This window comes from Cornus florida, unplaced genomic scaffold, assembly GCF_030987335.1.
Source record: "Cornus florida cultivar Cherokee Brave unplaced genomic scaffold, ASM3098733v1 CherokeeBrave_3.0.0_Hap2_Chr06, whole genome shotgun sequence".
Classification (NCBI taxonomy): Eukaryota; Viridiplantae; Streptophyta; class Magnoliopsida; order Cornales; family Cornaceae; genus Cornus; species Cornus florida.
In genome coordinates, this window is record NW_026775576.1 from 32,147,130 (window position 1) to 32,218,850 (window position 71,721).

The 71,721-nt window shown below is 36.3% G+C and overlaps 6 protein-coding genes across 6 annotated transcripts; 5 read left to right on the plus strand and 1 right to left on the minus strand.

The window, feature by feature from the left end:
* Positions 1-25,746: 25,746 nt before the first annotated feature.
* Positions 25,747-28,002, plus strand: LOC132311285 (acetolactate synthase 3, chloroplastic-like). Its single transcript, XM_059809132.1, has one exon. The coding sequence runs from the start codon at positions 25,848-25,850 to the stop codon at positions 27,804-27,806; it is 1,959 nt and encodes a 652-aa protein (XP_059665115.1). The 5' UTR covers positions 25,747-25,847; the 3' UTR covers positions 27,807-28,002.
* Positions 28,003-28,015: 13 nt separating this feature from the next.
* LOC132311286 (uncharacterized) lies at positions 28,016-34,715 on the plus strand. Its single transcript, XM_059809133.1, has 5 exons — positions 28,016-28,090; positions 28,500-28,595; positions 30,217-30,337; positions 30,453-30,526; positions 32,516-34,715. The coding sequence occupies exons 1-5, from the start codon at positions 28,016-28,018 to the stop codon at positions 32,642-32,644; spliced, it is 495 nt and encodes a 164-aa protein (XP_059665116.1). The 3' UTR covers positions 32,645-34,715.
* A 1,716-nt stretch (positions 34,716-36,431) lies between these two features.
* Positions 36,432-37,109, minus strand: LOC132313922 (glutathione S-transferase T3-like). Its single transcript, XM_059812857.1, has 2 exons — positions 36,606-37,109; positions 36,432-36,524 (listed from the first exon to the last, which is right to left on the minus strand). The coding sequence occupies exons 1-2, from the start codon at positions 37,107-37,109 to the stop codon at positions 36,432-36,434; spliced, it is 597 nt and encodes a 198-aa protein (XP_059668840.1).
* Positions 37,110-38,359: 1,250 nt separating this feature from the next.
* On the plus strand, positions 38,360-42,640 carry LOC132311287 (pentatricopeptide repeat-containing protein At2g36730-like). The gene is made up of 2 exons (XM_059809134.1): positions 38,360-39,029; positions 41,124-42,640. Exons 1-2 carry the CDS (start codon positions 38,434-38,436, stop codon positions 41,962-41,964), a joined length of 1,437 nt encoding a protein of 478 aa, XP_059665117.1. The 5' UTR covers positions 38,360-38,433; the 3' UTR covers positions 41,965-42,640.
* Positions 42,641-45,198: 2,558 nt separating this feature from the next.
* LOC132313923 (uncharacterized) lies at positions 45,199-46,409 on the plus strand. The gene is made up of 3 exons (XM_059812858.1): positions 45,199-45,558; positions 45,663-46,039; positions 46,202-46,409. The coding sequence occupies exons 1-3, from the start codon at positions 45,199-45,201 to the stop codon at positions 46,407-46,409; spliced, it is 945 nt and encodes a 314-aa protein (XP_059668841.1).
* A 1,848-nt stretch (positions 46,410-48,257) lies between these two features.
* On the plus strand, positions 48,258-51,914 carry LOC132313924 (uncharacterized). The gene is made up of 8 exons (XM_059812859.1): positions 48,258-48,505; positions 48,594-48,826; positions 48,920-49,632; positions 49,768-49,993; positions 50,099-50,347; positions 50,435-51,030; positions 51,234-51,500; positions 51,543-51,914. Exons 1-8 carry the CDS (start codon positions 48,258-48,260, stop codon positions 51,912-51,914), a joined length of 2,904 nt encoding a protein of 967 aa, XP_059668842.1.
* Positions 51,915-71,721: the final 19,807 nt, after the last annotated feature.

Below are 71,721 nucleotides of genomic sequence, written 5' to 3' on the forward strand. Positions count from 1 at the left end.
GAGAAATATGTAGAGAGGACTAGGGAAGTAAATCAACTATCAACCCTATAAACATGCTAACTAATGATTAACTTGGAAAACAAATTAGATATATGGCAATGATGTGTAGCAATTCAAGATTACTACACCATCTTCAAGAAGTTCATAGAATTAAAAGTTAAGTATAATCCCTCAAAGTTCCACATGCTTGACTACCTAAATTAGAGTGTAGCTTCGCATATTCACTAAGCTAGGGACTATCAAACCCCTCAATCTATGGTGATAGCACATGGAGCCAAGAATAAAGAAAAGTCCATCAAAGGGGGACCCTAAGCCATGGACTAATAAGGTTCTCAAATACATGCCAATAAAAACATTTGCACAATCTCATTTCCATTGTCACTATGAAAATGAAAGCAATATAATCATGAGAGGAAACAATCTAAGACAAGATAATCAACTCAAAATGATCATTTATAGACATTAACATTCATTACAACATGTAAAATGCTCTAGATTATGAAAATACCATACACTCACTTCATTCCCCAAATAAAAATCAAAACTAGAGCATGCTTACAAAGAAGGGCTTCATCACCTCCTTAGAAAGGGAGTTAGTTACCTATAGAAACAAAGGAGGAAGAAGAATAAGTGATCATACCCTCCATTTTTGCACCTAGAAGCCACAAAACACACACAACCCTCAAGAACACAATATTTCTCTCACTAGAAATATCTTACAATATGAGATATGTTTATTACATTGTATCAAGCCTCTAATAAGCAACCATAGCCTTCCAACAACTCTATTTTTGTGGCCCAAAACTCCTAGAGAAGTGCAGAGCAATCCCTTGAATCAAGGGGATAACATTGGGTGAAGATATGCAGCCCACGACCTCTTGTCTGCAGATTGGCGGGCGCCCGCAGGTTGTCATGGAGGCTTGGCTGCGACACTTAGCGAGGGCCAGCAAGGCATGGCGGGGCCCCGCAATTTTGCAAACTTTCTGGATGATTTGGTGGGCGCCCGTAAAGCTGCAGAGCACCACATTGCTTTATGAACTGATTTTGGCTCGGCCCGATGACGCAATCATTCTCTTTAGTGCTTTTTGTAGTGGTAACCATGAGTTCAATGGATCACTGGCTTGGCCAAAATGAAGGTTCCCGGCAACGGCATGCTTTGATTCTTTAAGAACTCAACAAAGCCGCACTTTTAACTATTTTGGGGGAACCAACCTGAAAGTAAACAAAAACATGCAAATGAAGCTAATATATACAATATGATCAACTAATGGACTTAACTAATGCAAATAAGGGCGTTTGAATATGCAATATTCGGCGCCTATCAAAAGACATGCATACAAGTTATATAAACCCCAAAAACACATAAAATACTAAGCTTATAAACATGAAATACCCTCTACCTCACTAGAGAAGTGTCTCTCTAGAATCCAAAGAAAGTAAAGGTTTTTCAAGAAACCCTTCAAGGGTTTTGAAGAGGAATCTAAGGGGAAGCTTTTACCTCCCAAAGGTTAAGCCAAAAAGTAAAGGTAAGTGGTTCAAATTCAAGGTGGTAGGCCAAGGGTTTCAAGAACACTAATGGAGGCAAGAGTGAAGGTTTGTGAGGAAGAAGAAGAGTTAATGGAGAAATGTATATTTCTCCGCTAACTAAGGGCTTGTTGGCCCAACACACACACACACACCTACACTACCTCTCTCATACATAAACAATGTAAGACTTAATATGAAGACTACACTTGTCACAATCCTAAGCATCCATCTAAGGCTTGATCATAAGCCTCCACTTGTCAACCATCCAAGCCAACAAGTGCACCTATCCTAGGCCAACAAGTGGGTGAATCCTCACCCTCCACATGTCATCATCCAAGGCTCCCAAGTGTCACCAATGAGATGTCTATAAATGGACAAATGAGAATGTGACACTTGTCACACTTTTCAAAAATTGCAAAGAGGTCCCTCCCCAAAATATCTTACAAATTAAATTACAAAATGGTCCCTAAGACGAAAAATAATTACAATATTTTAATTACACAAAAACCCCAAAAAGAGAAAATATTTCTGAAGAAACTATGCATCCATGCCTTTTACGGAAAAGTAAACAAGTAGTATGCTTTTCTAAAAAAAGTAAAACTACGTATTTCATAGAAGTTAAATGTTATGGATGCATGCAAAACCGAGATCAAATATGAGTACAAAAAGTGAGATTACGAGAAAGGAAATGATAAACGGGAAAAAGACAAAAAAAGAAAAACGTCGAAAAAAGTGAGAAGATGACATGGTCTCCAAAAGACGACATTAATCTCCAAGGAAATTATGTCTGGGACTATTTCCGAGCACTCGAGACGATCCGAAGGAACAAAACCCGAACTCAAAAAAGGAAAATCGGCGAAAAAGAAAATCCGTAAAAATGGAAAAAGAAAGAAATGAAGGAAATGACTGGGTCATTACAAGCTTGAGGTACAAGAGATATTTAGTAATACCTTCTGTTGATGATTTGAGGAAAGATGTGCTACACTTGTCAATTTTGGTGGGTAAGGATGAAAAGGGACATAGCCATATTTGTCTCTCCAAGTATAGCACTTGTCAGATGGTTAAGATTAATCATCAGAGACCGCCAAGAACATTGCATTAGAGACCGCCAAGATCATTGCAGCCACTTCCTATACTGAAGTGGAAATGGGAAAGTATTTCCATAGATTTTATTGAGGGTTTGTCTAATTCGCACCGGAATCACAATTCCATTTAGATCATCATTGATAGATTAACCAAGTCCACTCACTGCTTGCCTGTTCATACCAATTTCACTTTAGAACAGTATCAAAAGCTTGATAATGAAGCTTCACCGCATACCTATAATACCCTTAATTTTCAGAGGATTTTACAGAGGATTTTAAAAAGATTTATTTAATTATTTAATTTGCATTTTAATTGATTATGTGGCTTGATGACTGCTCAAATGTGACGCATCTTAGCACCTAAGCTAGGGTATTCTAGTCCAATCATCTATCTTATTTTCATATATTAGATACTTATTTGTGTTATTGCCTATTTCAGGTGAATAATGTTCAAACAGGCTAATAAGAGCCATTTAGATCATTTTTGGAGCTAAGAAGCAAAGTTGGAAAGAAGCCAAGAAAAATGCATCAGGGCAACTTCGATCCATCGAAGGGTAGTCCCTGTCGATCGAAGTGATTTTCAATCGATCGAAATCAAGGCGGTGCCAGCTCAGCCATTTGGATAAAGTCTGAAGATATTTTTGTGCCATGTCAGCTTCGACCGATCGAAGCTCAAGTGTTTGATCGATTGAACATCTTCGATCGATCGAAAGTGCTGCTGGCAGTAAGCTGTCTAATTCCCGATTTCGCCGTTTTCCACCTACCTGGCATAGTTGCGAATTTCCTCCAATCAGAGGCTATTATTCTGACTTGGTCCTTACTCAAAGGAGTGTGTAATTGATTTATTGAACAATCATTGTAAGAATAGATAGTTTTTTATTACCAATTATAGAATAACAAATTTTCCTCTCTAGAACTAGGGTTTTGAAGAAGAAAATAAAGGATGAAGATGATGATGCCAACCTCCAAGCTAGCCCTTAAGGGTTCCATGTCCACTACCATGAGTGGCTAAATCCTTCTCTTCGGGTTAGAGATGGCCCCTAGGCTTGCTTCTCAAACTTAGCTTTTATGTATAGATGTTTTGACCATGAATAAATATAGATCTTGTGATTTCTACTTGATTTGTATGAATTAATGCTTTCAATTGATCATTTGGCTCTAGTTATATGTCTATGTATGCTAAAATTGATGTTCATGTGTTTTTCTCTAGATTAAATGGAATTGATGCATGTCTATGTGTGTTGATGATGTTAATCTAGTGATGGTCAAGGCATAGTGCTTAATTGAACACTCTTGAGATTTATTTGATGGTTCACACTTGTTTCTTGATGGATTGTTTCACATCTCTAGTTTAATTAGTTTAATTTCATGTCTCTAGTCTAGTGTAGTGTAATTGCTTTAAATTCTTAGGTAGGTGAACAATCCATGCTTGTTTCTTAGTGTTCCATACTTGTGAATGGAAAGAGTGTATTTCTCTAGATTTTTGTGTGTGAATTAATTGTGGTTTGATTGAATGGATTTTGGTCTCATTTGATAGGTTGTACTATTCATTTAATTGACTAGACAAACTATACTTATTTGTCTTCCATGCTTAGTTTCAATTAATATCACACACACCCAAGTTACAATTTAAATTTCTCCATTAATGTATAATTGCTAGTGTTTGATGAAGTGAAACTTAGTGGTGTCTCTATGCTCCAAGACCTCTTCTTATATCTTTTCTCTCTATGCTCCAAGACCTCTTCTTATATCTTTTCCCTACTCTCTAGATTACTCTTTTTACTTGCATTAATCTTTAATTGCATTATAGTTTAACTAAACAACCACCAATCATCTTTGATTACTCGGCCTACTAATTCGACATTAATTTCTGTAACAAACACACCTTCGATCCCTTGGGATGATCCCTGCTCACGCTAGCTATATTTTTAGTTGGAAGTGGTAGTAGCATTTTACAAATTTAAACTTGGCCACATTTTATTGCATATACGACGAGGGTCACACCATGGCTATGTGTTTATATGCTTAAATGATTTAATTATTTGATGTGAATTATGTGATTTATTTGTGTGTACTTGATTGATGTGATTTAATTATGTTGTTGTTTGTTATTATGTGTCAGTTTAAATGTTTAATTGTCTATTTTATTTTATTTTTATTTTTATTTTAAAGAATGGATTTGGGTAATAGTAATGAACTAACTAAATGGGTCTTATGGACTACTTAGATATGAAGCCTAGATGGGTAAGGATTATAGCCCATGGGTGTATTTTAGATATATGTATGTATATATACATATGCGTGTATATATATATGTATTGTTGTGTGTGTGTATATATATATATACATGGTATATGCAGATTATTAGTACTATTATTATTAGGATTTTTATTATAGTTAGTATTATTATTCATTTTTCTTTTTCCCTAAGTTTACGTAAGTTATATTAGGATTAGGATTAGATTATTATCTAGTCTATATATATGTAAGGATCTCCTAGAGGAGGTTGTTTTATTTACGTGAGTTTTAGAAGGAGGCTTGTTCGCAAGATAGATCAAGAGCAACAAAGGGAGGAACGACGACAACTAGAGGTTGCTAGCGTTGAGGAATAGATCGGAGAAGGAGGTTGAGGTTTTAATTCAAAACCCTTAAGGAAAGTTTTGTATTCTACTCCTCTCATTTGATCTAGTGTTCAATACATGTCTAGGATGGCTTTAGGATGATTAAACAAAATTAATTAACTGGTTTGCATGTTTAAATTGAATTAAAATATAGAGTTTATATGTTTAAAAATATGTTTGCATGCTTTATACGATTTAGTAATTTGATGCATGAATTGTTGTTATAACTTGATCTCTATATGCCTAATTGCTATAATTAAATTATAAAACTATTTTGTATAATTATTAGGAAATAATCTTCAGGCGATTTAAGATAGAATTATGTCGGTCTGGATAGAATTTTGAACAACAGTTTGATAATTCCTTTTTTGACCAGATACTAGTGTTTTTTGGTTGGAAACAATCGAATGAGAAAAATCCACTAGCTTTAGCTTGTGGGCCATGTCAGTTTATGGCTGAAAAGCATTGTTTATGGTTTAAAATCGCGTTTTGTAATTGTTTGGAGGCATCGCAGTATTTTTGTGATTTTTGTTGGAGCAGAAACGAAGTCTGATTGTCTTCATATTTTAAATTTGGTTATTTTTGTTGATTATATATGTTTCTTATTCTATTTTTCCAAAATTTTAGAGATGCTTTATTTTTAAGCTTATTTTTGGAATTGCGTTCATCGTACTAAAACTCGATAAATTTTAAATGATGAGTTAAATATAGGATGTTTGTTTGATAAATAATATTAATCATATTGAAAAGATACTGTGTATGATATTAAAATATAATAATCGTAATTGAAGTATATGGTATATAGTATGATAAACGCTATTAAGCGTAGTTATTCATTTTCGTTATTAAATGATATTTATTATATCACTGTTATTATTAGATATTTTGATAAATGATATTGATCATATTATAAATGATGTTAATCATAATGTGATATATGAATAATATATTGGATTATAAGTTATTTATTTGATGTTTATGTTGCTTTAATTGTTATAATTACAGTATGTTGTGATCTTATATATATATATATATATATATTTGATCTTTATCTAATATTGTTGGATTGTGTAGGAACCATTGTCAGGATATGGTTTTGGATTTATTCATCATTGTCACGATATGGTTGTATATTAAAGGTGAGTTAGCTAATAAGTTTAGTCTCATTCCTTGTTATGCCATTGTCAGGATATGGATGACGGATTTTGATATTTTAAGGATGAGATGGCTAATAAGTTTAGTCTCATACCTCGTGTCAAGTCACGGATTCATATGTGGATGACATGTCATTAAAAGATTATGGCGGATAGTTTATTTTATGTTTTGGTAGGATATAGATGATAGATTAAGATTTTATTATTTATTGGATATGTGTGTGTGTGTGTGTGTGTGTGTGTGTACGCCATGATATGAGCTTGAGTTCTCAGGATCTATGGTTAGGACTGAGGTGTATATTACCGGATTGGATGGGTAGCTGGAATAGGAGATGTGTATACCTTGATAGAAGGGGGATTCTGAACCACCTCATGTGTGATTTTTCCAAGAGATACCCACTATATAGTTGAGACTGTCCTATAGTCCAGTGAGAGTCCTTTAGTGTGTATCTATATGTATATACAAATTATGTAGCTATTGCATGAGTTGGCTAGGATGTATCCGTTCATTAGGTCTCTATAAGATGTAGTAGAAATAACTTGTTTGTGGGTCTGACCTACTATTTATTTTTCAAATCTATGTTATTATTAGGTTCGTGTATAGCTGAGGCCAGTTATCATCACCCTTCCAGTCATAGTATTCTATTTTATGTTTTCATTATTTAGATGTAGACAATTATCACTGTTATTTATTTCAGTTAAAATTTTTATTAGGGGTCCACATGGTATAGATTCCCGAGTTGTATTTTGGAGGATTATTGTATCAAAGGAATTTATTATTTAATAAATTTATTTTGAGGATTTAATTATTATTTTAGTTTTCCTTTCAGCATTTTATTTATTCTTTATTTATCCTTTTGTATTATGTGTTCGTTTATTGCTAATTGTTCTAATATTCCCGGGTCTTCGGGTGTGGGCCTGGCCAATCCGCACTTGGAAATTCGGGGGTTTCGTAGTTGGTATTAGAGCACTCCAGGTTCAAGTGTCTCTAGGGTATCTTTCATTATGTGATTTCCATATTGCATCTCTTGATACTTAGAGTCCATAATAGGATTCATTATACTCTATCTACGGTCCATTAGGATGAGTGGACGTCAATTATATTCTATAGTTACAGAATAGTTGGCACTAGGAAAATGATGAGGTCCGAGGCGAAAGTGATAGAGACCTAAAGAAGTAAAACAATATGCTATCGATTTCTTTGCCAGATGGTAGAATTAGTGATCGAATGTTTAGTTCTGGCTAGCGCTACTTCAAAGTATAAGTTAATGAAGGATTTTAGTGAATGTGATGGGGCATCGCATTACGGGCCCAACACGACTTCAGTTGTTCTCAAAAAGAAGAAAAGCGAAAAGGATGAGCCCGAAGAGAATCCTAATGGAGGAGATTTTAGAGTATCCAAGAAAGAGGGTACTGAATCTTGAAGATAAATGAAGATTGCGAGACCGGTCACTTATAGAACAAGAAGAGGTACACGGTGTGTATAGAAAGTTAGTAGTTAGTTGACTTTTGATAAGATGAAATATCAGTTGACTTTTAGTCAGTAAGTCTATCACAAATCAGTGGTACATAGATACAGTTGTAGAGTTAGCTTTTGAAGATGTTCCTAACAGCCGATACAATACTTCACGTTCGGTTGGGTGTTGAGTTATCTTGATTAGATTTACAGCTTGTGTAGTAGTGACACCCGTTACTATCAAGGTAATTAAATGGGTCAACTTGGAATATTGGAGCTGACCCTAGAATAGGTGTTGTCTTGCTCAAATAGAGTTTAAGGTACTAGAGGAGGATTAGTAGGTCCTTTAAATGATGTTATGGAGGTCAGAGTGACTGAGATGTAAAACTCATAATTTTTTGTGCACTCAAAAGGTTACAAGGTACACCAGGTTATCAAACATTGATTTTGGTAAACATGTACAAGTAGGGGTCTATTCTTAATTGTTTCCAAATATAACACCTGTTAGAATGGTGAAAAGATGATTGTTAGAGATCATTGAAATTTTGTAGTCACTTCTTATATCAGGAGTAGATATGAGAACAAGCGTGTGTTGACATTACGGAGAGATTATCTACATCAAATTGGAATTATAATTCAATATGGGTTATAGTTGATGAAATGACCAAGTTCACTTGTTGATGCTAGTTTGAGTAACGGCTGCCCTGGAGTTTATATTAGTTCCACATTACGGAGACAGTAAATTATACTATGGTATATTCACTTATAATAGATGAGAATTTCTATTTCGGGAAGGTTTCTTGAAGATCTTGGGTGTGGAATATATTACGCACTACTTTATATCCTTAAAGGCAGGGATCGATCAAGAGATTTAATCAAGTTTTGGAAGGATATACTCAAAATATATATCTTGGAATTTACAGATAATTGGAAATATTCACTTATCTTTTTAGAGTTTGTCTATGGTGATGCTAACACAAGAATATTGGTGTGGCCACATTTGTGGTTTTGTATAATAGCCTATGTAGACCTCTTATTTGTTGATTCGGAGTTGGAGCAAGAGATGAATAATCAAAGTTTGATTTCATTGAAGATATGTTGATGAGAACTACTCTTCTTTGTGATTGTTTATATGTTGTTTGGAGAAGGCAGAGCAATTTTGTAAATAGTTGAACTCGTATATTAGAATGGCGTATCGAGAAGCAATTTGCTTATGATGTCTTCCATGTAGGAAGCAATGCAATTCTTGGAAGAAGGTCGATTTCTACTTATTATATTGCCTTTTCGCGGATTTGGTTTATCAATTTAGGCAGTAGCCTATATATTAGCGTTACCAAATTGTTAACACTAGGTGCATAAGAATTTTGTGCATATATGTTATGGAAACTTGTACAAATGTGAATAGTACCCTTATATAAATATTGGGTAGATTGAATTGTTGTTAGATACAACCTATTTGTCGTGCGGTTATCGTGTTCTTAATAATAGGAACCATGTGTATTATTTGATGCATTGGAGTTCAGTGGAGCCCATACAAAGAGGCTGAGTCCACTTGAGAACGGAAAATAAATTTAAAAGAAAATAATTCAGAGTTTCATGAATTCCAAAGACGGAATTCTTTTGTTATGGGGGAAGAATGTAATACCCTTAATGTGATGACCCTGTAGACGGGTGTACCGTGGGTGGGTGCGAGACACTGACAGGCTACCACACTGGCGAGTTACAGGTGCACAATCTCACATTGCCTGTGAAAGGGAAAGGTGAAGTGCTTATACATAGGTGTGTCACTCCAATTAGTATGAGGCCTTTTGGGGTAAAGCTCAAGAGTAAAACCATGCGAGCTCAGGCCCAAAATAGACAATATCATACCATGTGGTAGAGTGGGTCGTTACAAAGATATCAGAGCCTGACCCAGCTGGAAATGTACCAACGGGGACGTCAGGCTTCCAAGGGGGGTGGATTGTGATGACCTTGTGGGTGGGTGTGCCGTGGGCTGGTGTGAGACACTGACAAGCTACTACACTGGCGAGCTACGGGTGCATAATCCCACATCGCCTGGGAAAGGGAAAGGGAAAGGTGAAGTGCTTATATGTAGGTGTGTTACTCTAATTGGTATAAGGCCTTTCGGGGTAAAGCCCAAGAGTAAAACCGTGCGGACTCAGACCCAAAGCGGACAATATCATACCATGTGGTAGAGTGTGTCGTTACAAATGGTATCAGAGTCTGACCCAGCCGGAAGTGTGCCAACGGGGACGTCAGGCCTCCAAGGGGGGTAAATTGTGATGACCTTGTGGACGGGTGCGAGACACTGACAAGCTACTACACTGACGAGTTACGAGTGCACAATCCCACATCGCCTTGGAAAAGGAAAGGTAAAGTACTTATATGTACGTGTGTCACTCCAATTGGTATAAGGCCTTTTGGGGTAAAGCTCAAGAGCAAAACCGTGTGGGCTCAGGCCCAAAGCAGACAATATCATACCATGTGGCGAAGTGGGTCGTTATACTTAATTTTCAGAGGATTTTAAAAGGATTTATTTAATTATTTAATTTGCATTTTAATTGATTATATGGCTATGTGTTTATGTGCTTAAATGATTTAATTGTTTGATGTGAATTATGTGATTTATTTGTGTTGTTTATAATTATGTATTAGCTTAAATGTTTAATTGTCTATTTTATTTTATTTTTATTTTTATTTAAATGAATGGATTTTGGTAGTAGTAATGGACCAACCAAATGGGTCTCATGGATTACTTGAATAGAAAGCCTAGATTGGTAAGGATTATAGCCCATGGGTGTATTATATATATATATTAATGTGTATATGTGTGTGTGTGTGTGTGTGTATTATTATTATTATTATTATTATTATTATTTATTATTAATAATAATACATTGAGGTATTAATTATATATATATATTATTGTGTGTGTGCGCGTATATTTATGTATATATGGTATATGCAGATTATTATTATTGTTATTATTAGTATTTTTATTATAGCTAGTATTATTATTTCTTTTTCTTTTTCTTATACCTTAGGTATATGTAAGTTATATTAAGATTATGATTAAGTTATTATGTAGTCTATATATATTTAAGGATCTCCTAGAGGATGTTGTTTTATTAACGTGAGTTTTAGAAGGATGATTGTTCGCGGGATAGATCAGGAGCAGCAGAGGGAGGAACGACAACAACTAAAGGTTGCTGGTGTTGAGGAACATATCGGAGAAGAAGATTGAGGCTTTAATTCAAAACCCTTAAGGCAGGTTATATGTTCTACTCCTCTCCTTTGATTTAGTGTTTAGTAAATGTCTATGATGGCTTTAGGATGATTAAACAAGATTAATAAACTGGCCGGTTTGCATGTTTAAATTGAAATAAAATAGAGAGTTTATATGTTTAAATAAATGTTTGCATACTTTGTAATTTGATGCATGAATTGTTGTTATAACTTGATCTTTGTATGCCTAATTGCTATAATTAAATTATCAAACTATTTTGTGTAATTATTAGGAAATAATCTTTAGAAGATCTGAGAAAGAATTATATCTGTTTGGACAGAATTCTGAACAGCAGTTTGATAATTCCGTTTTCGACCAGATAATAGTGTTTTTTAGGTAGAAACAATTGATTGAGAAAAACCCACTAGCTTCAGCTTATGGGCTATGTCAGTTTATGGCCGCAAACTATTGTTTAGGGTTCAAAATCGCGTTTTGTAATTGTTTGGAGGTATCACGGTATTTTTGTGATTTATATTGGAGGCTGAAACGAAGTCTGATTGTATTCATATTTTAAATTTCGTTGTTTTTGTTAATTATGTTTCTTATTCTATTTTTCCATAATTTTTAGACATACTCTATTTTTAGGCTTATTTTTGGAATTCCATTCATCATACTCAAACTTGATATATTTTAAATGATAAGTTAAATATATGGTACATATTTGATAAATAATACTATATTAATTATATTGAAAATATATTGGGAATGGTATTAAAATATAATATTCGTAGTTGAAGTATATGGTGTAGTATGATAAATGCTATTAAGCGTAATTATTCATTCTTTTTAATAAATGATATTTATTATATCATTGTTATTATTGGATATTTTGATAAATGATATTGATCATATTACAAATGATGTTAATCATAATGTGATTTATGAATAATATATTGGATTATAAGTTATTTATTTGATATTTATGTTGCTTTAATTGTTATAATTACAGTACGTTGTGAACTTATATATATATATATATATATTTGATCTTTATCTATTATTTGTTGGATTATGTGGGAACCATTATCAGGATATAGTTTCGGATTTATACATATCGGATTTATACATCATTGTCACGATATGGTTGTATATTATAGATGAGCTGGTTAATAAGTTTAGTCTCATTCCTTGTCTTGATTTGGATATTTTAATGTGACGGCCCTGGTTTTCCAAGGCAGTGCGTCCTGTGAGGAATCGAAGATTGATCCAATAATGGATCCAAATGCGGAAGCGAAAACAGAAAACAAGACTCTGGATATGCAACGTATCTCTAAGAAGCCAGAGTGACCTTCCATGAGGCCACGGATCTCAACGAGAACAATGCAGAAACGAATGATCAGAAAAAGACCGAACAGACCCCCAAGGGCAAAATAGTCTTTTTACATTAAAGCAACGTTCTTAGGAATGTACATCATTCCTAAGACACATCTATGGCTTCCCATGAAATCACAGGACTCAAAAGAAAGTAGTGGAAACAAAGTAAAAGAAAACTGGACGAATTTAGCCCTAAGGGTAAAATGATCATTTCTAAAAATATAAAATCAGGTGCTACCGAGCACACCACTAGAAAGACAGCGAAAAATTAATCACGATGGACTCAAGAATCGCATGATTCGGAATCCGGATGAAGGAGAATCGGCAAAATGAAGGAAAACGAACACTTAAGACTAAAAGGGTAAACTGGTAATTATCCAGGAAGATCCAAGTGTAACCGAGTACACCGTTGGATAGACAACAAAAAATTAGTTAAGTTCAAAAAATAATTCACTCAATTTGGAGTCCGGATGAGGGAGAAATGAGGGTTTAAAGTTATGACGTCGCGGCAGCCTGACGAAGGGGCCATGATAGCTCCATACGCGCGCGCGCGCCCACCGGCGCCCCATGCGGCGCCCAAGAGCAAGGCATGGCTAACGGGAAAGGTTTATAGCAAATTTTCTAGAACTGAGGCTTGAAACGGAGGCCGAAATGAATTTTTCTAGAAAATTAAGAAGAAGAAACCTCCCCTAAAATCAAGCTTTCGAGCCGGCTACAAAGAAGAAAACGAAAAAACACGCTGTGAAATTTCCAAAATGCCCCTAGATCAGAATAGGTCAAGAGGGTAAAAGGGCTGCTGCATGCAAAACAGAAAACTGAATTTCGCAAGGGGTTTCCTGTACTAAGATGACATTTTCTGGAAAAACACGAAGAAGAAACCCCCCCTAAAATCATGTTTTCTACCCGACTACATCGAAAGAAAAAAAATAAAACTGCTGTGAAAAGACCAGAATGCCCCTAGATCAGATTGTGTTGAAAATGTCAAAAATAAATCCGTAAAGTGCTCATTTTGTGAAATATGACTCTAAACTTGAAAACGATCATACGCACAAACGTAAATAGTGATTTTGAGTGCGCGGGAATGGTCCGCGGCTCCTAAAAATGACCGATGCAAAATATGACCCCCCGACAGCCAAAAATGGCAAAGATGAGCTTGAATGGAAACTTTGAAATTTAAAAATGCGTAATGAGGCCAAATGACCAATTTGTTCCTGGCCACACTTCAAGAAAAATAGAGGGGACCCGATAGAAGTGAAAAAATGTAATTCCCACACCCGATGCAAACATGGTAAAGTAATGAATTGTCATTTTTCAATATTTTTATAATATAACTTGAAGTTAAAATTATATAGGATACAAGATACATCTCATACGAGTCAAATACATTACAAAAGGTGTACTTATGTACACATTACATATGTGGAATCAAAGATACAAGTTTTGACATATAAAGCTACAAAATGGCATTTCACGTTAACATTTGCATAAAATGGAAACTTAAAAGCTACAAGTCATCCGAGGAATAATGAGCATCTCGAACCAAGTCTTCGTACCTGAAACAGGTCGTATTCTGCGAGAGGTGAGTATCCTGTGGTACTCGTAAGAAATGAGCATGCATAGACCTAACATTTTACAATATTATCTCTTTAAGGTGAAACATGTCAAAGGGGCTCATGCCACCTAACATATATGTCAAAGTGAGACTCATGGATCATCCTAAGTTACATAAGCAATTGAAATGAAATATACAACATGCAAGCATACTGGGTACAAGTGTACTAAACGAAATTGAAAACATACGAGGCAAGTATACAAAACACAAGTATACTAAATGGGATTGGAAACACACGAAGCAAATATACAGGACACAAGTATACTAGATGGAATCTAAATACACGAAGCAAGCATAATGTCTATGCAATTAAACAAGGTTGGAACATTCCAAATGACACGAAAAGGTTCTTAAGTCTTCAAGGAATGACACTTGAAACTTAAAGAAATCAATGTCATGAAAAGGCTCTTAAGTCTTCAAGGAATGACACTTGAAACTTAAGGAAATCAATGACACGAAAAGATTCTTACGTCTTCCAAGAATGACACGTGAAACTTAAGAAAGAAATCAAACAATGTGGATACTCGAATATTGCCCGAATTAAAACCGTACTCATTGTAGGGAGCTCTCTTTCTCCCGTACTAGAACCAAGTCCTAGCCATGTCAATACTTGTTTGATATCTCAAGTCCCAAAATCGACAAATTGTGAAAATCAAGATATAATATACATATATTTAGTGCACATAGCCAAGTACCATGTACAAAAAAGTCATGGAAGTCACACAAGGTATGCCCTAGGCATTCAAGTTACGATGGCATATTAAATGTCATATAAGTAAATGTGTATACTAACAAGTCAAATCATAACTTTAGCTCGTAGGATACTATCATGTGATCATATAGCAAGTTCCAAATTATAAATTTGGCAAGAATTCAATATCAAAGCATAATTAACTCGATGGAAGCATAAAAGGGAACTTAATCAACTTAAAGGATTAAATTCTTAAGACTACAAGGCAACTCTAAATATTCTACGAACAAAATACGTCTAACATCATGTCAATGACTAATTTAATATCAAGTTATAAGTTCATTCCATACAAAATACAACCATATAAATTAAATTCCATACAAAAAAATTAATTAAATATAAATCTCAAAACTTATCCGATCATTCTCTATTTGATACACGTAAAAGAACTTGTCAAGGTAATCAAGAATATCAAGTTAGAAACTTAATCAAGTCCATGAAACCATTGAATAGATTTTCATTAGTTCATTTAATTAAAATCTCTAGATTTTGAAACTCATCCAAATGCTCTCAAATTAAAGTATGTTATAAACATGTCAAGATTTAATTTAATAGCATAATACAAGTGAATTCCATGCAATATACAACCATGAGGATTAAATCTTCATACAAGAAAATAATTAAATGAAAGGTTTCAAAACCTAATCAAATATTCTCAATTTAATATATATGAAAGTATATGGCATATTCATCAACAATATAAAGTCAGAAATTCAATGAAGTGAATAGTACATTGGAATAAAATTAATTAATCTAATTAATTAATTATTACTAGATTTTAAAACATCTTCGAATACTCTCAAATTCACGTATGTTAAAGAGTATGCTAGGGCTAATTTAATATCACATTACATGTTGATTTCAAGCTAGATACAAACCATATGAATTAAATTTTCATTCAAGAAAATAATTAAATAAAAGTTTCAATACTTGTCTAAATGCTCCCAATTTAATATATGTTAATGAACATATCAAGGTCTAATTTAATAATATACCACAAGTTTAATCCAAGCTATAATCAACCGGGAGAATTAAATCTTACACAAAGAAATAATTAATTAAAGTTTCTAGATTTAATACAAAGGCTTGTAATTAAGTTGTGTAAGCATAAAATACACTCTATACAACCAAGATATAAACCTAAGACATCCCCTAACTTGATTTGAGATGAAAATCTCAAAGAATCTCTAAAAGGAAAGTGCTTCGAATCTGACGATACCGTGGGGTTATGTCGGGGACAACAAGAGGAACAACTTTGACCCTTGAGGCACCATGAAAATCCAAACCCAAACTCAAAAATGGTTGGAAATGGATTCTAATAAGGGGGAAAAGAAGGACGAGTCAAGGCCTTCGATAAACGCTAAGGCACTACAACAAAATACATAAATGAAAAAGGTTAAAATGAGAGAAGAATAGTGGCAACCATGGCAGCTGCTGGTCGTCCATGAAGAGAGGAGAAAGTCCAAAACGAATTGTTTCACCCCTCTTTTGTAGGAAAACCCTAAAAGTGCCCCGAATAGGCCCCGATGGGTCTGAAAAAGTGGAATCTGCGCAGACGCGCGCAAACGATAAAACACTATGAATGAAAAGGAACCGAAATGAAAAAATATGAACAACGGAAGAAATGACATCCAAAATCGAGTCCCGTGTAGAGAGATATGCCCCGAACAAGGATCCAGGCTCAAAATGAGGCATTTTGCAATAACTTTCGTTAATTGCACAATGCCCCCTCCAAGAAAGGGTAACTGTAAAACTGGCCAGAATGAAAATATCTTCCAAAATATATTTTCTTAAAAACTCCCGAAATAAAATATCTTCAAAAGATATTTATGAAAAACACCCCAAGAAACAAGAATGTTTTTGAAAAATCCTTTCATCCACGCCCTTACGGGAGAAAGAAGCAACCGGCGAGCTTTTCTTCAAAAGTAAAGTTATGCGTCTCGAGGAAAATAACTAGAATGAAAACTCATGAAGTCAAAACTCAACTCCGAACACGAAAAGTGAGGTTACACCAAAAAGAGATGAACGGGGAAAAAGACGAAATGTGAATAGTGTCAAAAAACGAAAGTGTGGAAATGACGCGCTCCTAATAAGGAAGTTGTCAATCCAAACGAAAAAGTCTCGGAAACCATTTCTGAGCACTCGAGACGACACTAAGTGACGAGAAATAGAACTCAAAAAAAGAAAATTAAACGGAAAAAAATTATCCGTAAAATTTGAGAAAAAGGAAAGGAAGGAAAATGATCGGGTCATTACATTTAAGGATGAACTGGCTAATAAGTTTAGTTTCATGTCTCATGTCAGGTCACGGATTCATATGTGGATGACATATCATTGAAAGACTATAGCGGATATTTTATTTTTTGTTTTGGATAAGTATGGATTACGGATATGGTTTTTATTATTTATTGGATATGGATATGTATGTGTGTGTGCACGCGCCATGATATGAGTTTGAGTTCTCAGGATCTATGGTTAGGACTAAGGCGTATATTGCCGGAGTATATTGCCAGATTAGATGGGTAGCTGGAATAAGATATGTGTGTTCCCTGGTAGAAGGGAGACTTTAGACCACCTCGTGTGCAATTTTTCTAAGAGATACCCACTACACGATTGAGACTGCCCTATAGTCCAATGAGAGTCATTTAGTGTGTATCTATATGTATATATGAACTATGTAGCTATTGCATGAGTTGATTATGATATATTCATTCATTAGGTCTCTGTGGGATGTAGTAGAAAGAACTTGTTTGTGGGCTTGACCCACTATTTATTTTTTAGGTCCGTGTCAGTATCAGGTTCGCGCAGAGTAGAGGCCAGTTAGCATCACTCTTCTAGTCATAGGATTATATTTTATGTTTTCATTATTCAGATGCAGATAGTCATCATTATTATTTATTTTAGTTGGGATTTTTATTAGGAATACACATGGTATGGATTCTCGAGTTGTATTTTAGAGGATTATTGTATCAGAGGAATTTATTATTTAATAAATTTATATTAAGGATTTAATTATTATTTTAGTTTTCCTTTCAGCATTTTATTTATTCTTTATTTATTCTTTTGTATTTTGTGTTCGTTTATTGCTAATTGTTTTGATATCCCCAGGTCTTTGGGTGTGGGTCTGGCCAACTTGCACTTGAAAATTCGGGGGTAGCACAATACCATTGTCCATCATATGTGATAGAGATCCGAATTTTGTATCAGGGTTTTGGGAAAGCTTTCAGGAGGCTTTGAGTACGGAGTTACATCTTAGCACTGCCTATCATCCCCAGACAGATGGGCAGACTGAGATGGTTAATCAAATTCCGGAGGATATGCTTTGTGTGTGTGTCCTTCATTTTAAGGGTAATTGGGAGTATTATCTACACTTTTCGAGTTTGCCTATAACAATAGTTATTAGAAGACTATTGGTATGGAACCATTTAAGGCTTTGTATGGTCGACCTTATAGGTCTCCTGTTTGTTGGTTAGAGGTTAGAGAAAATAGATTTTTGGGCCTTGAATTCGTTAAGGACACATCGGAGAAAATTGATCATATCAGAGTTCGTATGCACGCTACGTAAAGTAGGCAGAAGAGTTATACTGATCGTCGAACTCGTGCATTAGAGTTCAAGGTTGGAGATCAAGTTCTACTTAAGGTGTCTCCCATGAAGGGAGTAATCATTTTGGGAGGAAAAGGGAGTTATCACCCCGTTTTGTGGGTCCATTCATGATTACAGATCGGGTTGGGGCAGTATCTTATCGATTGGTGCTACCAGACCATTTGCATCGTGTGCATAATGTCTTTCATGTATCCATCTTGTGGAAATTTTTGCGAGATAAGGATCATTAACAACATATAGATGCTGGTGAGATAGAGTTGCAACCAGATGCAGCATATGTCTAGCCGCCTTGTTGTATTCTTTACCATAGGAATCAAGTGTTTCACACAAAAGACTCTTCCTCTTGTACATATTCAATGGAGCCATCATAATGAGGTGGAGTCCACTTGGGAACGTGAAGATACAATCCATGCTAAATATCAAGAGCTTTTCACTTCAGGTATGTGATGAATTCTGGGGACAGAATTCCTTAATTATGAGGGAAGAATGTAATACCCCGTAATTTTAAAGGATTTTTAATTAATTATTTTTTTAAATTTGTTTCTATTATTATTTAAATTTGATTGGTTAAATTATTTGTTTGTTTTAAAATTTATTATTGTTGTGCATTAATTATTTATATTATTTATTTATTGTGATGTGAATTAAATTAATTGTTTGTTTTAAAATTTATTATTGTTGTCCATTTAATTATTAATTATTTATTTTGTGTAATATGAATTAAATTAATTTTTGATGTGCATTTAATTACTTCTTGTATTTATTTTCGTTATGTGAGTTAAAGGGTTATTATTCATTATTTTATTAAATGGTATTTAATTTTGGCATTGGGTCGGTTTTAGTATTTATTAGCCCATGGGACTTAGCATTGGATTATAGGAGTGGGAGACTTATGGGCTCTAGAAGCCCTAAACCCATATAGTATAAAGTTATATGTATTTTAATTTATATTAATTATATATATTATTAGTTAGGGATTTTAGTTCTTTTAAGCGTATAATCATATAATAGAAGAAAGGAAAAGAGATAGAAGGAGAGAGAGGTGGCATAGACAACGTGGGATAGGGAGGAAGAGAGAAGAGAATGGAATTCCGGCAAGACTTGCAACGATGATCTCAATATGTGAATCTAATGGAAGTCCATACTTTTCTCTACCCCTTTGAACCCATAAACCTTTTACCTTGGATATCAAAACTTTAGGTTATTATCTGTAGACTAAATTATTGTTAATTGGAATTTTAAAAGTATGTAAATCATTGATAATCGGAATTTAAAAGTATGTGTATGTCCTTTTACAGATGTGTGTGTATATATATATATACACATATGTTGTGTTGCTATTGTATGTTGGTTTAATTTTCTGAAATTTGAAACTTAAATTTGAACCCTAGCATAATTAATCGGTATAAATTTGATGGAAGTCAACATATATGTTTCAATCATGGCCCAAGAATGTTAATCTAGGCTTTTGGGATTTTTCGTAATTTTTCTAGATTTTTTGGAATTTTTTTTTTGTTATTTAATTTTCTGGGCTGTGTTCATGATCTCTGGAAGTTCCGGTGAGGTTCCGATGAGCTATGCGGTGATTGGTGACGACAGCTTGTGGGATGGGATCTGGTGCGGCGTTGTGGGATGGGATACGGTGCGTGCAAATCAAGACCGTTGATGCGATTTGATAAATAGGACAGCGAATTTGGTGTGGGCGTGCACATACTACCACGGTGAACTCAACGCTCCAATCTAATGTGGGCGTGCTCATAGTAGTGCAGTGAGAGCAGCTAAAGAATGTGCACTAGCACACGTGGAGGACTAATTAGGCACGTGGCAATGCATCCAAGTGTGTGCCACGTGTCTTGACATATGAACAGCGCGTAGGGGGCGCGTGCGAAGTTCCTGAAGGTGCTTTAAAAGTTCGGTGGGCCTTCAGAGTTAATTTTACGCTCCTTAGCGCTACAAACACTCATTAGAGAATGTATTTTTAGTATTTTGAGAATCGTAGAATGTTACCACAATATTTTAGTAGCATTTTCTGACTTAACTACGAAATAACTTGCATAAGAGAGTATATAGTATGTAGGGATTATTAGGAATAAGGCATGTAATATGGATATTATAATGCTATTAAGCATATTATGAATATATTGTGATATATGGATAAATGATAATTATCATATTACGGTTTTATTTTGTGTTATGATAACCACTATGGGATGACTAATAAATGTACTCTCACCATTACCAAGGCATGACTGAGTTGCCAATATATGGTTGAGTTATCTAGGTATGTGGTTAATTTTGTGGCATGATTTAGTTGCCTTTTTATATTTTATTTGGAGGGATATAATTCCCAAGGCATGGATGAGTTACCTGTGTATATATACATCTAGTTGTTTATTATATCATATTTGTCAGTTTTTCTATATTTATGGATATTAGTTATAGGGATGATTTTGGTTAGAGATAAATTGTTTATCTGTTCTCTAGTTGGGACGTTGTAGAGAGACTTATTCATGGGTCACCTTTTGTTGATACTTTTCAGGTCCTCGTTAGTTCCAGCCATAGATTGGAGTTCGTAGCAAATCAAAGATATCATTCATCACTCTTTCATCCATTTCAGAGTAGGACACTGATTTATTTAATTATTCTTTAGACTTTTGGATCATTTAAGTTTCAGTACTGGAGTTTGGCATTTATTAGGTGTCCTTGTTTTGCTGGATTCCTGAGTTGTATTTTATTTTAGCTTGGAGATTTATTGTTTAACCATGGGAGGATTATTCATTTATTAGAATTCTTTTCAACTTATTCTTTATTTCTTATTTATCCTCTTGTATTTTGTGCTTGCTTATCACCTAATTATTTTGATATTCCCTAATTTTTGGGTATGGACATGATCAACCCATGCTAGAAAATTGGGGAAGTAATAACATTGAGTCCCTATATGTTAGAGTGTTTCTCAATTTCATCATAGTGCTTTATTTTAGGTGAAGAAATCTTCAGTTTGAGGTAGAGCTATAAAGAGATCCTTATTTGAGGTGGAGTTATGATGGAGCACATGAAGACATGGTTTGATCACATGAAGAATTGGGATGCTCAAATTTGCTAATTTTGGTATCTACGTTGGCAATTGGCATATTGTAACTGGTTCTGTAGGGTAGAACCAGTTCCATGTGTGACGCTACAGATTTGGGTCTGGCTACTACCAAAGTGCAACCAGTTCCATGGGGCAAAATTAGTTCCACTTGGGCGTGAAATTTTTGTTGGCTTTGGCTACTGCCAAAGTGCAACCGGTTCCACTTCGGCAATAAGTTTTTGGGAAGCTACGAGAAAGAGTTTCCTAATCAGTTTTGGAAACCAGAAGACTTTGGGAAAAGGCTGAAGATTTGGGAAAGAAGTTATACCTGCTATTTTATAGTTGAAGACTGATATGGTAACTCCTTATAAACAAGTTGGGGAATACTTGTTTAACAAAGAATTGTGTTTTGAAGACTCTATAAATAGAGATGAGTTTGGGAAGAGAGAAAGGGAGAAGAAAGAAAAGATGTAAAGGGCTTTAAGGGTGAGTATTGTGAGGACAGGGGAGAGTATATGTAATTCCCGAGTGTACGTAGAGTGGGGTTTTGATATGTGGTTGTATATTCTCCTCCTTGATTCATAATAGTGAAATCTTTCTCTCCATTGACGCAGTCCTGGAGTTGGGTGAACCATTGAAAATATTATATTGTGCATAAATGTGTATGATTGTTATTTTTATATATGCTTTTGTTGATGTAATGTGATGATGCTTTTGTTGTGTGTGATGAAGATGTGATTTAACTCTTAACAACATTCGATCGTTGAGTGGGTTAGAGGGCGTTGATTAGCCCCAACACCATATTCATGGATGGATTCACTGTATGCCATGTGCCTCCTCTGGCCTGGCTTGGCCTCGCCCACTATATTATATATAGTTATTTTTAAAATTTATTTACATAAATATGAAAATTTGTATAAAATGCCCCGCTAAAACTATTTTAATTTCTAAGATTCTCTTTAATTTTTCCTTATTTTCCACTTTCTCTCTTTAAATTCCTTTAATTATTTTTTAAAAAGTAAAAATTTTCTAACTATTCCTTTTTCTTTTCAAAGAAATGTCATTCTTCTTTTACTATCTAAAATAATTCTTCTTCTTCTTATTTATTATTATTATTCTTTTTTGCATTGTGAGCCTGAATTGAAATCCCGGCACCGCCCAACCTATATTGTTCCTGTTACTTACATAATTACTACATGTAACATGTTAAAATCTCTTGACATTTGATATCCTGGGTATTGAGTTGGCATGTGGCACCAAAGTTAATGGAGACTTATCCCTACATGAGTGCACCGTGGAATTGGTAGATAAATGAATATATGTGGTGGACACGTGTTGTTTAACGCTATGTATTGGCTTGATACAGAAACGAACTTTTCTCATTTCACATAAGGGATGCAGACGCGCAGTGGCGTGTGTGTTAGTCGTGTTAGTTGATTTGGTAGTAAACGAAAATATTTTCAAGATATAATGTAATAAGCTTAATTATTTTATTTGTTAGATTATATATCTTCATTGGACCACTGTTCATATATAAAAAAAATAAGTTCAAACTTTGAGTATTGCACTAAATTTTGAATTTTTATTTCATTTACTTTATTCACAAATTAGATTTTGGAATAATAAGGTGTGGCAAGACAAGTTGACTTTCACTAGAGTGCTACTATAGTTTCATATTAAGTCTTGTTTAATAACTTAATTATGAACAATTTAAGGTTTATTTAATTAAGTGAGCAATTGGAGTATCATCAGTAAAAGGTAAAAGCTTCCGTACTTAAAATCTAGCTATAAAATTTTTAGTACTTAATTTTCAGTTTATCAAACAATCAGGCGGAGCCAATGCATGCTCGGGAAACATGCCCCTGTCCCTTCCCTTATATATGTATAATTTTTTGTTATTTTTTTCATATATATATGAGAAATTTTATAGTATGCCCCCCTAAAATTTTCAATTACTAAAATTATCTCTTATTCTTTTAGATTTTTTTTCCTTCTTTTTACTCTTTATATTCCTTTAATTTCTTTTTTTTTTAAAAGGTTACATTCCTATTTCCCTTTCGTCAATCAAATCCTTTTTTTTTTTTTTTTTTTCCTTCAAAGTTCTCTCTCTTGTTTTTTTTTTTGGCACTTATATAGTTATATATGATTTATGTAACATTTTTTTTTTCTTTTTGTTCTTAATTACATTTATTGTTGTAATTTTATGAATTCAATGTGTTTAGTTTCATGCATAGCTTTCAAAATAAATTTATATTTGTCATATTTTTTGAATTTGTTTTTTAAGAATCTAAGTACATTATGCCCCCCAGTCGAAATTCGCTACTGATCGCTGAGGGAGTTGCCAGCTTCTGATGGTTTTTCACAAAAAGTGAAGATAATACTAGGTTAAACTTTTAATAATACATGGCCCTGGGTTGGATTGCATATATGGATTTGGACTTTTGTTTTTAAATGAATGAATGATGAAATTAGATTGAGTTGGGTTGGGCCGAGTTTTACATCTAAAACAAAAAATCTAAATGTTTAATGGGCCCATTGGATGTGGCTAAGCCTTCATAATATAAAATTATAAAAAATTTGTTCACGAACATAGGAGTGAAATTGGTTTGTTTATTAAATGAGTTTAATTTTTTTTTTTGAGATTGGTTCATTTACTAACGAACACTAATCGAGCTCTTAATGAGCCGAAGTCAAGCCTTTCATCGAACGTTAAATTCATTTATAGCCATTGGGCCTCGTTTTTATACAATTATAATTTTTTACACTTAGGCATATAATTTATAAATATTTACAAAATGTCCCCTTAATCTTTTTCTAAAAATCTCTATAATTCTTTTTTTTTTTTTATGTTTTTATTCATTGTTACTCTTTTTCTTTAATTTTTATTTTTGATTCACTTCAAAATTTTATATTCCCTTTATTCAACCGAACTCTTTTTTTTTTTTTCGTTTTTCAAAGTTCACACACACACAAACATATATATATTTTTCTTCTTTGTTTTTCTTCATTTGTTTTTTTTTTTTTTTTTTTTTTTGTGGCCAAACAACTTTATAATAAAAATAATATAATATGAATAATATTATTGAAAATAATTCAAATTTTTTTAATGAAAAATCATGCAACAAATTAGTTATCAGACACGTTTTGTTTAGGAATAAATCATACCACAAAATTTAAAAATATATATCTTTGCTTCATCTGAAATTAAAAATGCAAAGTAAAACTTATTGCCAACAGTACCCTCGATTAATATTGGTATTTTATGTTTCCCAATATTTTTTTTACAACAATTGTCTTTAAATTATTAAATAAAAAAAATACTATATGGGAGGAAACTAATGATATTTAAAAAATCAACATCAATGGTCATTTTTTCCAAATAGTGATAGATTCCTAATCTCCAAAGTTCAGGAATCAAGGATAGACAACAAAGTAGAAGGAATCAAATTTGAAATCTGAATCACGATATCCGTAATCTTAAATTCTCCAATCAAATCCTCCTCCTGGAATCTGGATTAACAATTTAGAATCGCAAGTATATATCAATTTCAGGGCAGTACTGTAGCTATGTAGTAGATAGACACTAAGAAATGATGATGTCATTATTAACATAATGGAAAATTATTAGCCCATCAATCCTATAAAAAAATGTTTCTTCTTTTCATTTTTAATTGTTTCAAAATAAATATCTCAATTAAAAAGTTAATGTATTCTTATTTTTTACATGATATCACTAATTTAATTTTCTTACATTGAATTATTATATATTATTTTAATAAATTTAATTATTGTAAATTTGTAGCTCTATCAGGCAATAAATATTTTTTTTTATAAAAAGGAGAAAGTAATTATTTATTGTTAAAGTCTTTAGCCACGAGAAGGTCGTTTCAATATATTTGATAGTTCTATTATCAATGGCATCAACCAATTATATCATATTATATATATATATATATATATATAATAGTATTTAATAAACTAGTACTTTCTTTGTTTAAAAAATAAACTTCCTGTTTAGAGAATAGAGGTATATATATGTATAAAATAGTATTAATAAACTAGTACTTTCTTTGTTTAAAAAATAAACTTCCTGTTTAGAGAATAGAGATACCCTGTTTTAGGAGCCGTGACTCGCGACAGGGCTACTAATATCAAGGCCAGATGTAATTAATTATTATTTTTTTTCCAAAAATATCAGGGCCAGATGTAATTAATTATTATTTTTTTTTCAAAAAAAAAAAAATACCTATTCACAAGCTCGACTTTTAGGAAACAATCAAGAAGAGAACCTCTGTTTCCATATCTCATTTCCATCTCGTTCGCCAAAACCTACCGACAACCTCTGTTTCTCTCTGTGCTTGTCAAAAATGGCGGCCACTGCTGCGAAACCTTTCATCTCCATGCCCTCTCCTATCTTACCTTCAAAATCCTCAAAACCCATTTCCAGATTCACTCTCCCATTGTCCTTTAACCCCCAAAAACCCAATCTCCACCGTTTACTCCACATCTCAAATGTCCTCTCCAATCCCCAAACCACCACCACCACCACTGCTGAAACCATTCCTGGAACCTTCATTTCCCGATTCGCCGCCGACGAACCCAGAAAGGGCTCCGACGTCCTCATCGAAGCCCTCGAGCGCGAAGGTGTCAGGGACGTCTTCGCCTACCCCGGCGGCGCATCAATGGAGATCCACCAAGCCCTAACGCGCTCCAACACCATCCGAAATGTTCTCCCACGCCACGAACAGGGCGGCGTCTTTGCCGCCGAGGGCTATGCCCGCGCCTCTGGCCGCCCCGGCGTCTGCATCGCCACCTCGGGCCCCGGCGCCACCAATCTGGTCAGTGGACTCGCGGATGCATTGCTTGACAGCGTCCCAATTGTCGCCATTACCGGGCAAGTTCCTAGACGAATGATTGGCACCGACGCATTTCAAGAAACCCCAATTGTTGAGGTAACTCGCTCTATCACTAAGCATAATTATCTGGTATTAGATGTTGAAGACATTCCTCGAATTGTGCGTGAAGCTTTCTTTCTTGCATCTTCTGGCCGACCTGGTCCTGTGTTGATTGATATTCCGAAAGATATACAGCAACAATTGGTTGTTCCAAATTGGAATAAACCCATTAGATTATCTGGTTACATGTCTAGATTGCCAAAACCACCCAATGAGGCTCAATTGGAGCAGATTGTTAGGTTGATATCGGAGTCGAAGAGACCTGTTTTGTATGTGGGTGGTGGGTCTTTGAATTCGAGTGATGAGTTGAGGAGATTTGTGGAGCTTACAGGGATTCCGGTGGCAAGTACTTTGATGGGTCTCGGGTCATACCCGTGTTCGGATGAGCTTTCCCTGCAAATGCTTGGGATGCATGGTACTGTGTATGCAAATTATGCTGTGGATAAAAGTGATTTGTTGCTTGCCTTTGGAGTAAGGTTTGATGACCGTGTGACCGGAAAGCTTGAAGCTTTTGCTAGCCGAGCAAAAATTGTTCACATTGATATAGATTCAGCTGAGATAGGGAAGAATAAGCAACCCCATGTGTCCATTTGTGCAGATGTGAAGTTCGCTTTGGAAGGTCTGAATATGATATTAGAGAGGAAAGTAGCGCAGGGTAAGTTTGATTTTTCAGCTTGGAGGCAGGAGCTAAAGGAGCAGAAAATGAATTACCCATTGAGTTTTAAGACTTTTGGGGATGCTATTCCTCCTCAATATGCAATTCAGGTTCTTGATGAGTTGACCAAGGGGAATGCGATTATAAGTACTGGTGTTGGGCAGCATCAAATGTGGGCTGCACAATTTTACAAGTATAATAGGCCTCGGCAATGGCTGACATCGGGTGGATTGGGGGCTATGGGTTTTGGATTGCCTGCTGCAATCGGAGCTGCTGTTGCAAGACCTGATGCGGTTGTTGTGGACATTGATGGTGATGGAAGTTTCATCATGAATGTCCAGGAGTTGGCAACAATCAGGGTGGAGAATCTTCCGGTAAAGATAATGATGCTGAATAATCAACATTTGGGTATGGTTGTTCAATGGGAGGATCGGTTCTATAAGGCTAACAGGGCCCACACGTATTTGGGTAACCCATCAAAAGAGTCCGAGATATTCCCCAATATGTTGAAGTTTGCAGAAGCTTGTGATATACCTGCTGCCCGAGTGACAAAGAAGGGAGATCTTAGGGCTGCAATTCAGAAAATGTTGGATACTCCTGGTCCGTACTTTCTGGATGTAATTGTACCTCATCAGGAGCATGTACTGCCTATGATCCCCAGTGGCGGAGCCTTCAAAGATGTGATCACCGAAGGTGACGGAAGATCACAATATTGATCTTCTGGAGTGATGAAGCTGGTTTCAGATGTTGCAAGTAGCAATTCTGAGCTTTGCAAAATGGTGTGACCTGTTTTTAGCTTAATATGTTTGTAATTTGGGTTATGTTTGTTTATTTTATGGACTGGTTATACTGTTTTCTCTTTAGTTAATTAAATAGTAGTGGTAATGTTATCTAACAGTTTATTTTGTTTAATTTGAATCTCGTCATGTATCCACTTTTTGAGGACTGTTATGAATGTTACTCGTTTCAATTCTATGGTGAATTGTGCTACACCATTGAGGTTTGCTTTTGCCCTGTTTTCACACCTCTCTTACTGTCAATTTTGCTCCATTTGATTGAGAAAATTTAGGAAAGAAAAAAGAATTTGAAACATATGACGAATTTTCTTTTTGTACTTCGTAGATTTTTAATTTTTTTATAAGAAAAGATTGAATAAATTTGACAACAATTTTATGTAGAAATCAATGCTATTGTTTTTAGTAGAGTTGAATTTCTCCTTCTTTTTTTTTTTCCCTGAATAAACTCTGAGGTATTTATTATTAATTATTATTTTTCTTATTTTCGGGTTCATCTGAAGCTAAACAGAGGGTTCGTGGCTTTGGTTTTCAATTTTTATACCATTTTTGTTTTGGGATTCTTGTTTTGAATTGTGTTATAGTGGTAATGTGATTAATCATCTGGCAAATTAGGACCATTTGAAGAATTTGAAGGGATTTTTGTGGAAATATGGCTGTGGGACGGATCACTTGGATTCTGTTAGGATTTCTGAGGTGGATCTGGGTAAGGTATCTTTTCTGGTTACATTTTGTGTCCTTTTATGCATAATTTGCATCCACTGAATGCATTATATGTGTTAGTTGGTTATGAGAGAAGATTGTTTCAAACTAGTATCTTCTATAAACTACGATGTGTGAGTTGAGAAGTATTGACATGAAAAGTGGGCATAGCATTCAAACATAAGCTCTTTGTTCTTGTAACTTATCAGTGTACTATACTCAATAATTTACAGACTTATTCCTACAAATATGTGTGTGAGAGACCGTAATGGCTGCAAAAATAGCAACCCGTAGAGTTGGGATGCATTTGACTTCAATTTGCACAGTTGTGCTCTACACTGACATACATTGATCAACATTCTAATAGTTAAAGTAAAACACTAAACATAGCATTTAAGTTCAATGAAACACAATAGAATCTGCATTCATTGGTGTGAAACCATTAGTTTGTTGTGTGTGAAATTTTCTGAACTTGGTAAATACCCTCTTAAAATTATGCGTAGTATATACTATGAAAATATTCGTCATAGACGGAAACATTTAGCAAGTGTTGTTTTCCTCATTGTTGACCATTTGCTATGTAAACGTCTAAAATTATGTATTTTTGTTGCAGTCAAAAGCCTCCTTCAGCAGCTTTATAGTGGCTTTGCTTTGAAAAAAAGAAAAAGAAAAAAAGAAGAGCTTTAGAGTTTGTCAAAATTTTAGTTACAGCTGTGTTCATGATTGGATGGTGAAAGATTGTGAAAAGCTTTTCTGTTCCACAAAGGTTTTTTTTATGTATAAGAGTGTTGCATTTTTATATTCTTTGGAATTTTTGTAAGAGATACTTGGTACTTTTCATCCGCGATAATTGCATTTTGGATGACAAAGTTTAGACTTTAGAGCAGTGCTACTTTGTGCGAGTTTAATTCCCATGCACTCCCATGCACTCTCGGCTTGGTTATTTTTTCACTTTCTCTAACAGAATTGTCCTTTATCTTAAGAAGTATTATTTATTGAGTATAACAAAATATAATAAGTAACATCAAGTCTCACTCTATCTCTTTCTCCCAAACTAGATGTCTAGATACTTCAGCTGCTGTATTAATATTTATTTGCAGCATGTGTATGCTTTATTTGATTTTTCTCATGAAAAAATAAGTTTGTATGCTAATAAGTTATAACAGGAATTCATATATAACTATGCGTGAGTTACTGTTTGTGTACACAGACACACACATATTTGTTTTCAAATTGTTCTGGCATGTTTGCCAACCCATTCATTTGAGATAAAGGTAAGGATGATGACGATGAAATTATTTTGGCTCATGTTTTATTAATTATATTGATACTTTTACAATCTCCACTCCATAAATTATTTAAATATTATTTCTTTACATAGTTCTATCACATTATTTACCATTTTTCATGTATTTGTGGTCGAACTGGGAGAAAAAGTGCATATCCTTGAAGAGTGGAGCTTCGAGTGAAGGATCTCATGGACCTTATATTGGACCTTCAAATGATGTCGACAATGAACTGAACTCTGAATATATAGATACTTTTGACAAAAATAATATCCTCTCTCTTAAATCAAGCTTTTCAAATGATGTTTTTGCCTTTACAAAATTATATGAATGAGAGATTTCAGGTATCCCGTTCAGAACTATCTGAACTCAGAGAGGTTGTCCCTCTTCTACATGATGATATCATGCATGTACACGTGGACACTCAATTGGGTACAAATCCATGGGGTTTAAAAGATGTAACAGGTGTGTGCATATTCTGAATACCTGATAATTTACTATTAATGTTTAAATTATTGTGAAGGTTCACGTGGGGCAAGAATACTTGTGCTGATATTCTGATGCTTATATTGTTATTCAGGTTGCATGGATGGCCAACATTCTCTCCTTTATGATGGAAGGAAATCTTCAGCTGATGTTTCTATTAATGAAGGGGTAAGTTTGCTCATCCACATAATCTCCAAATTATTTGTTTTGTGTTCTGGTCTCCTGATTTATATTCTATTTTTCTTATTGAGGTTTTATTTATAAATACTTTTGTTTCGATATAACTTTTAAAATGAGCTAGTTATGTGATTCTAGAGTTGCTTGGGACTTGATTATGGTGAGATACCCTGTTTTGTAGGAAACGACATGAACTTTAAAAAAAAAAAGAACTCTAAAAATATGACCTATGATAAAAAAAAAGTGTGGAAAAAGGGAATCCATGTGGCCGACCCCATTTATAGTAGATAAAGGCAAGGATGATGAAGATATGAACTTTTAAAAGAACTAAATAAAAAATTGACATTATTTCTTAATTTTTTAATTGAGGTAGCTAATGGGGAAAGTGATTCACTAGAGGAAGAACATAGGTTTTAGTACTCGTCCAACAAGAGGCTGTTTCCTTCAAACATTTGTTACCTCATTGCCTTTCAGGAAGAAATTGATGTTATCCAGGTTATGAACCAGCCATATTCTAACGTGAGCTCCATTAGCCTACAAACTCTGTTTTTTTTTTTTGATAAGTAGTATATGACATAGACGGCGTTCAAACGGGGAACGCAGCCCGAGAAACAAAAGGAGCCAAATAGGGCCCTCAATCTCTCAATATGTCCAAAAACTCAACTATCTCCTTTAAGAATTTACAATTTCTCCCAGCAACCCAACGAAAAGGAGAGCTAAGGATAGAAAATATGAACACCCCAAAAGGACTCTCCACAACCTCAAAGGATCTCCTATTGCATTCTCCAAAAGACACGGGCTTGAGAGCCCACAAAACCACCTTGCCAAGCCTCAATCAGCCCTAACGCAGTTCGAGGCATAACCCAGTGAACCCCGAACAAAGACAAAATCAAACCCCAACTGTCCCTAGCAACCGGGCAATGAAGCAAAACATGATCATCTGTATCTTCATCTGCCTTACACATGCAACATGAGTTGACGACGATCTGTCTCCTCCTCAAATTATCACAGGTCAGAATTTTCCCCAGCACTGCCGTCCAACAAAAGCATGCCACCTTAAGAGGGGCCTTGGTGCGCCACACAGCCTTCCAAGGAAAAGCATCCCTGAATCAGAAAGCTTCCCAAAGAAGGAGCAAACATCAAACCTACCCTGAGGAGAAGGGATCCATACCAGAGAATCAGCCTTCCCCACTGTAACCTCCTGGCGGTACAAAACAGAAACCAGCTCAAAAATGTCTCCAAGCTCCCAGTCCTGGAAAGGCCTCACAAATCGCACATCCCAGGTCAACCTCCCACCATCAAGGTGATAGCAGTTAGCAAACAAGGCATGTCTATCCAAGGGGATCCTAAACAGCCTGGGAAAAGTACATGCTAGTTTACAAACCCCACACCAACAGTCCTCCCAAAAAACAGATGAAAGTGCCCCCTCAGAGCTTGTATCTAATATGTTTAGAAAATCCGTCCCACACCTTCCTGATGAATTTCCAAACACCCACCCCACCTGGGCTCCTTGAGTCAAAGGAACACCACCCACCCCCTCTCCTCCCCGAATCTCTGGAAGATGACTCTCCTCCATAGTCTCTCTCTCCACACCAAATCTCCAAAGCCACTTCCCCAAGAGAGCCTTATTAAAAGGCTCCAGTCTTCTGATTTTCAAGAGGCAACAATAGGCAGTTACAACACTTATGTGTTGGTTCAAATATGTGCTTCTTTTGCAATGTCGAGATTTATGTTTTGATGTCTTTTAGACAAACTTTATTTTTGCATTGAACATCACTGGATATAAAAAAAGTTCATTTAAAATTAAGTCTGAAAATTTTAAATAAAACCATTTTTTTGATTCAACCGTGATTCATAAAATTTGAGTTCGTTTTTATATTAGTGTTGCTTGTGGGGTGGTATCATGTTGTAGAAGTTTATGAAAATTTACTCAAGTTATGAAAAATTGATTTTGATCGGATTGAACAAAGTTATTTGCAGGCTGTATTTCTCTCTTCATTTAGTCGTTTTACCTGTTGCAAATGCTCAAGTGCGACATTAAATGCTCTGAGGTGGTTTACAGCTAATAGTAGGCCAAGTAACCCAAGGGTTTGGGATAGATTACACTAAAGAAAGTATGTGGTGGATGGTGGGTGCCCTCAATATTACATATATCAATCTTCTTCTAGAGTATGTTTAACTAGTGCTGTGTTGGAATTTGGTGTTGAAATTTTTGTGAACAGGTTTGCTTTATGGAAAAAGGAATATTAATAATAATAAAAAAGGGTGAAGAATTTTACAATGAGTTTCCCAGTTGAGATTGAAATATTTTCAAGTTACATGGACATGGTTTGTTGCCTGGCTCCTTCTCCAGTATTCCCCTGGCCTTTTTTTGGAGTGCATTGGGTGGAGACAACCATTTAAAGAGCTTTTTTAAAACATTTAAGTTTGATGGATGTTGCACCTAGCTTTTGCTTAAATATACATGTTTACGGAATTGACCTTTCGGAGAATCTCTTAGTACAGGCCTTTGTAACCTAAGATTGGACATTTGTTTCAGAATGTTTTCTATTGGTTCGTTTAGTTGGTCCTTGTGCATTCTACTGATGTATTTCCACTTGTTCTCCATTTTGAAAGACATGTTGCATTGAAGGTTGCATTTTTGTGGACACAGAATGACCTTTCTCTGTGGTATGTTTTTTTTTTTTTTTTTCTGAGTTGTAGGCCATGAGCCATAGGCAAGTCACATTTTGACACAAGGTTGGGAATGCAAGGCAATGTGAACTGAGGATACAAAGCCTTGATGGAAACCTAAACTGTGCCTTCATAGTTCAAGCATCATAGCCATTGGCTTTAGTGTCTTGTTTTGAACCAAAGATTTATTGGCTTAGTGTCTTCTTTTTCACTCTAACGGACTTACTAGCCCCAGAGCGGAATGAAAACATATGATTCATGCAACGGACCCCAAATAGTTGGGAAAAAGCTTTGGGTGGTGATGGTTGTAGGCTCATAGCCTCGATGGTGATGGTGGTTACCCACCTGGCCTAATGCCCTAAATATCAAGCACAGTTCTTGGTTGGGTCGGTTTCACCCAAATTTTTTGTGGCCTACCTATGTTAAATGTTCTCTTCTTTTGAGCCCGTTTGGCCTTGTTGTTTCAGCCAAAGCTGAAAACTGTTGTAAATATTTGACTCATTTATATAAAACTCGCTTAACCTTCCAAAGAAAAAAATAAGAAGATTAACAATGGGATTTTAGAGGCAATATGGAGGTGGTGATATGACCATGACTTTTGAGTCACTTTCATATTTTAAGTCTGTTAGAAGTTGAAAATATATTATTTTGGCTTAAAAAATTGTTTCTGGTCATTTTATACTATGAAAATCTGAGCGCTTGTATTTTTAGTTCTGGTTATGTTTGTGATATTTTTGTAGTAATGGGTTCAATAGATTCCTCTCATAACCCGAGTCATGACGGTTGAATCGAGAGATTAATTAAAAGATTTATTTGACTTTTCACAAATATCAAAATCTATTGGAGTAGTTAATAAATAGAGAGCCCGTGCTCTTATCATGGGAAGACTCTTGGTATCACTATTCTTATTGTATGGGTCTGTATATAAAGGAAAAATTTTCACTAATTCTGCCAAATAGATAGGGTGATTGATTTGGTACGGTGGTATAACTCAAACGGACAAGTATGTGATGAACACTGGTTCAATGTTGAAACATTCCCAATGAGAGAAACCAAACTTTTTTCACTAGTTTAAGTAATAAAGACAAACCTTAGGACAGGTCATGGTAATTTACCCAATACATAAAGATTTGAGCTTCTATATATATATATCTTTGGGTAAAAGTAAATTGTATAAATGAAGCATACTGTACAAAGATTTGAGCCATGGACTCATCATCAAAAGGAGAAGGTCATCTCAATGCAAATGAAAGAAGAGCTTTCTTGTCTGTTTATGGCTCTCACTAATGACAAGACCCGAGAAAATGAAGCAACAGTCTACAGATGATGAAGCTGACTCAAACGCCGATGAAATCCAAGACTTGATGGCTAAATGTGAGAGTGGCTTTGAAGTGCCCAAGGAAAGGAAGTGAAAACCTATAAATTTATTTATTTATTTTGTGTAAAATATGGTTTTATAAATTAGATGGTTTTGGTCTATTTAACATTTGGTAAATTAATTTAATGAAAGTAGTTCAATTACAACATTTTGTAATTTATTAATACACTTCTATCGGTTTATTTTCTCAATTTGAAGATCTATATTTAAATGATTCACCAAGTGTCAATGGTTCACGATGATCTAAATTTTTCTTGACAAGTCACGATAAATCTCACCTCTACATGCCTCTCACATTATGTGCACGATAATAGCATGGCTGCGTATCACAAACCTACATCATTCAATGACAGCAGAAAACATGATACAAGAATTCAGCGACATGTGGATCATTACAATATTGATTTACAAAGAAGAGGTCTTGGGAGTTAACAAGCCTAAACTCCAATAGAGCTGTCGCTAGTTACAAAATTAACAAAAGCCTGCAATTTGAATAATGGTATATGAATCCAAGGGTGGGCTCAAGTGGTATGTCACTGCCAGTGGGCTCCTCGCGAAGTATTAGATATAAGATTGGACTGTTTTGGAGCGCAAACAATTTCTTCAAAAGATCATTGATAATATTTTAAAAAGATAATTTGCTCGGTGTCAGCCAATTGTGTTATAAAGGAAATCTTGTATGCCTTGATAAGTATGGCCGCAAAATCATTGATGAATATATACACCATTAGTGATGGACACACTAGCATTCGAGATAGTAAATTATATAATATTATTAATTGATAACTGCACGTAATGACTTGGTAAGAGCATCCGCACGAGCCTCTCTGAATTTTGGCTCTCTAAAAACTCCACATCAGCTTTTCCAAGGGCTACATCAGCAATTTCAAGAGCCACGTCAACAGTTTTTGCTCTCCAAAAACATGCACTCCATCAGGCTCTCCGAATTTTCGCTCTCAAAAAAATAATAATAATAATAAATTATTTTTTTTTTTTATTTTTTTTTTAACTTTTCCTAAACGGCTGTATTTTTAAAAATTGAATTTTTAACGGCTATATTTGTAATGGCTATATTTGCAACGGCTATATTTTCTCAACGGTAATATTTTTCAATCAAACAATATTTTTAGAAATTATTTAAAAAATTACGATTGATATTAGAACTTGAAACAATACATTATCCATTATGGATTAAAAAAAAAAAATTAAACAACACAATTAAAAATAACTTAAACAATACAATATCCTAAATTGGAATAAGAAAATTAATAGACCAAGGATTACAAAATCCTATGGGAACTTTGGGGCGGACCGTGAATTTAAAGATGCCAATATCTCATTTTGTCGTGCAATAATCCAAGCTTTCCCCGCTTCTGTTGGTGCCGAATTTGGATCTGTTAACATGAGTTCCTTCTCTTCAAGTCTCTATTTCTCTAGAATCTCTAACTGTCTTGTTTTTTCTTTCTCCATTTTTCTTACCTCTCGTGCCACTTGGGCATCCTGCATTTTCTCCTGACGACTCTCAAAACGGGTGGTGATATTATTAAATTTCGAAACGAATGAAGTTTGCAATTCATTCGTTGAATTAATTTTTGCTCGACGTTGTTTCACCGCTTTTTTTCCTGCTGGTCTTTGTAGTTGATATTCTTCCACACTGGGTGAATCATTTTCCCCTATGTGTGGTGATTCTTCAGTTGAAGCTCCATCTGTCGTGGCTGCATGACTTGACGGAGTAGATGGTAATGAGTGCCCAACAGACTCATTACTGTCAAACTCAAATCCAATCCTCTTCTTCGGCTCTTTTTTCTTTTTTCCTTTTCCTACTTGTTCGGCACAATGTGAATTCTATTTATTGTTATGCTTCAAGATCTCCCAGCAACTTTCTAACTTAAATTCACCGCCTGTTTGGCTACGAAACAGGTTTTTAGCTGCTATCATCTACACGAAAAAATTAACAAAAAATTAAAAATCGACTATTTAAAATATTTACGAGTTATATTTAAATAATAAATAACTCACCATATCATCACTGCTAAAGCCGCTGGGACGATTCATTTCTATGGTAGTCATGCAGCCGGAAAATTTACTGATTTTTTGTTGGATCACCGACCAACGATTCATCAAACCTCCATCATTTCGCTCAGTTGGAACACCAATATGTTGTTTAAATTGTTCCAGAATTCGCTCCCATAGCTTCTTCTTACTTTGGTCTGCCTCCGTAATCGCATCAGAGGTAATGGACAACCACGCCCAACATAGAACTTCATCTTCAGCCTTGGTCCAATTATTATGTCGGATAGCTGGTTGTTTTGACAGGGGTTTTGAGTTACTTGATTGTGGAACACTAGTACCACAATATTGATGAGAAGTTTGGGATGGTTGATAAGATGGTTGGGATAGTTGATGAGAAGGAAATTGAGAATCTCCTCCATAATAATTGATATTCTCTTCAGGAAATGGTAAAAACTTATCGTTTGATGGGTTGAATTGGGTGTTGTAATAATATGGATGTCGAGGATCCATGGAATCGAAATGACTTTGAAAATAATAGCTAAGATTGAGAAAATAGAAGAAGAAATAAGTTGAATGGTAGATAATAGAGATGTGATGAGTGATGGTAGGAGTTAAGGTATTTATAGAGATTTTAAAAATTTTAATTAAATTTTTTTTTTTTGAATAAAGTTAAAAAATTTGAATTTTTAAACTTTTTTTTAAAATTATAGCCGTTAAGGCACTGTTTGGTACTGTAGAAACAGTGCCTTAACGGCTAAATACACTATTTGACCTACACATTTAAAATTTAAAACAAAAAATTTAAAAAAAAACCAAATTTTAAGGGAAAAAACAAAAAAAAAAATGTTTTTTAATTTATTTTTGGCCCAATTTTTTTTTTTTTTTAGACAAACAATGCCTAAACAATATATTTTTTATTTAATGAATTTTATTTTATTTTTTTCCCAAAAAAAAGCTCTAAATAACCTATTTTTAGGTTTTTTTTTGTTAAAAATATCTGCCTAAGGCACTGTTTGGCTACTGTATATAGCTGTTGCAAGAAGACTCAAAGAGGCAGTGAAACGGCGTCGTTTTCTGAACATAAAAAAAAAAAAAAAAAAAAAAAATACCACGATCGCGGGTCGGCTACCACGATCGCGGGCCGGCTCGCTGAATACCGCGAGCCGACCCGCGAGCAAAATTGGGCCCACACGTTTTAGCTAGGGCGCTGTGCGCCCATTTGGCCTTTGGCTCGCAGAAATTGGGCTTCCGCGAGCCTGCTGCGGACGCTCTAATATATGATTCACAATTTACCACAAGGAAGATGATAATAGTCCAATACTCATATATAAAAAAATTAAACGAGTTAAACGAGTTATAAAAATAAATTAATAAGTCAAACACAACAAGATTAATTATCATATCAATTTTGATCAACACGATTTATTTAAACTCAAATTTAAGTAGTGTTGGAATTGTACTAGGTTTCGTTTGTTTTGACGTAAAATATTCTTTTTAAAAAATATATATTTTTTTCAGATGGCAAAAGTTTACGTTGAGGTTGAGGTCGAGTCCATCGAGTGGGATATGTAAAATAATTTGTCAAAAATTGATGAATAAGTTATTTTTATTAAGTTTTAATATATATATTTTTATTCCTAAATATTTTATCACAATCAAATACCAAAAAATAAAAAACTATTTTTTAAAAAATATTTTACGTAATATTAATGTCAAATATTGTGGTCTAAGTTTTCAACTCCTATAATTTCACTTGGCATTCGGCTTGCTCACTTTTTTGGGGCCTTTTTCTCAAACACCACTGCTACCTGCATTTTTAAAATTCAAGTAATGAATGTATCTTCTCCCGATATCAGTTAAAACGATACCTGAAGCTGATATTTTGAATGTGATGATTCCCCGCCAATTTCAAATCCTCTGCCAACGGTCAAAAACAACCAACCATCTACTCCAACTTCACTCTCTGATCCTAAAAACAGCCCTTAATTATGACCATTACTTCATATCTCAGTTCATGTTATCTGCATGTTCAGTTTCAATCGAATTCGCAAGGTCAATCTTCGACAGCTCACCAGTAACTCCACCGCTCTTTGTATGGAGTACAATAATCAGAGAATACTCAAAGAGCTCGATGCCAATTGAATCAGTTAAATTGTTCTCCAAACTTCAGAGGATTGGGCATAAACCTGACAAATATACATACCCTTTTGTCATTAAAGCTTGCGGTCGCTGTTCACTGGTTCAAGTAGGCGGGGCAGTGCATTCACTGATTTTAAAGACGGGTTTTGATTGGGATCGATATGTAGATAATACCCTTTTGAGGATGTATGGGGCATTCCATGCAATTGATTCTGCCAGGCAGGTGTTCGATGAAATGACTGACAGAGATGTTGTTTCTTGGAGTTCAATGATTGCGGGATACGTCGCTTGGTATGCTTCTTGTTTTATCCAACTAGTACTTCTTCTTCTTCTTCTTCTTCATTTTTTTTTTTTTTTTTTATCAGTAACAAGAGCCAAGTTCTACCGATAGGTTTGGGTGTCTCTGGATCAAGGTTCCAAGACTCAGCAAGTTGAAGTATAGACACAAACACAGGCTAAACGATTTCTAAAAAGTAGGACATGTACACTATATATAAATAAAGAAACTATAGAACTTTAATTAAATTTTGATTTCTATACTAGGAGTTACATAATTTAGAAGACGATGCTCTGTGAATATCGTAAAGTTTAGTAAACTATACATATTAATTCTTTCCTACTTTGTTGTTATAATTATATCTTTGTCCAATATATATGAAAACATGTCATCACATGCTTAACTTGCATGAACATTTGTATAATGTCAAATTTTCTTTAGAAGAAAAAGTTGGACGCTTTGAGGCTTGTGCATGTTTTTTCCAAGATTGTGTGACATGGCTACTCTTTGATGCGCTTGTGTTATATAAGACTTGTGTTGGTGAGTGTCTAGGATTTGTCAGTGAAGTGTGTGGGATGTGCTGGCCAAGTGCCAGGGAGGCGTTGACCAAATGTTCAAAACAATGAAATTTATTTTTAAATCAAGGACACTTCCAAGAAGTGTGTAGGAATATCCATGAAGTGTTGGTGTCTGGAATGTGTATGATACAGACACAACACCTTCATAGAATTGTCCGTGTTTCTTTGGTAGAAGTATTGGCTTGTAATGGAATTGACTAGGCTAAATACCGAGTAATTCACACGGGACGTGGGAGGAAATGCCGCCATATTGGCTGATATGGAGTCTGATACAGAAAATGTTAATCACAAACTCTATGATATAGAAAATGACGATCATGAAGTTTGACCAATGACATTAATCAGTCATAGTATGGATGGATCCCATTTGTAATTGTAGTTTATTTTATTGATGTGGCTTATAAGATGTTTTGCGTTTGTCCTTTGCGACTATGTGGAGTGAGGCTCAACGAATACACCTTAAATTGAAGTATTAGAAACTTAACTCATCTCAAGTTCATAATGTGTGACTTACTAAGAGGTCATAAGGTACATATTTCATGCCTCAAAACCAATGTGTGACATAACAGGAAGTTGTAAGGCACATATTCCATACCTAAGAGGAAATTATATTTGAATATGTATACTATATAGTATACCTAATATTAACCACATATAGGTGCTTTGTTCAGATTTGAAATTTATATGGACTTCATTGAGCAGATTTAATGTTCTAAAAAAGTCTTTCGGACTTTGTTGCTCACTAAAGTCTAGCATTATTTGTATTTGGAAAAGTTTAGAGCCAGTAGCCTACAATTTTTAATAAAGCTTTGTTTTTGAATGTTGTGAGACGGCTAATTTTATTAAAATTTCTTGTTCTTTATGCTGAAATTTGAATTTCATTATGTTTTTATAACCCGAAGCCCAGAAACAATAAACTAATAAGTTGTTCTTTTAATTTAGATCGGTCAATAATTAGTTGATATGTTTATTCATCTTGAAGATATTACATTTTTTTTTTTATCACCCTTGCTTTTTTAAAAAGGATCATCTGCATTAATTGCATAGTGGTTATTCTCAGGATTCAAACTTGATTTCTCACGCTGGACAGCATGAGCTTTTCCCATACTGAGCATTGCCCCATCTTATGTTTTTCATTTTTATTTTCTTTTATCTATTCATTTATTTTTGTAAATTGTGAAAATATTTTGGTACCAATGGCTAAGTCTAGATGCTAACATTTTCTAGTAGAATTACATAAAGTTCAAGCTCTGTTTCTCAACTTCAACAACTATTACATGTGGCAGCAAAGATATTTTTATGATTTAACTTCAAGTATTTATGAGAGATTCTTTCATAGATACTTGCATGTTTCCACCTAGGAAGTTTTACCCCATTCCTAGGGTTAAAAGTTAAATTAAATTACGAACTTGATTCTGGTAGTTTCTTTTAAAATGTGCATATAGACTAATGTTGGCACTGAGCAATGTCAACTCCTATTTCATGTTATTTTGAAAATTCTTTTACCATTTTTTTTTTACATTCATACAGTAATTGTCCGTTGGATGCGTTGATGGCATTCCAAGAAATGAAGCTAGAAAATGAAAAGCCAAATTCTGTCACTTTGGTTAGCTTACTTTCTGCTTGTACTCATTTGCTCAATATCAGAATTGGGAAGTCCATTCATTCATATGTTCTCGTTAACAACATTGGATTGGATGTTGTTCTGGGAACAGCTCTTCTAGAAATATATGCAAAGTGTGGGCACATTGCGGAAGCATTCTACATTTTCAACTCTATGAGGGAAAAAAATTTGCAGTCCTGGACGGTTATGATTTCCGGCCTGGCAGATCATGGCCATGTAGGTGAAGCCATATCCTTGTTTACCAAAATGGAACAAACTGGCCTGAAACCTGACAGTGTATCTTTTTCTGCTATCTTGAGTGCTTGTAGCCACTTAGGTCTTGTTGATGAAGGACAAAAGTATTTTGAAAAGATGTTCAGGATATACAATATCATGCCAACAATGGAGCATTACGGATGCATGGTGGACATGTTTGGACGATCTGGGATGATTGAAGAAGCTTATCAAATTATCAGGAACATGCCAATGAAACCTAACCCCGTTATTTTAAGAAGCTTCATGAGTGCATGTAATAATCATGGCGTCGTTCATGATTTAGATGAAAATATGAGAAAACTTTTGCTGGAAATAGAGCCTGACCTTGGAGCAAATTATGTACTTGTTGCCAATGTGTCTTCCCTGTCTGGTTATTGGAATGATGCCGATGAACTGAGAGTTGCCATGAAAGACAAAGGTTTGAAGAAAGTTCCTGGGTGCAGTTGGGTGGGTGGTTCCAAAAAGGATATGATTAAAGAGGCTGTAAGATAATCTTTTAGTTTAGGTGACTAAAGAATCACTCTTTCTTAAAGTTGTCCTGGGTTATGCTAGAAAAAGAAACCAATTTTTTTAAAAGCGACAGCTGGATTTGGATCATTGGTGATGGTACTAGGACAAGGAATGGACCGGAAGAGGGATGAATGAATAGGAAATCAAAAGCTTGCACTGTGTTGTGGGTGGAATGCTTGAACTTGCAGGGAGTTAATCTTTTCTTATGGAAGCCACTTGAATGGGACTATCTGAAATTTTGCTAGATATTCAAGTTCATCTTCCCCTCAGAAAATGTACCAGCATGTGAAGCAGCATTTTCTTCAATATGCAGAACGTGAATTTAAGCGACTTCAGTTTCTGGTGGCACAATTTTCAATATCCAAACAGCAGCTAGTTTATGTTTGTAATGGTCACCAAAAATCAGTTACAGGTACTTCTTTTTCTGATCCACATTCAAGTCTTAGACAGAGGCCTTTAAATGACAAAAAAATATCAGTGAAACTCTACGCCTTGAAAAGTTTTTCTAACATGATCCTGGCTCATCCAAAGGGTCGAATCATGTAAGTGATGAATTCAATGTAACCTATTACTCAAAGGTGCCTTTTGCACTCAGTTTCATATTTCATATTGTTTATTCCATTATTTTGCCCAATGGAAAGAAGACAAGTGGCGAGTTTTGACAAGCTTGCCATATTAATTTAGTATTCCAAGAATATGAGGATGTGACGTGGAATTGTTAAGGTAAATTATTAATAGAAAGAAGTAACATGGCAAGTTTTAGTGGAACTTGCCATGTTAGAGTAAGATATTAATAAATATTCCTTTGGAATATTAATTCTACGGGAAATTAAAAGGAGTGGTGAGTCCCACTAGGACTTACCAAACTTAGGATATAAAGTCCTAAAAGAACGAGAAGATTGCATGAAGATATTACCATGAGTGCAACTTCATGAGAAGGCTAAAGTCAAAGATTCAAACAACCAATAGTTTATTGACACATGGCGAGTTTTATTAGACTTGCCACGGTAGATTAATTCTGTTTGAATTTATTTGGAAGATCCTATTAATATAGGATACCAATTAAATGGGAATTTTCCATTTTTAGAACAAAGTTGACCAAGTTACAAGAGGGAATGTGGAGGCAATATTTTCTCCTTATTTTTAAGAGACATCAGCAACTGCTCAAGCCATGTCAACCTTTTTGCTAAAATTTAGCAGAACGTGGGAATTCAGTTTATTTATTTAAATATATATATATAAGTATATATATATATATATATTTAACCCACGATGGAGTAATTTTCGTGAGCTCATGATGCCCTGAATTCTAAAGAGGCGAGATTGAAGAGAGATTGCTAGAATTTGGGAAGTGCATCACAACCATGATGCCATGAAGCAAATATGGAGGTTTTAGCCTGAAGTCAAGGAAAGCGTGGTCTGTTGAAGGAAAGAGAATAGATTGGATAAACTACCCATGATGAAGAAGTTGCTAAGGTTAAGGAGATCATGGCGACATGAACTCTAAAGCCTAAAAGGAAAGTCTCAAGATTGAAATTACTAAAATCCAAGGGAATGTGGTTGGCAGAAGATCGTGGGCAATGATGTATATTCCTGGATATAGATATATATATATCTTGCCTATGAAGAGAAATATCGCTGAAGTTTGGAGCCACAACATCATGATACAAAGACCAGAATGGAAAGCTCAACTAGAAGGAAGTTACCCAAAGCTAGGAGAACGTGGTCTACAAAAAACTTCCTTATATGTGCATGATATATATTCGTAAGGAGGGTTCTAACAGAAGCGAAAGACTACTAGAAGTCATGGGACACTTGGCTAAACAAGGAATATATCGGTTGAAAGTGGTGGAAACTTATAAGGAAACTACCACTAACCAAGGGAAGTTATTAAGGGTCATGGGTGACAGGGCAGCAGTTGGTGAAATCGTGTCTGAAGTTAAGGAAAGGAGTTGACGGCGTGAGGAAGAAGAATAAAATCATGGGACACTTGCCAAGTCTCAAAGAGAACACGTGGGAATTCATTCTGAAACTACCTATGAAGCAAATTCGTTGAAGACTAGAGAGGACGTGGTTGAAGTCTACAACAGAAAATGGATAAGATGGAAGAAGTTACAACCGCTGAGGAATCATGGGACATGTGGCAGTCCGGAACCATTCCACGTGGAAGCTGTTGAAGTTGCCACGCCTAGTTAATGCATGCATGAAGCTCTATAAATAGAACATTTAGAGCTAGTTTGCAAACCCTATTCAAATCACACATCAAAACAACACTTGCAATTCCTTACATTCATGTATCTTTACATTCATGTAATGCAATTTCATTATGTTTAATTCAAGTCCTGCACTTATCTTTCTTACTTTCCAAGTCCTGCACTTCAATTCCTTTACTTTGAAGTCCTGCACTTTCAATACCGCTTTCGTTTCCACTAGCCATAGTTCAGTTCAAAAGTCCTTTTTCAAGGCAAAACGAACCCTTGAAGGTGGTAATTCCAGTCCTTCATTCAATTGCCTAATCCCTGCAATTTCCTACTGGATAGTTGTTTGGATATCTACTTTGGAATGACAGCAGTTCCTGGTAAGCCCGATATCCACTCTTACTTTCCACTCACTTGGAAAGTGAAACTAGTGCTTTTTCGCGAGCTGAACATTTCTTGGCACGCCCAGCGGGACATCTAGACAGATTGTTCAATGGCCGGTGGAAGAAGGCAAGGCAAGTCTATCCAAGACCCTGCCGAACTAGAAGAGATGCAAGTCAGTGAACTTCCAGTGGAAAGTTCACGATTCGCACCTGATGAAAATGATATGGTGGAAAAATTTGCTCAAACAGTGGCAAATGGACCCATCATGGACAACATCCGCATGATGGCAATGCAACAAGATAGGTTTGCGCAAGACCAAGCTAGAGTCGCCCAAGACTTAGCCAGAGTTGCGCAAGACCAATCTAAGGCTAGTCAAGAACATGTAAAAGCCGCTCTTGCTAATGAACGGAAATTAGAAGAGATGGTGGACCGAATCTCTCAAAGGTTTGAGTCTATGTTGGAAAGGTTCTTTGGAGGTTTGTCTCAAATTTTGGCCCCTCGGCCAAGCAACTCTGAAGGGTCTCAACAGTCGGCCTTCCAAGCGAGTAGGCCGGCCACGTTTGTTGAAGGAAGTTCCTCTCAGCAACATGCAGGACCGTTCCCTCCAACTCAGTAGCAGGTGCAGTCCCTTCCAATGGCACAGACTTATATACCAGTTGCACCTGTGACTGCTCCAGTGACACAGATGACTGTTCCACAAGCGGCGCCCATGCCAACCATTCAACAAGTTCAAAATCCTTCACCTGTAGCATTTCCACAGCAGACTTGGCATGATAAGCCTAGCCAACCATGGCCATACCACAACCCTCAAGCACAACAAAATGTTCCACCTGTGAACATTCAGCCAGCCGCACCTGTTCCAGCAAGGCCACCACCTATGGTCATTCCTATGCGGTTGGGGGGCAACCTTTTCCAAAGGAGCCACTTCTTGACCAAGGAGGAAGGAACTATGGCAGAAACAACTATGCAGATGCCAACCCTTTGCTTATGGCGGGTGGGGGGCATCAAGTGGCCAATTAACATCAAGGTTGGCCAGACAACAACCCTTCACAACCTATGGTGCTTGATAGAGGCCAATTTGCAGAATTCATTCAATAGGAATTTGGCCTAACTCGAAGGGGTGGAAGGCCAACTTACAGAAAGCCATATCCAGAGTTTATTGATGAAGTTGAATTTCCAAGGAATTTCAGAATTTCAGAGTTTGCAACGTTCAATGGAGAGGGCGAACAATCTACCTTGGAACATATCAGTCGGTTCACTGTCCAATGTGGAAAAGCAGCAGCCAATCCATGGCTGAAAGTACGCTTGTTTCCAAACACACTGACGGGATATGCTTTCAGGTGGTATTCCAACTTGCCAGCCAACTCCATTCAAAGTTGGCAACAATTTGAGGATTTATTCCATACTCAGTTCTACAGAGCTGAGCTTGAAGTGTCCATGGCAGACCTTTCTAGACTTTATCAACTACCTGGAGAGTTTGTGATGAGCTTCCTTTCTAGATTCAGGCGGGCCAAGTTTAAATCTAACTTGTCTTTGCCGCCGGAAGAATATGTGAAGATGGTTGTGAACGGCCTAGAATTTGAACTTCGTAAGAAGTTTAAACGTGTATAGTTCCATGACTTGTTCGACTTGGCTAGCAAAGTGGCTAAGTATGAAGAGCTCCTTCGTGAGGAGCAAGATAGGAAGAACTCTTCCAAGGGCACTTACTATCGTGATCTTAACTATGAGGTGTATACCACTGAAACTGAAGGGGAGTTTGAAGTAAATGTAGCCGAGCTCAACATAAAGAAGGCATATACTTGTGAGGCCTTGACAAAACCAAAATCAGCCACGGCCAACTTGTAGGCCGCCTTTGGTTCCAAGTGGAAGGGTGTAGACACTTCTAGAAGTTACTTTTTTGACATTTCTAAAGCCGAGCAAATCTTTGATTTGCTCATGGCTGACAAGCAACTGACTTTCACAGCGGGCCATAAGATGCCGTCGGTTTCAGAAATGGCCGAGAAGGAGTATTGCAAGTTCCACAACTCGTGGAAGCATTCCACTAATAATTGTGTTATCTTCTGCAACATTGTGCAAAAGGCAATCGAAGATGGCCGCTTGAAGTTTTCAGAAAAATCAGAAGTTATGGTTGTTGATGGAAATCCTTTCCCCAAGGTTGTTGCAACAAACGTTGCTTCTATGGTTCCGGAGCATTCCAAAAAGGAGGTGGACTTGGTAAATCCAGCGACTAGTGGAAAGTTGGAAATTCCAAAGGCGGCAACATTTATGGAGAAGACAGTAACTGAGTTGGAGAGGCAACTCTGAGAGGCCCAGATTTCTTTAATCCAACAAGGTTGTTGCCCCAAGTGTAAAGTTCAAAATAAAGGTTGCTGTAAAGACTTTCCAAAAGAGAAACAGAATGAAAAGCCCTCTAATAGTGACCGGGGTTAGAAAAGGAAAGTCCATGACCGGCTAACTTTCCAAAAAGTGGAAAACACAGTTACTGTAACCATTCCAGAGAAGGAAAGCCGGGTTCATCCAGAAAGAAAGGCAGCAGAGAGGAAATCTGAAATCCTTCCAAAGAGTTTGGAAAGGAGTCGAATTTCCTATCAGCCAGGTTCTCGTCCTCGCAGAAAGTTTGAAAGTAGTAGATGGCAAAACAGAGGTTCTGAAGGAGACAGGCATTCTAGGTCAAAAATCGGAAGTATGGGTTAGAAGGGGGAGTGAGCATCTCCGACAAAGAATGGTTAGACCTCCTACCTATCAAGATGAGGGATGGAGAAGGCTTGATCATCCCAAGTTTCCCATTCATGATGACTCTTATATGACTCGCACACAAAAGCGAAGGCAGCAAAGGAAGAGGGCTGATAGAAGAAGGTTATGGGAGAAAGACCATGGCTGGTCCAGCTAGCCAAAGAAGACTATTAAGCCATCAGACTTATCAGAACTTCCAGCTAGAGGAAAAGAGAGAGATCCTGATGATTTGTTAGATCTTGATTCAGAGGTTGGAAATTCCTTGACTACAGACAATCCTCCTACGAAAGATAAAACAGATTTGGAAATTCCCAGCAGTTCCAGTAGCAGCAAGAAAATATGTTTTGGGAGCCTTCCAGGTGAATTTACTTGTAATATGGTAATGGTTCTTCCTTTATTTTTTGAGCCTCAACCAAATCATCCCAATTCAATGGAAGGAGATGTAGTAGATACAAGTCCACCCATGGAAAGTCTTGGACAGTCTAGTTCTGGGCTAACCGTTATGGAACCAAATAATGGTATTCATATAGAGGAGGTTTTTGAAGATGAAGTTAAGCATCTCTAGAAATTAAAGGGGGTTGTGATTGAAGAGAACAGCCCTACGAGGCCAAAGAAAATTGTGTTGGAAAAGCCACCATATGGCATGACTCAGCAGCTCAAACCTTTGTACATCAAGGTGCTAGTGGAAGGGAGGCCCTTGGCAAGAGTACTGGTGGACAATGGTTCGGTGTTGAATGTTGTTCCAGTCAATGTTATGCGTATGCTTGGAAAGTCTCCTGAAGATATCATTCCAACTGAGGAATAGTGAAGACGCAAGGAATCCTACCGTTGGAGTTAACGGTGGGAGATAGAACTTCCATCATAGCCTTCTTTGTTATTGAGTCTACAACGGCTTATAATTTGCTCTTAGGCCGCGAATGGATTCACCCAAATTTTTGCATTCCATCTTCGCTCCATTAAATGCAAATATTTTGGGATGGAGATGAGGTAAAAGTGGTGGAAGCTGATAGCCGGCCATTTGTGGCAAGGGTTTACCATGCAGATGCTGAGTTGTATAGTGAAGAATTCGTTCCAATCAGATTTATTGGAAATGATAGCAAGGGCCGTCCAAGGAAGGCCACCATGAGAAGGACTCTTACGGAAGAAGATGTAAGGGAGCTTTTCCAAGAAACACCAAGGCCAACAATTCTACCCAAGGCCGGTGTTCAGCAATACATCTCAAATAAAAGTTTTTATGGAAGAGAAACCTAAAGAAAATAGAATACTAGGCCAGGCGGTTAACTGCTACCTTGCCAGGTTGAAAGCATATCCAGTCGAACTATGGTTGGAAAGGGCTGCTGTTGCTGGTACTTCATTTTCAACCAATGTTTTGGAGATTATGGAAGATACTGAAGACAAGTTGGATGCTATCCAGCTGACAGACTTGAAGGTGGCGCCAACGAAGTTAGACGATCTCAAGGCTGAAGTACAAGATCCACTTTTGGAAGTTAATCTTGGGACAAAACAGGACCCTCGGCCTACTTACATCAGTAAGCTTTTGGAACTAACCTTTAGAGAAGAATTGATTTCTTTACTTGAAGAATACAAAAATTGCTTTGCATAGACCTATGAGGAAATGCCAGGTCTTTCTAGAGAGCTGGTAGAGCATAAGTTGCCAATTAAGGAAGGTTTCAAGTCTTTCAAGCAGCCTCCAAGAAGGATGTCCCAAGAAGTTGTTCTAAAGGTCAAAGAAGAGATAGAAAGGCTACACAAGGCTGGTTTTAGAAGAACCGCTAGGTATGTTGACTGGATTTCCAATATAGTTCCAGTTGTTAAGAAAAATGGCAAGCTAAGGGTATGTGTGGATTTTCGGAATATCAATCTTGCAACTCCAAAAGATGAGTATCCCATGCCTGTTGCTGACCAGTTAGTAGATTCTGCTGCCAAGAATGAAATTCTTTCATTCATGGATGGACATTCCCGGAACAACCAGATTTACATTGCAAAGGAAGATATTGCCAAGACAGCCTTCAGATGTCCAGGTTCCATTGGAACCTTTGAATGGGTTGTCATGCCATTTGGGTTGAAGAATGCCGGAGCAACATATCAAAGAGCCATGAATGCCATATTCCACGACATGATTGGCCATTTCTTGGAAGTCTACATTGATGATGTGGTCATCAAGTCCTCGGTTAAAGATCAACATCTCCACAATTTGAAGATGGCTTTTGAAAGGATGAGGCAGCACAAGTTGAAGATGAATCCTTTGAAGTGTGCTTTTGGGGTTTCAGCTGGAAATTTCCTAGGTTTTTTGGTCCACCAAAGGGGTATTGAGATAGATCAAAATAAAGCAAAGGCAATTATTGAAGCAAAGCCACCGTCCACCAAGAAAAAGTTGCAGCAATTCCTCGGCTAAGTTGGATATTTGAGGAGGTTTATTGCCAACCATGCTGGAAAGACTCATGCTTTCTCCCCATTGCTGAAATTCAAGGATGCTGAGGAATTCAAGTGGACAGAACAGCACCAGCAAGCCTTTGAAGGTTTGAAAAGCTACCTGGCCAACCCTCCAGTGCTGATGCCTCCAATCAAGAAGCGGCCTTTAAGATTATATTTATCAGCCGCCAATGAGTCCATTAGAACTCTATTAGCTCAAAACAATGAATGGGGGAAAGAGCAATCCATCTATTATCTAAGTAGGGTGCTTACTCCAGTGGAATGTAGGTACACTTCCATTGAAAAGTTGTGCCTTTTCTTATACTATGCGGCTATGAAATTAAGAACCTATATGTTGCCAGTGGCCGTATATATCATTTCTCAAACAGATTTGATTAAGTATATGCTTTCAAGGCCTTTGATCACTGGACGTATTGGAAAATGGTCATTGGCCTTAATGGAGTTTTCCTTCAAATATATTCCACAAAAGGCAGTCAAAGGAAGGGCGGTAGCAGAATTTCTAGCAGATCATCCATCCACTAAGATAGACTCAGAAATATGTGATGAGGTGGATAATCTCTACCTTGACTACACCCCTTGGACTCTCATGTTTGATGGATCAAGCACTCATAATGGAGGTGGAGCTGGAATAGTCATCATTTCTCCGAAAGGAGGGAAAACCAAATTTTCTTTCTTCTTTGATTTCAAGTGTACAAACAACTAAGCTGAGTACGAGGCACTAATTATTGGGCTAGAGATTCTGCTAGAGCTAAAGGTGGAGAAGGTCCAGATTATTGGAGATTCCAACTTGATACTTAGCCAACTATCTGAAGAATATAGATGTCTTAACTGGCATCTGAGGCCTTTCCACTCTTTGGCCTTAGAGTTACTTTGCCAGTTCGATGATTTCCAACTCAAAAATTGGCCTAGACATTTAAATACGGAGGCTGATGATCTAACACAATTAGCCTCTCGAGTGAAAGTCCCACCGGGTGTGGAAGAAGCTCTGATCACAGTTAAAAGGACTCTTCCTTCGGTAGAGTTATGGTATGAGATGGCAAGTCATTTCCAACCTGAAGAGCTAGAAAGAATCAAACCTGCCAATAAGCCATGGGAGGTTTTCAATATTGATATAGATGGATTAGATTTGAATGATTGGAGAACACCAATTATCCAATTCTTGCAGGAGCCTAGCTCCAAAGTGGACAAGAGAATTCAGCTTTTGGCACCACATTACATTCTGATTGATGGGGACCTCTACAAGAAGAGTAAAGAAGATGGACTTTTGTTAAGATGCCTCAGAAAGGATGAGTCCATGACGGTAATGGCGGAATCACACCTTGGAATATGTGGAGCACATCAAGTTGGAATCAAAATGAGGTGGCTCCTTAGAAGGTATGGTTATTATTGGAAAGGCATATTGAAAGATTGCATAGAGTTTTCCAAGACTTGTATTGCATGTCAAGAACATGGCCCAATCCAAAGAGTTCCAGCTATTAAATGCAGCCGATAGTAAAAATATAGCCATTTAGAGGGTGGGCTTTGGACTTTATTGGAAAACTAAGGCCTCCATCTTCAGATGGCCATACTCACATAGTGGTGGCAACAGATTATTTCACAAAGTGGGTGGAAGCCATTCCACTAAAGACTTGTGAGCAGTCAACGGTGATTGATTTTATCAAGAAGCACATTATACATAGGTTTGGAATTCCAGAGACTATTACCACTGATAGAGGTCTATCCTTTGTTGGAAGCAAGGTCTTGGATTATTGTGCTGAGTGTGGTGTCCAAGTGATCAGTTCTACTCTATATTTTACCTAATCAAATGGGCAGGCAGAAGCTTCCAACAAAGTAATTCTCAATATCCTTGAAAAGATGATTGATGATCATTCAAAGGAGTGGCATCATCTACTTTCTGAGGCCCTTTGGGCTTACAGGAATTCAAAAAGGTCAAGTACGGGCGTCACACCATATATGCTTACATATGGGCATGATGCCATCCTTCCAATGGAGATGACTATCAGATCTGCAAGGGTGGCTTTCCAAAATAGGCTAACTCCAGCATATTACAACCATGCCATGTTGGCAAAATTAGAAGATCTTGATGAAGTTCGTCTCAATGCCTTAGACCATATTATTGCTCAAAAGAAGAAAGTCATGCGAGCATACAACAAGAAGGTCAAGGCGAAGACATTCATTGAATGAGACTTGGTATGGCAAGTTAAATTTCCACCAGGAGTCAGAACCTTGGAGTATGGAAAATGGACTCTTAATTGGGAAGGTCCTTACTTGGTGGAACGAGTCCTTGGAAAAGGGGTTTATAGATTGATGGATATAGATGGATGGTCTCATAGGCATCCTGTGAATGGTGTGTACTTGAAAGAGTACCACCCTTCCATCTATGAAGATTGGAAAGCTACATTCATTCAACCAGCCACGTAGTGTGGCTGGTCCATTCCTTTCCAAGAAAACCAGAACATTGGAAAGGAGGAATGTTGGCCACACTTTGGTCATTCTGGTAGCTAAGGCAAAATGGAGGGAGAATTCATTTCAAGAAGGAAAAGCTAAGTATTTGGAAAAGTACATTGGCTAAAGTTATGAGGCAGACTTAGTTGAAATTCCAAGATCAGTTAATTTCCTAAGTATGGAAGTCTTCAGCGAGAAAGTGGCAACACTACATGGTCTAGGTTTTGTTCATACTAGAAATTGTTCATCTTGCTTGTATATACATGCATTTCCTGTGTGGCAATTTCTTTTATTTCTTTGAATTTCCTTTGTTATGGAAAGCCAATTATATGGCTAAGCATTATTGTAAATATATATGAAGAAATTTTCCAGTTTCAGTGACTTAGAAATTTCTTTTCCATATAAATTGTGAAGGAGGCACATGCAAAGGGTTGGGAAATAGAACGTTATCTCATTAGATACTGGATTTCATTACAAAATTCAAAAATGGCCTCCTAAACCTAGGATTGGCCATGCAAAAGTACCCATTACTTATTTCCTACCCACAAGTTTTCCAAAACAACCACACAATAGAACCACAAAGAGAATCACATGAGATCAGATAGAGGCAAGAACACCTCCAAGTTCATTCCAAATTTTCCTTGCTTCTCCAAGAACAACCACTGCTTTAACCTTTGCATCCTCAAATTTAGGAAAGGCTTCAACTCGCTTTTCCCATTCTTTCCTTAAAGGTTCTGACGCATTGACAATGGCATTAGCTGTTTGGTCCAATTCAAGTTCTTCACCTTCCACTTGTTCCAATTCCCTTTGAATTTTGGCCAGTTCTTCATTCAGTTCTTCTTTCTTGATCATAAGCTTTTCAGCCCGATCCTTGATTTCTGGGTAGAATTCTAAGGAGAGTTGGAAATCCTCAAGAGCCTTATCTCTGAGCTTGGCTTCCTTTTCATGCTTAGAAATTGCGGAAGTATTGGAACTTACATGGCTGATAATGAATTGGAGTTGACGTTGCAGCTTAGTCAAAGCAATTTGGATAGATTCTGGAAATGCAGGATGTTTTTTGAGGGTCATGATAGTGCTGGCCAGACTTTGGTGGAAAGAAACCACATCTTCTACATCATGGGCAAGAAAAGTCAATAATTTCTCTTTAGCTACCATGATAGCATCATCCGAAGGTCCTGGAAGTTTGAGGACACTGGCACTTGAAGTGGAAGTACTAGAAGATTTGGTGGCCTTGATCACTTTGTAAAGATCAGCCAAGGCTGGAAGGGCTCTCCTCTGCATCATAAAGGAGGTTGAGGTAGATAAGGAAGGAGTTGCCTGAGATGGAAACAAGTTTCTATTAGATAGAAAGAAAGAAAGGAGGCGAAGTGTAAAGGAATGAAGACTTGCCTCTGGGATGGAAGGAGTATAACCAGTAGAAGTTCCACCAGTTCCGGAAGGAATGGATATTTCAATAGTGGAAGTTGGAATGGGCAGACTTTTCTCATTCTTGATGGTCAAACTCTCCATAATTGAAGCTTGAAGGGTCAAATCATCTCCTTGTGCAACTTGTTGATCCAGGTGGATATTCATGAAATTGTGTCCCATAGTAGAGCCCTATTGGTCAAGTTGAAGTTGCAAACGTTTTAAAGTGTAAAGTACTGAGATGGAGAAGGATAGGGATTGAGACTTACCAAAACAAGCTCTTTGGATGACTTTGGTTTCTTGTGTTTTGGGGAATCTCCGGTTTGTTTGAACTCTTCTGTTTTTTCCAGTTCAGGCATGATTTTCCTTTTAACCTTTCCAATAACTTTTTCAGAAGGGCTACACATTTTTAGGGCTTTGCTGGAATGCTGAGTAGCGGTTCGCCCTTTGGAAATGCCGACTTCACCATCAGAAGAATCTTCATTAGAAGAGGATAGTTGGGGCTGAAATTCCTTTTTGACAATGGCGAGTCCCTGCGAGAGGAAATATAAGTAAGGTCTAGAAAATGGAAAGTCAAGTTCAACCAAGTTGAAGTACCTGAGAAGTTTTTCCTTTCCCCTTCGCTTTGTATAAAACATCCTCTTCCTCTTCTGGTATTTCTTCTTCAACTTCTTCCACTTCCTCATCATCATCACTTGAGGAAAGACTCTCAACAATTACGTCACCACTTTCGGCTACACCCTCAATTTTACTAGCCACTGTGGTGGTTTTCTCTCCACCTTCTTCCTCTTCACTTTCTTCGAGTATTTCCTCTTCTTCATCTGAAATTAACCAAGTTTCAGTATATGGAGGGTTGATGGATTTCAAAAGGGAATGAAATTTACAGTAAATACATTAATACCTGGAGACAGAGGCTTGAAAGATGCCAGTATGGAATCACAGACAGCCTTATGATTCTTGGTTCGGGTGGAGAAGATATAAGTTGACCACCATACATCGAATTCATTGGTTGATTGAGGTTTGCTAGTATGGCCTTTGAAATTAAAAGCTATTTTTTCTACTGCATAGGCTTGGTCAATTGCTGTAAATTGTTCAGCATCTGTAAGACGAACACGTTGGTCAAAGAATCTGTTGTAAGATTTGCAGGGTGGCAAAGTAAACATTTGGGTAAAGCCCATTTGCTTTGCTAGTTGGGCTGGTTTGTAGAACTCAATGCCACAGAAACTATTCTTCAAAGTAGGTTGAGCAGTGCTGTAATGGAGGTCACGAGCAATAAGGAAGCTGGCCCAATATTTTTCCAATCTTCAGAATGTTTCTTGGTAGACACTCCGGGAGATGGAACCAACCATTATGGCATGCAACCAATGCCAGTGAATGGATCAAAGAACTCATCTTTTGCAGTCTCACATTGATTATAGAAATATTCAAAGTTTTCAGCAAAGCTGAAAGGAGAAAGATCTGCGGTTGCCAAAGAATTGCACAGAAGGGATTTTCCAGTTGGAGTGATTAGGGGTGAAGTTCTGTTTTGGAAGTACACCTTAAGCCACATTTGGAACAACCAGAGGGGCCTTGGAACCTTGAAAACTTGGAAGTAAGGAGATCCTAAAGACCTCTGTATAAATGAGAAAGTACAAGGGGAGCTAATGCTAAGTCTCCATTTCTGGCTATGGAAACCGCCACTTGAACAAAGTCTTTTGTGACTTGGCCAGATGGAAGGCATAGCAAGTGGACAGAAAGCCAACAAATCAGAAAAGCAATGTGCTCATCTTCTTGAACTGGGCTGGTTTGCCTACAGTGTTTAATAAAAGGGAGATGGGAGGAGATAAACTTCTTACTTCCAGTGGTCTTGGTTGGAAAGAAGAATTGTTCAACAAAGAGGGTGGCACTTATGTCATCTCCATGAGGCTTAAGACCTGTGATGCAACAAATATCTCTCAAAGTGGGGGACATCATTCCACATTTAAGATGCAGAGAATTGGTGGTTGAAGACCAAAAGAAAAGGGCTGGAAAGAGGAGGTTCGGATCAAGTGTTATGGAGGACTTACTGATTTGGATAATGTCATAGATGCCCTATTTCTTCCACTGTGAAGAAATTTTCTCATCCTTGGAAAGACGACTCACCCATGAAGACCAGGATGAATGATAAATTGGCCAGTTTCTTATGCTGAATGAGGGTTTTACTCTTTTCCCTTTCTTTAAAATAGGAGGGAACTCTGAATCGAAAGGGAGTGGAGACTTACTAGAAGGGTAGAATTCGCTAATTCAGAGGGGGCCACGTTGGCAAAGGCTGGACCCAATCCAACTAAGGAGTCTTTGAAGTGAATCAGAGGTTCAAGATGAAGTCTAGCAGGGTTTAGAGACTTCAAGAGTACTTGAACTTGGTGACTGTGGCTTCGAATTTTTGATTTTGGTTTGAACAGAAGGAGCTGGCAAGGATGAGCTAGTAGTTGGCTTGGAAGGTTTCTTGGGAGCCATGGTCTATAATTTTTTCATGGGTGGAAATGTCCTTTAGGGTTTCAGAAGGAGGAAAGATGATAGAAGAAAAGTTATTGGTGGACGATAAGGATGAAGAAGATTTATATAGGAGTTGTCAGAGAGGCATTAAGGTCTAAGATACGTTTTTTTAGGGTGAGTAGTTGAAGGATTTCAAAATTCAAAAAGAGTAATAACTAGGATGGTGAGATTTGACAGCTTTTAGCCGTAAATGGATAGGATTTCCTTTGAGATTCGGGATCATTAATGGAAGGGATTGTTTGTAGAGGAAGCCGAGGGAACAGCCACATGTGATAGGGATTGTTTCTTTGATTTATATAGGAGTTGTCAGAGAGGCATTAAGGTCTAAGATACGTTTTTTTAGGGTGAGTAGTTGAAGGATTTCAAAATTCAAAAAGAGTAATAACTAGGATGGTGAGATTTGACAGCTTTTAGCCGTAAATGGATAGGATTTCCTTTGAGATTCGGGATCATTAATGGAAGGGATTGTTTGTAGAGGAAGCTGAGGGAACAGCCACATGTGATAGGGATTGTTTCTTTTAAATGATTATTTCGAGTTTTCCAAGAGTCCAAAGGCGTGTTAACAAGAAGTTGGGTATAAGTTTTGAAATTCAAAAAGGAAAGTTAAGAGATTTTTATGGGGAATCGTCTTTTGGGGGTGTATGATACTTAGAGGGGTTGGTGATTGGAGATAATTAATATAGTAGGTGCTAAGGGGATTAATTGTGTTAAGTATTGAAAGGTTAAAAACCATGATGGTGGTATGTTAATGGAGGAATTCAAATCCCACACCTTATTTTCAGGAAGACCCACAAGGCATGGAATTTGGGGGGCATATGTTTATTCCATTATTTTGCCCAATGGAAAGAAGACAAGTGGGGAGTTTTGACAAGCTTGCCATATTGATTTAGTATTCCAAGAGTATGAGGATGTGACGTGGAATTGTTAAGGTGGATTAATAATAGAAAGAAGTAACATGGCAAGTTTTAATGGAACTTGCCATGTTAGAGTAAGATATTAATAAATATTCCTTTGGAATATTAATTCTACGGGAAATTAAAAGGAGTGGTGAGTCCCACTAGGACTTACCAAACTTAGGATATAAAGTCCTAAAAGAACGAGAAGATTGCATGAAGATATTACCATGAGTGCAACTTCATGAGAAGGCTAAAGTCAAAGATTCAAACAACTAATAGTTTATTGACACATGGCGAGTTTTATTAGACTTGCCACGGTAGATTAATTCTGTTTGAATTTATTTGGAAGATCCTATTAATATAGGATACCAATTAAATGGGAATTTTCCATTTTTAGAACAAAGTTGACAAAGTCACAAGAGGGAATGTGGAGGCAATATTTTCTCCTTATTTTTAGGAGACATCAGCAACTGCGCAAGTCAAGTTAACCTTTTCGCTAAAATTCAGCAGAACGTGGGAATTCAGTTTATTTCTTTATATATATATATATAACCCACGATGGAGTAATGTGATGGCCTTGGTTTTTTAGGCCAGTGCATCAGTGATGAATCGAAAGGATGATTCGATAACGGATCCGAATGCGGAAGCGAAAACAGAAAACAAGACTCTAAGAAGTCAAAGTGACCTTCCATGAGGTCGTGGAACTCAACAAGAACTAATACGGAAGCAAAAGATCAAAAATATGACAAATAAGCCCCCAGGGGTAAAATAGTCATTTCTGAAAACTGTAGATTTGGGTGCCACCGAGCACACCGCTGGAAGGACAATGAAAAACTAATCAAGCTGGACTCAAGAATCGCATGATTCGGAGTCCGGACGAAGGAGAAACGGCATGACGACGAAAAACAGACACTTAAAGCTTTAAGGGCAAATTGGTAATTATCTAGAAATATCTGGTTGTAAACGAGTACACCGTTGGATAGACGACGAAAAATTAATTAAGTTAAAAAAAAAATTCACTTGAATCGGAATCCGGACGAAGGAGAAAAGCCCAAAAGAAGAATTGACGTCGCGGCGGCCCGACAAGGGGCCATGTGTAACGACCCGGTCATTTACCTCCCTTTCCTTTTTCTTGAAATTTTACGAATGAATTTTTTTCGTTTAATTTTCTTTTCTGAGCTCTGTTTCGTGTCGCTTAGTGTTATCTCAAGTGCTCGGAATTGGTTTCTGAGACTCTTTCATGTGAATTGACAACTTCCTTTGAGGACCGAGTCATTTTCACATTTTCACTTTTTAGACACTATGTGCCTTTCGTCCTTTTCCTTATTTCGTCTTTTTCCCTATTCTGTCTTTTCCCCGTTTGTCACATTGTTGGCACAACCTCACTTCTCATGCTCGGAGTTGGTTTTTGACTTCACGTGCCTTCATCTTGAGTGGTTTCCTCGAAATACGTATCTTTACTTTTGCAAGAAAGTACTTTGGTTGCTCCCGGTGTCCATGGGGCGTGGATGCACAATTCTTCAGAATCTTTTTCATTTCTTAGGGTGTTTTTCATAAATATCTTTTGAAGATATTTTATTTCAGGGGTATCTAAGAAAATATCTTTTGGAAGATATTTTCATTCTGGGGTAGTTTCGTAGTTAACCCTTTTTGTAGGGGCCATTGTGCAATTAACGAAAGTTATTGCAAAATGCCTCGTATGGAGCCTGGATCCTCGTACGGGATTCATTTTCACATTTCGTCGAGTTGTGGACTCTTATAATTTCGTTCTGGTCATTTTTCTCCAGTTTCAGAGTTTCTGGACTCGGTTGCCGCCGAACTTGTTCGGGGCATAACTTTCTACTCGGGACTCGATTTTTGACGCCGCTTCTTCCGTTATTCATATTTTCTCATTTTGAATCTTTTTTGTTCACAGAGTTTTACCGTTTGAGCATGTTTGCTCAAATTCCACTTTTCCGGACCTGGCGGGGCCCTTTCGGGGCACTTTTTGAGATTTCTATAAATAGGTTGCCCTAATCTTAAAAATCAGATTTTCAGCCTTCTTCTTCCTCTTTGGCCGGCAGCCATGGGAGCACCTTGAGCTACCACTTTCTCTCTCCTCCTTTGGACCACTTTTCCTTGGTAGAAATCCTTCGGCCTTAACATTTGTTGTTCCCCTCGTCGTGCTCTACCATTACCCCTTATTAGAACCCATTTCTGACCACTTTTTGAGTTTGGATTTGAGGCCAAGTTTGGATTTTCATGGGGCTTCTTGGGGATTCATATAGATCGTGTTTTCCCCGACAAAACCCTTCGATTTCGGCGGATTTGGAACACTTATCTTCCGGTGGGGATTTGGGGTTTTCATCTCAAATTGAGGTAGGGGGTGTTATAATTTACTTTCTTGCTATATTACATACTTGTGATGCTTATACAACTTGATTACATGCTTGAATCACAAAATCTAGAGATTTTATTATTTATTTTTCTTGTGAAGGATTTAATTTTCCCGGTTATCTATAACTTTGTTTAATCATGTGGCATGATATAATATTACCCCTTGATATGTAGATTGACATATATTAAATCTAGATTATTTGGACAAGTAATGAAGATTTTATTTAATATTTATCTTGAATAAAATATTAAATCATGTGGCTTTATCTAACTTTAAATCAATATGTGATAGCATATTATATTAGGCTTTAGCATGCTTATCAACATAGATTAATTTGAGAGTAATCGGAGAAGTTTTGAAATCTAGTAATATTTAATTAATTAGATTAATTAAATTGCTCCAAGTGTACTATTCATCTCGTTGGATTTCCGACTTGAAATTCTTGATATGCATGTCATATAGTTTCACATATATTAAATCTAGAATATTTGATTAGGTTTTGAAACCTTTCAATTATTATTTTTCTAGTATTAAAGTTTAATACTCGTGGTTGTACCTTGCATGAAATGTACTTGTACCATGTTCTTAAATCAAGTTATGACATGTTGTATAACATATGTTAAATTGAGGTCATTTGGATGACTTTCAAAATCTAGAGATTTTAATTAAATGAAATAATTAAAATATGTTTAATGGTTTTATGCAATTGATTAAGTTTCTAACCTTGTATTCATGATTTTCTTGATAAGTTCCTTCATGTGTATTACATTGAGCATAATCGGATAAGTTTTGAAACTTATATTTATTCATTTCTCTTGTATGGAACTTGACTCACATGGTTGTGTCGTGTATGAAATGAACTTGAAACTTGACATTGAACTTGGCTTTGATATGATCATTGACATAACTTGTTTGTAGAAGATTTGGACTTGCCATGTAACCTTAATAATTTAATTCCTTAAGTAGATTAAATTTTCTTTTGTGTCTTCCTCGAGTTAATCACGCCTTAACATCATGTATCTAGACTTCCTGTATCTTGGTTTCATTAATGTGCTTAATGAATATGCTCATTTGTCTTGGAATGCTTTATTCACACATGTGTTGTTTAGTATGCAATTGATATCATGTACCTTATACTTGTGGTATATTTGCTTCGATAGATTTGATGTGCTATTTATCTTGGTTGTGGTCTTTATAAATGCACACTTTAATTTCTTGACATTTCACATGCCATCATAGTTGAGAACTTAGGGCATGACTTATGTGTTCCAAAATCTTGGTTGTGCATGATATGTGGTTAATGCATTTCTTGTATTTTGATACAATCTTGACTTGCACAACTTGTTGATTTTGGAACTTGGGATATCAATCAAGAATTGATATGGCTAGGACTTGGTTCTAGTACGGGGGAATGCCCTTCTACAACTATAGTGCGCACGAGGGGAAAGGTACCCATGGGTTAGTAGCCCTAAAGTGATCTCAAGAGTACGGTTTTAATCCGGGCGATATTCAAGTTTCCACATTGGTTGATTTCACTCTTTAAATTTCAAGTTGCTATTCCTTGAAGATTTAAACTTGTCGTGTATGTGAAATGCACAAATCTTGTCTCATTGCATTGATTTTATGCTTCATCCGTGATTTAACTCCTTAAATTTCAAGTGTTGTATTCCTTTAAGATTTAAGACTCTTTTCGTGTTGTATGGAAGATTTTATCCTTGTTTAAATGCATAGATATTATGCCTTACTCTTGATATAACTTTTTCGTGTTTCATGGAATGTTCCATCATTGTTTAGTTGCATAGACACTATGCCTTGTCATCGATTTCTTGTATTACTTTTATCGTGTTAATTGGAATGCTCTAATCATGTTAATTGCATAGATATTATGCCTTGTTCTTGATTTCATGTATCACTCCCAATCATGTTAATTGCATTTGATAATGTGATCCTTGTATTCTAGCATCCTTCTTATCGTGTTCTTGGATTATCCCAACTCTGACTTGTTTCATATATGTATATATATCATGATTCTTGTTGCTTATATTCCATGGTAGCTTAGGATGATCCCTGAGTCTCACTTTGACATAGACGTTAGGTGGCATGATTCCTTTTGAATTATATCATGTTAGTCTTAAAAATCTCTAAAGAAATCGAGTCGATGCATGCTCATCCCTTACGAATAAACTTGTTAGTCTTGTTTATTCACCCCAAAGTTACTGGGTGTTTTGCAGGTAAAGAAGCTTTGTTGTGGGATACACAACACTTTTAGACATGCTAGAAGTTTTGAAGTATTTTTGACAACATTGAATATGCACATGTTAGTATATCATGTTTGCTTTTGTTTATTTTGACAAAGCTTGTATCTTTTGATTCCATGTATGTAATATGTACCTAAGTACACTCTTTACAATGTATTTGATATGTATGAGATGAGGCCGGAGGCTATTGACATGTATATTGAATTCTATGTATGTTTTAACTTCATGAAATATTATGAAAACATTGAAAAATGGCAAGTCATTGTCTCACTATGGTTGCATCGGGTATGGGAATTCTATTTTCATTCTTTTATAGGGTTTCATAAATCATGTTTGAAGTGTGGCCAAGGGCTAAACGGTAATTTGAAACCATTTCCTAATTTAGATTTCCATATTTACCATTTCAAGTCCATTTTTGCCTTTTTGGCCGTTGGGGGGTCGAATTTTGCATCGGTGCTATTTTTAAGCCGTGGATCATTGTAGCATGTCCAATTAGGTAAGTTACGTTTGTGTGTATGGTCGTTTGCGGGCAAACCTTCTCCTTTGGTAAAATGAGCCTCCTATGGATTCATTTTGCACTTTTGTTACATAATCTAATTTTAGGGCATTCTGGGGTTTTCTTTTGGGAAATAAATTCTAGTCTTCATATGGTCGCTTAGAAAATGTGATTTTAGGGGGGGGGGGGGTTTCTTTTTCGTATTTTTTTAGAAAATGTCGTCTTGGTGCCGGAAATCGATCGCAAAGTTCAGTTTTCTGTATTTTTTTTAGCAGCTTTTTGGACCTCCATGACCAGATTTCATGGAGGGGCATTTCGGGCATTCTACATTGCGTTTTTTTTTGAATTCTCTCACGAATAACGTACAAAACTCAATTTTGAGGGGGGTTTCTTTTTTTGTGTTTTTGCAAAACAAATCGTTTTAATACTGAAAACAACTCACAGATCTGGGAACCTGGTGCGTTTCAGGTTTTTCCGAAAAATGTTCTAATCTTAGGGGCATTTCGAGTATTTCACTTGGAGAATAAAATCTTCTTTTGACATGGTCATGTAGAAAACATGATTATAGGGGGGGGGGTTTGTTCATAACTTTTTGCCAAAAAATGTAGTTTAAGCCCTCAAAACCACATTTGAAGTCCGAAAATCTGTGCAGACCCTGCACATGCTTGAAACTGAGAAAGTTGTTTTTTTTTTAAAACTTTAGAGGCTTTATATCTTCTTCATCCGGACTCCAAATCAAGTTATTTTTGAGTTAAAGTTTATTAGTCTTTGCTTGTCTATCCAACGGTATGCACAGTTGCATCCAATTCAATATGAAAGGACTATTTTACCCATTTGTAAAGTACCCTTGCCGCACTGATTTTAAACTCAAAAGTTGGTTTTTTTGAAACTTTGACGTTTCATATATTCTTCATCTGGATTCCGAATCAAGTGATTCTTGATTCTAGATTCATTAATTTTTCCTAGTCTATCTATCGGTATGCTCAGTTGCATCCAGTTTTGTCTAAAAAGACCATTTTATCCCTTGTCAAGTACTGTTGCCGCACTTGTTTTAAAAACCCAAAAGTTTGATTTTATGAAACTTTGGAGTTTCATATCTTCTTCAACCGGACCCCGAATCATGTGAATCTTGAGTTTATCTTGATTAGTTTTTTGTTGTCCTTCTAGTGGTGTACTCGGTGGCACCAGAATCTATACTTTTAAAATTGACTATTTTGCCCCTGGGGGCTTATTTGTCATATTTTTGACCTTTTGCTTCCGCATTAGTTTTCATTGAGTTCCACGACCTCATGGAAGGTAACTTTGACTTCTTAGAGTCTTGTTTTCTGTTTTTGCTTCTGTATATCGGATCCGTTATCGGGTCAATCTTCGGTTCATCACAGGACACGCTGGCCTAAAAACCAGGGTCGTCATAGGTGGTATTAGAGCTCCTAGGTTCGAAAACCTTAGAACGACGGGTTTTGGGTGCATGTCATGCTTGTTTTGCCATGCTCTATGTGTTTAGTTGCTTCTTAATAACATGTTTGATTTGATAACATGTCTATTTGCTTATGTGACAACTTGTTTACTACTTGTGTGAGTAGATAGTTATGCTATGTTGCATGCTAGCTGTTTAGTTTTATGTCTGGTTTTGACAGTGTCTCTTAGGATCTGTCGTATCCTTTGGATGCATTCTTGTTTCATGAGTTTCTTCCTTGGATAGGAGAAATTCATTCTGTAAGGACCCATGTAGGGAACCTTCTTGTTTGTTCTGATGGTTGATGCGAGTAAGGCTCATGTGAGTGTAGAATCGCAATTCTTGTCTGGTGGAGTGAAACGTGGGCCAGGGAGGCACCGTTTCATTTCCTTTTCTTCGTGGCTTCTAGATCTAAGGCCTTAAGCGTAATGGTGCCAGTGTCATTGTTGTCAGAGTTTTAGGATTAGCTACCCCAACTCTCGCAGATGCCTGGTTTCCATAGTGCCTTTGGTAATGATCATTTTCGACATTGATGTCATTTGTATCAAAAAGTTCCCTTCTGGAGCATGTTACGAACTAGTGCCTTATACTGTCATGCTACCTTACTGACGAGTAAGTGTGGGCGGGTTCTGGTTGTTGTTCGTATTGCCTTGTCACTATCGTCTTTCACTGCGTTTGACGTTTTGTTTTCTTGGGATTCTCTCGGTGGTTGACGTTGAGTTAACGTGCCGATTCGTATGGGGTGTTGTCTCAGTTTATGGTTTCGCGTTCCTTCAGTTGATCTTTAGACTTCAGGATTTCTCTTTCAGTGCGTTGTGAGTTGTCATTTGATTTGACCTTTTGTTCGGTCATTATTCTGTTCTCTCTGGTATGTTCCTAATTGTGAGGACGAAATTCCTTTAAGGAGGGTAGGTTGTAACGACCCGGTCATTTGCCTCCCTTTCCTTTTTCTTGAAATTTTACGAATGAATTTTTTTCGTTTAATTTTCTTTTCTGAGCTCTGTTTCGTGTCGCTTAGTGTCATATCGAGTGCTCAGAATTGGTTTCTGAGACTCTTTCATGTGAATTGACAACTTCCTTTGAGGACCGAGTCATTTTCGCATTTTCACTTTTCAGACACTATATGCCTTTCGTCCTTTTCCCTGTTTCGTCTTTTTTCCTATTTTGTTTTTTTACCCATTTGTCACATTGTTGGCACAACCTCACTTCTCATGCTCAGAGTTGGTTTTTGACTTCACGTGCCTTCATCTTGAGTGGTTTTCTCGAAATACGTATCTTTACTTTTGCAAGAAAGTACTCTGGTTGTTCCCGGTGTCCATAGGGGCGTGGATACACAATTCTTCAGAATCTTTTTCATTTCTTGGGGTATTTTTTATAAATATTGTTTGAAGATATTTTATTTTAGGGGTATCTAAGAAAATATCTTTTGGAAGATATTTTCATTCTGGGGCAGTTTCGCAGTTAACCCTTTTTGTAGGAGCCATTGTGCAATTAACAAAAGTTATTGCAAAATGCCTCGTCTGGACCCTGGATCCTCGTATGGGATTCATTTTCACATTTCATCGAGTCGTGGACTCTTATAATTCCATTCTGGTTATTTTTGTCCAGTTTCAGAGTTTCTGGACCCGGTTGCCGCCGAACTTGTTCGGGGCATAACTTTCTGCTCGGGACTCAATTTTTGACGCCGTTTCTTCCGTTGTTCATATTTTCCAATTTTGAATCTTTTTCATTCACGGAGTTTCACTGTTTGAGCACGTTTGCTCAAATTTCACTTTTCTGGAACCGGCGGGGCCCTTTCGGGGGACTTTTTGAGATTTCTATAAATAGGTTGCCCTAATCTTAAAAATTAGATTTTCAGCCTTCTTCTTCCTCTTTGGCCGGCAGCCATGGGAGCTCCTTGAGCTACCACTTTCTCTCTCCTCTTTTGGACCACTTTTCCTTGGTAGAAATCCTTCGGCCTTAACATTTGTTGTTCCCCTCGTCGTGCTCTACCATTACCCCTTATTAGAACCCATTTCTGACCACGTTTTGAGTTTGGGTTTGAGGCCAAGTTTGGATTTTCATGGGGCTTTTTGGGGATTCATATAGATCGTGTTGTCCCCGACAAAACCTTTCGATTTTGGCGGATTCAGAACACTTTTCTTCCGGTGGGGATTTGGGGTTTTCATCTCAAATTGAGGTAGGGGTGTTATAATTTACTTTCTTGCTATATTACATACTTGTGATGCTTATACAACTTGATTACATGCTTGAATCACAAAATTTAGTGATTTTATTATTTATTTTTCTTATGAAGGATTTAATTTTCTCGGTTGTCCATAACTTTGTTTAATCATGTGGTATGATAGAATATTGCCCCTTGATATGTAGATTGATATATATTAAATCTAGATGATTTGGACAGGTAATGAAGATTTTATTTAATATTTATCTTGAATAAAATATTAAATTATGTGGCCTTATCTAGCTGTAAATCAACATGTGATAGCATATTATATTAGGCTTTAGTACTCTTCAACATAGATTAATTTGAGAGTAATCGGAGAAATTTTGAAATTTAGTAATATTTAATTAATTAGATTAATTAAATTGCTCCAAGTGTACTATTCATCCCGTTGGATTTCCGACTTGAAATTTTTGATATGCATGTCATATAGTTTCACATATATTAAATCTAGAATATTTGATTAGGTTTTGAAACTTTTCAATTATTATTTTTCTAGTATTAAGGTTTAATACTCGTGGCTGTACCTTGTATGAAATGTACTTGTACCGTGTTCTTAAATCAAGTTATGGCATGTTGTATAATATATGTTAAATTGAGGTCATTTGGATGACTTTCAAAATCTAGAGATTTTAATTGAATGAAATAATTAAAATCCATTTAATGGTTCTATGCAATTGATTAAGTTTCTAACCTTGTATTCATGATTTTCTTGATAAGTTCCTTCATGTTTATTACATTAAGCATAATCGGATAAGTTTTGAAACTTATAGTTATTCATTTCTCTTGTATGAAACTTGACTCGCATGGTTGTGTCATGTATGAAATGAACTTAAAACGTGACATTGAACTTGGCCTTGATATGATCATTGACATAACTTGTTCGTAGAAGATTTGGACTTGCCATGTAACCTTAATAATTTAATCCCGTATGTAGATTAAATTTTCTTTTGTGTCTCCTCGAGTTAATCACGCCTTAACATCATGTATCTAGACTTCCTGTATCTTGGTTTCATTAATGTGCTTAATGAACATGCTCATTTGTCTTGGAATGGTTTATTCACACATGTGTTGTTTAGTATGCAATTGATATCATGTACCTTATACTTGTGGTATATTTGTTTTGATGGATTTCATGTGCTATTTATCTTGGTTGTGGTCTATATAAATGCACACTTTAATTTCTTAACATTTCATATGCCATCATAGTTGAGAACTTAGGGCATGGCTTGTGTGTTCCAAAATCTTGGTTGTGCATGATATGTGGTTAATGCATTTCTTGTATTTTGATACAATCTTGACTTGCACAACTTGTTGATTTTGGAACTTGGGATATCAATCAAGAATTGACATGGCTAGGACTTGGTTTTAGTGTGAGGGAATGTCCCTCTACAACTATAGTGCGCACTAGGGGAAAGGTACCCATGGGTTAGTAGCCCTAAAGTGATCTCAAGAGTACAGTTTCAATCCGGGCGATATCCAAGTTTCCACATTGGTTGATTTCACTCTTTAAATTTCAAGTTGCTATTCCTTGAAGATTTAAACTTGTCGTATATGTGAAATGCACAAATCTTGTCTCATTGCATTGATTTTATGCTTCATTCGTGATTTAACTCCTTAAATTTCAAGTGTTGTATTCCTTGAAGATTTAAGACTCTTTTCGTGTTGTATGGAAGATTTTATCCTTGTTTAAATGCATAGATATTATGCCTTACTCTTGATATAACTCTTTTCGTGTTTCATGGAATGTTCCATCATTGTTTACTTGCATAGACACTATGCCTTGTCATTGATTTCTTGTATTACTTTTATCGTGTTAATTGGAATGCTCTAATCTTGCTTATTGCATAGATATTATGCCTTATTTTTGATATCATGTATCACTCCCAATCATGTTAATTGCATTTGATAATGTGATCCTTATATTCTAGTATCCTTCTTATCGTGTTCTTGGATTATCCCAACTCTGACTTGTTTCATATATGTATATATATCATGATTCTTGTTGCTTATACTCCATGGTAACTTAGGATGATCCCCGAGTCTCACTTTGACATAGACGTTAGGTGGCATGATTCCGTCTGAATTATATCATGTTAGTCCTAAAAATCTCTAAAGAAATCGAGTCGATGCATGCTCATCCCCTACGAATAAACTTGGTAGTCTTGTTTATTCACCCCGAAGTTACTGGGTGTTTTGCAGGTAAAGAAGTTTTGTTGTGGGATACATAACACTTTTAGACATGTTAGAAGTCTTGAAGCATTTTTGATGACATTGAATATGCACATGTTAGTATATCATGTTTGCTTTTGTTTATTTTGACAAAGCTTGTATCTTTTGATTCCATGTATGTAATGTGTATCTAAGTACAATCTTTACAATGTATTTGATATGTATGAGATGAGGCCAGAGGCCATTGACATGTATATTGAATTTTATATATGTTTTAACTTCATGAAATATTATGAAAACATTGAAAAATATCAAGTCATTGTCTCACCATGGTTGCATCGAGTGTGGGAATTCCATTTTCATTCTTTCATTGGGTCTCATAAATCATGTTTGAAGTGTGGCCAAGGGCCAAACGGTAATTTGAAACCATTTCCTAATTTTGGTTTCCATATTTACCATTTTAAGTCCATTTTTGCCTTTTTGGCCGTTCGGAGGTCGAATTTTGCATCGGTGGTATTTTTAAGTTGTGGACCATTGTAGCACGTCCAATTAGGTAAGTTACGTTTGCATGCATGGTCGTTTCTGGGTAAACCTTCTCCTTTGGAGAAATGAGCCTCCTATGGATTCATTTTGCACTTTTGGTGCATAATCTGATTTTAGGGCATTCTGGGGTTTTCCTTCGGGAAATAAATTCCGGTCTTCACATGGTTGCTTAGAAAACGTGATTTTAGTGGGGGTTTTCTTTTTCGTATTTTTCCAGAAAATGTCATCTTGGTGCCTGAAATCGATCGCAAAGTTCAGTTTTTTGTTTTTAGCAGCTTTTTGGACCTCCATGACCAGATTTGATGGAGGGGCATTTCGGGCATTCTACATTGTATTTTTTTTGAATTCTCTTGTGAGTCACGTAGAAAACTCAATTTTGATGGGGGTTTCTTCTTTGTGTTTTTGCAAAACAAATCGATTTGATGCCGAAAACAACTCGTAGATCTGGGAACCTGGTGCGTTTCAGGTTTTTCCGGAAAATGTTCTAATTTTAGGGGCATTTCGGGTATTTCACTTGGAGAATAAAATCTTCTCTTGACATGGTCATGTATAAAACATGATTTGGGGGGGGGTGGGTTTGTTCACAACTTTTTGCCAAAAATGTAGTTTAAGCCCTCAAAACCACATTTGAAGTCCGAAAATCTATGCAGACCCTGCACATGCTTGAAACCCAGAAAGTTGTTTTTTTTGAAACTTTGAGGCTTCATATCTTCTTTATCCGGACTCCAAATCAAGTAATTTTTGAGTCTAAGTTTATTAGTTTTTGCTTGTCTATCCAACGGTATACATGGTTGCATCCAATTCTGTAATGACCCGATCGTTTTCTTCCTTTTTCCTTTTTCCTCAAATTTTGCAGATAAATTTTTTCCGTTGTCTTTTCTTTTCTGTGGATGGTTTCTCGTTGCTTAGTGTCATCTCGAGTGCTCAGAATTGGTTTTTGGGACTCTTTTATGTGAATTGACAACTTCCTTTGAGGACCGAGTCATTTTCGCATTTATCGTTTTTGGACACTATGCGCTATTTCGTCTTTTCTCTATTCTGTCGTTTTCCCTATTTCGTCTTATCTTCGTTTGTCAGTTTTTGGCACAACCTCACTTCTTGTGCTCGGAGTTGGTTTTTGACTTGACGTATCCTTATCGTGAGTGGTTTCCACGAAATACGTATCTTTACTTTTGCAAAAAAGTACTCTACTTGCTCCCGGTACCCACAAGGGCATGGATGCATAAATCTTTGGAATTAATTTCATTTCTTGGGGTGTTTTTCATAAATATATTTTGAAGATATTTTATTTTAGGGGCATCTAAGAAAATATCTTTTGAAAGATATTTTCATTCTGGGGTAGTTTCGCAGTTAACCCTTTTTGTAGGGGCCATTATGCAATTAACGAAAGTTATTGCAAAATATCTAGTCTGGAGCCTGGATCCTCGTACGGGATTCATTTTCACTTTTTGTTAACTTGTAAATTCATAGAATTCCGTTCTGGTCATTTTCTCCAGTTTCAGAGTTTCTGGACCCGGTTGCCGCCAAACTTGTTCAGGGCATAACTTTCTGCTCGGGACTCCGTTTTCGACGTCGTTTCTTCTGTTGTTCATATTTTCTCATTTTGAATCTTTTTCATTCACGGAGTTTTGCCGTTTGAACGCGTATGCTCAAAATCCACTTTTCCGGACTCGGTAAGGCTCTTTCGGGGCTATTTTTGTGATTTACTATAAATAGGTGGTTTAAAGAAGAAAAATCAGATTTTCTTCTTCTTCCTCCTCTCCTTGCACGACCAAAGGCAGCCATGGATGCCCATGGAGCTACCATCTTCTCTTTCCTCCTTTAACCTACTTTTCCTAAGTGAAAATCCTTCGGCCTTTGCATTTGTTGCTCGCCTCGTCGTGCTCTACCATTACCCCTTATAAGAAACCATTTCTGACCAAATTTTGAGTTTGGGATTTAGGTCAAGTTTGGATTTTCATGGGGCTTCTCGGAGATTCATATAGATCGTGTTGTCCCCGACAAAACCTAGGAGTTTTGTCGGATTCAGAGCCGTTTCGTTTTGATGGCTTTTGAGATTTTCATCTCAAATTGAGGTAGGGGGTGTCTTAGGATTATATTTGTGTTGTATTGATGATTATATATGCTTGTACAACTTGTATGCATGTTTTGTATAAATCTTGGAATTTAATTTTAATTAATTTCTTTGTAAATGATTTAATGTTCAAGGATATGTATGACTTGGAATTGAATTGTAACATGCTAGGAAATTATGCTTGGATATGTTGGTTAACATATATTAAATTTGGCTCATTTGATTAAGAATTACAACTTTTATTTAATATTTATCTTTAGTGAAAGTTTAATTCACATGGTTGTATCAAGCATGAAATCAAATTGTAATGTGGTATTTTAATAGGCTTTAGTATGTTCTCTAATATAGATTAAATTGAGGGCATTTGGAATTGTTTAAAAATCTAGAGGAAATTAATTAATTAGCTTGATTAATTTTGTTTTAAGTATTTTAGTCACATAACTTGTCATTTGATGATATATATGTGATAACCATGACATGTCCTTCAAAATATATTAAATTGAGGTTATTTGGGATTAACTTGGGATTTAGAGAATTTAACTATTTATGTTTAATTAAATTCTGTTTTATTACTCCATGGATTTAATTGCATTTTGGAAGTTGTTTTTATATTTAAATCATGGATTTGGATTTGGTGTATATTCACTTGATTACTTTTGAGTATTGGATAACATAGTTGTTACTTTTATATTCATGAGAATATGTTTTTCCGTATTGAATATATTGTTGCTATGTGTAAGGAATTGCACACTTTGTATTTGACATCTTTCATGCCATAGTAGTTATAAACTTTGAGCATGTATTGTATAAGTTTCCAAAATTGAATTGTACTTGGTAAATAGTTGATATCTTGTATATACATGTTGATATATATATACGTTGTTGCACAATTTGTTGATTTTGGAAACTTGGGGATGTCGTTGTTTGGCTACGGTTAGGACTTGGTTGTAGTACGGGGGATTGTCCCTCTATACAGTCTAGTGCGCACATAGGGAGGTTACCCATGGGCTAATAACCCTAAAGTAACTATGTTGTCGGTCTGATCCGGCGTAATGTTCGAGTATCCACTTTGTTTGATTTCGTATTTCATTTCAAGTTGATAATTAGATGATATCGTAACTTGTTGTTCTTT

What these genes read in the sequence shown, in the direction of transcription:
- LOC132311285 (XM_059809132.1), top strand. Translation starts at nt 25,848, where the DNA reads ATGGCGGCCACTGCTGCGAAACCTTTCATCTCCATGCCCTCTCCTATC.
- LOC132311286 (XM_059809133.1), top strand. Translation starts at nt 28,016, where the DNA reads ATGTATCCACTTTTTGAGGACTGTTATGAATGTTACTCGTTTCAATTC. An exon ending in CTGAGGTGGATCTGGGTAAG is followed by an intron (nt 28,596 to 30,216) that starts GTATCTTTTCTG and finishes GAGAGATTTCAG; the next exon opens with GTATCCCGTTCAGAACTATC. An exon ending in GGGTTTAAAAGATGTAACAG is followed by an intron (nt 30,338 to 30,452) that starts GTGTGTGCATAT and finishes ATTGTTATTCAG; the next exon opens with GTTGCATGGATGGCCAACAT.
- LOC132313922 (XM_059812857.1), bottom strand. Translation starts at nt 37,109, where the DNA reads ATGGATCCTCGACATCCATATTATTACAACACCCAATTCAACCCATCA. An exon ending in GCTTTAGCAGTGATGATATG is followed by an intron (nt 36,525 to 36,605) that starts GTGAGTTATTTA and finishes TTTTTCGTGTAG; the next exon opens with ATGATAGCAGCTAAAAACCT.
- LOC132311287 (XM_059809134.1), top strand. Translation starts at nt 38,434, where the DNA reads ATGTATCTTCTCCCGATATCAGTTAAAACGATACCTGAAGCTGATATT. An exon ending in ATTGCGGGATACGTCGCTTG is followed by an intron (nt 39,030 to 41,123) that starts GTATGCTTCTTG and finishes ACATTCATACAG; the next exon opens with TAATTGTCCGTTGGATGCGT.
- LOC132313923 (XM_059812858.1), top strand. Translation starts at nt 45,199, where the DNA reads ATGGCACAGACTTATATACCAGTTGCACCTGTGACTGCTCCAGTGACA. An exon ending in CAACCCTTTGCTTATGGCGG is followed by an intron (nt 45,559 to 45,662) that starts GTGGGGGGCATC and finishes TTCATTCAATAG; the next exon opens with GAATTTGGCCTAACTCGAAG. An exon ending in CTTTATCAACTACCTGGAGA is followed by an intron (nt 46,040 to 46,201) that starts GTTTGTGATGAG and finishes CGACTTGGCTAG; the next exon opens with CAAAGTGGCTAAGTATGAAG.
- LOC132313924 (XM_059812859.1), top strand. Translation starts at nt 48,258, where the DNA reads ATGCAAATATTTTGGGATGGAGATGAGGTAAAAGTGGTGGAAGCTGAT. An exon ending in CCCTCGGCCTACTTACATCA is followed by an intron (nt 48,827 to 48,919) that starts GTAAGCTTTTGG and finishes AGGAAATGCCAG; the next exon opens with GTCTTTCTAGAGAGCTGGTA. An exon ending in TAGATCAAAATAAAGCAAAG is followed by an intron (nt 49,633 to 49,767) that starts GCAATTATTGAA and finishes CTGAAATTCAAG; the next exon opens with GATGCTGAGGAATTCAAGTG.